Source organism: Ornithorhynchus anatinus, chromosome 21 (genome assembly GCF_004115215.2).
Source record: "Ornithorhynchus anatinus isolate Pmale09 chromosome 21, mOrnAna1.pri.v4, whole genome shotgun sequence".
Taxonomy (NCBI): Eukaryota; Metazoa; Chordata; class Mammalia; order Monotremata; family Ornithorhynchidae; genus Ornithorhynchus; species Ornithorhynchus anatinus.
Window position 1 is genome coordinate 204,177 of NC_041748.1, and position 69,827 is coordinate 274,003.

At 61.0% G+C, this 69,827-nt stretch overlaps 1 protein-coding gene across 1 annotated transcript; it reads right to left on the reverse strand.

Moving 5' to 3' along the window:
* Window positions 1–3,684: 3,684 nt before the first annotated feature.
* On the reverse strand, window positions 3,685–46,064 carry ARHGAP23 (Rho GTPase activating protein 23). Its single transcript, XM_029049537.2, is given in 26 exon segments — window positions 3,685–6,595; window positions 6,597–6,833; window positions 8,321–8,352; window positions 11,600–11,696; window positions 13,755–13,796; window positions 15,730–15,855; window positions 16,061–16,150; window positions 16,383–16,456; window positions 18,271–18,349; window positions 19,183–19,338; window positions 20,416–20,528; window positions 20,919–21,040; window positions 21,208–21,269; window positions 22,260–22,577; window positions 24,816–24,953; window positions 27,140–27,197; window positions 27,509–27,623; window positions 27,969–28,124; window positions 28,754–29,210; window positions 29,294–29,953; window positions 32,877–32,931; window positions 35,288–35,366; window positions 37,272–37,364; window positions 39,103–39,226; window positions 42,021–42,239; window positions 45,888–46,064. Coding segments are annotated over 26 exon segments (4,680 nt in total). The 3' UTR covers window positions 3,685–5,794.
* Between the last annotated feature and the right edge of the window lie 23,763 nt (window positions 46,065–69,827).

The following is a 69,827-nucleotide window of genomic DNA, read 5'->3' on the forward strand; positions in this document are numbered from 1 at the left end:
CGCCGCAGAAGGGCGTGGGAGAAGAGGAAAGGAGGGTTAGGTCGGGGAAGGCCTCTCGGAGGAGGCGTGCCTTCAATAAGGCTTTGAAGAGGGGAGAGTCATCGTTGGATACGAGGAGGGAGAGCGATCCAGGCCAGAGGCAGGACTTGGGCAAGAAGCTGGCGGTGACACAGACGGATCAATCCCCATTTTACGGGCGATGAAACTGAGGCCCAGGGAAGTGAAGTGACTTGCCCAAGTTCACTGAGCAGGCAAGTGGTAGAGTCAGTATGAGAACTCGGGTTCTGAGCGCTCAATAAATACCAGTGCTTGACTACCCGATTGATTAGTAGGTGAGTACGCTCCCCGGCCGTGCTCACCGGGTTTCCGGAGGCCGGAGCCCGGGAGGCCGTGCCCGTCCCCACGCAGCCCGCCTCAATCCCCCGCGGCCGTGGATCTTAACGTCCGCACCGAGGGACCGGGCCTCAACGTTCTCCCCAGCCCGGGACGCCACCGGCGGTCACAATTCTCCCATACCGGCCCTGGGGAAACCGGGGGCGGCTCTACCATTCTCCCTCCTCCACACCGCACTCCTCCCGCTGACACCCCTCGTCCGGCCAAGCCGGCCCGCTGCCTTCCGGGGCCATCTCTCCGGCCTCCCCTGCGGGGTCCCCAAAACGGGCCGCACCTCCTGAGGCCGGCGGGGGGGACACCAGGTCCACCCGTCTTCCCGCCAGGTGGGGAGAGGAGGGGGCTCGGCGCAGGCAGGGAGGAGACGCTCCATCAAATCATAACCGGCCGATGCCGGTCGCCCCCATCTTCTGTGACCCACAAAAGTCCAGGGACTCAGCCCCAGGCCGGCCGGCCTTCCGGCGGAGGAAAGAGCGGAAGTTCTCCCCAACCCGGAGCGCTGACCCCTCCGCTAGATTGGCCCGCTGTGCCAACTGCTCTCTGCGACTTGGGGGTGAAGATGCCGCTCCCAAACCACCTCCTAGGAAGCAGGCTTGGTGCCCGGTCCGCCCCGGCACCGGCACCCCGAAGGGAAGTTCCGCGGCGGCTCCTCTAGACCGTAAGCTCGTCGTGGGCGGGGAATGTGTCTGTTTTACAATATACTCTCACAAGTGCAGTGCTCCGCACACAGTAAGCGCTCGATAGGTCCGATCGACTGACTGACCGGCCGCTCCGAAGGCCCAACTCACCATTTTTCCCTCCCTCCCGTCTACCCGCTAGATTGCAAACTCCTTGTGGCCAGGGAGCATTTCTCTATTGGACACTCCAAGTGCTTAGTCCAATCCCCCCGCCTACTGTAGGAGCTCAGTAAATACCACCGATAGATGGAGGCGCTTGGGGCCTCGGGCTTCCCCAGGCCCCACCTCTCACGCCCGCTTCCTCTGCTGGAACAGCTGAGGAGGGCAGCAGGGCGCAGCCGAGAAGCAGTGTGGCTCCGTGGTTAGAGCGCAGGCCTGGGAGTCAGGGGACCTGAGCTCTAAACCCAGCTCCACCACTCTGCTGCGTGACCTTAAGCAATTCACTTCTCTGGGCCTCAGTTCCCTCATCTGTAAAATGGGGATTACAACTGTGCCCCCCATGTGGGACAGGGAGTGTCCCACCTAATTAACCTGTATCTAGCTCTGTGCTTAGCACGGGGCCTGGCACGTAGTAAGCGCCTTACAAATACCATTTAAAAAAAAAAATGCGACGACGGCTGAGCCCTCACAGACTCATTGGCTCCGACGACCCCCTTGCCACGGCCCCCCTCCCAGCCCCCCAGGAGCTGAGACAGCGCAGCCCCCGGGGCAGCCACGTGTGTGGGGTCCTACTGCAGCTGAAGCCCTCGCGGGTGCAACTGGCAACCGGGCCCCTCCGGGTCCCGACCTCCCCTGACACCGTCAGCCCATCTGGGAGATCTCCAATCTTATCCTGCGGCGAGACGGTGAATGACCCAGAGAGAGGGAGAGAATAAGTACGTGTGTGTCCGTGTAGAGGTGTCTGTGTGCTCTCACTCCCTGCAAGGGGCTCTGCGTGCAGAGCACTGGACTGAGCGGTTGGGAGAGCACGATACGACAATCAAGAGACACGTCCCCTACCCACAATGAGCTGACAGCCAAGTGGCTCTCCCAAGGTCACGCGGCAGGGAAAGGGCAGAGCCAGAATTAGAACCCGGGTCCTCTGAGTCCCGGGCTCTGGTTCTTTCCGCTAGGCCGCAATGCTCTGTCAATTCTACCGGACTCTGCCCGGGGCTCAGCGAATACCACGGATTGACTTAGTTACCTCTCTTTCTCCACACTTCTGCCGTCTCGGTTTCCTCCCATTTACACCTCCCACGGCCGGCCCACGGTTTCTGAGTCTCCCCCTCCCCGGGGAGGTAGGTGGTCAGGCCGCCCGGCCTCGTCCCATCACCGGGAGTCTGGGGGAGCCTCTCAGTACGCTGACAGACAGACGAATGACTGGAGGGAGAAAAAGGGACACGTATGGCAGTTTATTTGCAATATAGAGAGCGTACTGTGAAGGCAGGACTATTTCCGAAAGCAGATTTTAGTTATTGCATATATAGAGAAACCCGGAGGGGGAACGACGACAGTGCGGGGACCCAAGGCATGCAGGCGGGGGACGGGGCGGGGGACGAGGACGCGGAGAGGGAGGAGGGGGAGGAAGAGGAGGAGCTGGAGGAAGACGGGGGAGACCCTTCAACACTGTTACGGCACTTTCTTATTTAAACGTCTTAAAAAATCCTTATAAACTCTTTATATGGTATGTTACACATTTAGAGACGATATTTACACACACGCTCACGCGTACGCACACGCACACACACACACGCGCACGAGGAGAGATTCACTTTACAGCAAAACCTTTGCATAAGACGGGAGAGGCTGGCAAATTCTTCCAGGTCTCTCTGGAATGACTGCAACGCGGGGGCGGGGGGTGGGGTGGGGGTGACATTTGGCCAATTTACACAGCGGGGGGTGGGGGAGCAGAGAGAGGGAGGGAGGGGGCTGGGACCACCTGTCCCTGGGGCGGCCGGGGCGGGGGGAGAGGGCGGTCCGGAGCAGCCGGGCCAAATTTAGAAGGGGTGAAGGAACCGGGCCCAGCCCTGCCCCGGCCACCCGCCGGCCCCACCCAGCAGACACCAAGTTGCTGTCGGAGAGGCTTCCGGGGGCGTTGTGGACTTGGGGTCCCCGGCCAATAGGCTTATTAGGCTTCGGGGTTGGAAGGTGAGGGGTGCGGGGGGGGGGGGGGTTCCGGGAGGGAGTCAGGGGAGACAGGGCCGAGCAGGGTGGGAGACCCGGGAAGCCGGAAAACCAAATGCGATGGAAACAGCCCGAAGTGGCGATGGTGTCGGGGGGCAGAGATGGCGGGAAGCGGCATGGTCTGGGGGAGTCTGGCCCATGAACCCATCGAACGAGGGGAGCGCAGAGAGGCGTACACACACACAGCGTCTCTGATTTTATAGGCCTGGGGCGGGTTCGGGGCAGAATAACCGCCCCCCTGCCCCGCCCCAACCCCGCGTTCAGGGGGACAAACGAAGCTTGGAGGTACCCCGGGTTGGAGCGGGGCAAACCCAGTGCAACCAAAGAAGACGACCCTGAAGGCATCCCCGGCTCAGGTGGGACAGGAGTCCCCGCCTCCATTGCTCCCCGTCCTCTTCTCTCCTTACAGCCCGGTCGGCCCTTTCCCGAGACACCTCCGGGCCCCGGGCGCGCACACCGTGCCGCGCCCTTCCCCATCCGGATCCAGTGGGTGCGAGGGCGAGCGGGCCCGCGGAGCGGTCCTACCGGTGTGCCCCGTTGGGTCACCTGACCGACAGCTCCTTCCGCCCCGTGTGCGTGGAAGGATTGCCCCCCGTCGCCCCGCTGCCTTTGTTACCCCGGTGCCTGGCACGGTTTTCACCCCATCTCCCAGCCGGTGATGGGGTATTCCCAAAGCCTCTGCTGCTCCAGGCCTGTCGCTCCACATCTGACCTGTCTGCTGCTGACTCGGCCCCCTGGGGGTGAGGGAGCCGGGGGGCTCCCTTCCTCGCCTCCGTCCAGAGGTTCCCTCAGCCCGGAGCCCCGTGGGACGGCCGTCTTGGGTTCCCGCTGGTTCCGTAGGTGGGTCTCGGTGCTGGCCGCCCGCCTGCACTCCAGAGCGGGCGTGTGCACGTCCGTGCGTCCGGCCCCGCGACGTCCCGTTCGGCCCGGAGGTGACGCTTCCGGAACTTGGCCGCGCCCCACGAACCTCCAGTGTTGAAGGCCGGTCCGGATGACCGCCCTCCCCGTCTTCGCTTCGATCTATCGGCGCCACACGGTGCTGCTCTCTGTCGCCGAGCCTCCCGGAGGACCCGGCGGGCCTTCCCGATTCAGTCTTTTACCTCCTCGTCTATCCCTGCGGCGCCGGATGGGCTGCCTGCAGAGGAGACTCCAACGTCGGGCTCCGGGGGGCCTCTGGTGTTGAGCCTCATCTGCGTGCAGGGTGTGCCGAGTGTGGCGGGGTACCCGTAGCCCCATGCCCGGCCCCCGGGGGTGAGCTTCTGACATGCAGCCAGTTGAACCTTTGGCGTGCCCCCAGCCCGTGCCCAGACATCGACTTCCAGATGCCACCAAGTCCCCAAGTTGTGTGCCTACGATCCCCCCGGGCCGGGCGCCCAGGACCCCCCCAGCGCAAGCATCGACCCCAGCCGGTCCTGACAGAACCATTCTCCCCTTCCTCCCACGGGAGATGGTCCAAGCCCGGCGAGGGGAGAGGCAGGACTTGTCTGGGGTCCCCGGGGGTCCCGTGCCACCCCCAGGCTCCGCCGGGCAGAGTCACGGCAAGGTTTGGACTAGCCATAACGCCGAGTCAGTTATCACCCCATATTCCAAGGAGGGGACGCACTCCCCCCAAGAGGGTTTCAGGTTGCTGGGTTTTTGGGGGGAGGGATGGGGGGGTTAAGGTATTTGTCAAGAACCGGGGAAATGCCACCCCGGCCGCTCCCTCCATCTCTCCCCAGCCCACTGGGCCACACGGCGAGGTGGGGGCGAAGGGCCAGGCAGAGAGATGGACAAAGACTGATAGCAAGGTGGAAAGTGAGGGGACAAGCGGAGATGGGCAGTGATGGAAGTGTGCTGGAGAGCAAGGGGCCAGAGGGGCGGACTGTAAGCCAGAGACTGAGGGCCCAAGCAAAGAGATGGTCAGTTACAGGGGGCGAGGCGGGGGACTAGTGGCTGGGCAGAGAGGCGGCTAGTTACGGGCAGCAAGCCGGGCGGTGAGGCGGGGGGCCGGTGGCCGGGCAGAGAGACGGACGGGGGCGGACATTGAGGGGCCAGGCGGAGAGGTGGACGTGGGTGGGCGGCGAGGAGCCGGGCAGGGGGATTGGACAGAGGCGATCGGTGAGGGGCTGGGGAGAAATACGGACAGAGGCGGACAGGGAGGGGCCGGGCAGAAAGAAGGACAAGGGTGGACGGCAAGGGGCCGAGCGGAGAGGTGAAGGGAAGCGGACAGCCAAGGGGCAGGTGGAGAAAGGAACAGAGGTGGGCCGCTGAGGGCCGGGGAGGAGGAGGGCCAAGGAGAGAGATGGACGGAAGCGGGCGGGGAAGCGAAGAGAGGCGGGCGGCGAGGGGCCGGGCGGAGATGGAGAGAGAGGGGCCGAGCGGAGAGACGGACTCGGCGGCGGGCGGCGAGGGGGGCGGAGGCGGACGGACGGATAGGTGGGCAGAGGCGGGCGGCGAGGGGCCGGGCGGAGATGGACAGAGAGGGGCCGAGCGGAGAGACGGACTCGGCGGCGGGCGGCGAGGGGGGCGGAGGCGGACGGACGGACAGGTGGGCAGAGGCGGGCGGCTCGGGGCCGGGGTCGGGGCTACGTGCCCCGGGCCGGGGCCAGCGAGGCCGAGGAAGGCCGGGCCTTGGTGGACTCCAAGCTGCTGATGCCCGAATCCTTGCTCTCGCTCTCGGGCCCCTCGGGCGCCTTGAAGGCCGGCGGAGGGGGGTCCCGGTCCCCCCGCCCGGGGGCCGGGGTGGGTCCCGCCGAGAGCTCCTTCCACTCGTTGCAGTTGAGGTCCGTGAGGGAGCACTGCAGCACCACCGTGTGGCGCCGCCAGCTGCTCTTCTTCCGCCGGGTCTCGGGCGAGCAGGGCCGACGCAGGCGCACTCCCAACAGGTCGTCGGCCGAGCCGCGGAGCCGCAGTCGGAGCTGCTGGGTCAGGGCCCCGAGCGCGCCGGCGTGGCGCTCCCCGCCCGGCCCGGCCAGCGAGTCCTGGCTGCTGGAGGAGCCGGAGCCCGGACCGGGCCCGGGCCCGTCGCCGTCGAGGCTGCCGCGCGGGGATCCCCCGTCCGGCCGGCTCCGCGACAGCCTCCGGCGGGCCAGCGTGTCGCACTGCATGAGCCGGTGCGAGCTGAAGGAGGGCCGGCGCGGCGGCGGGGGCGACGGCGGCGGGGGCGGGGGGTCCGGGCGGCCGGCCGGCGCGGCGGCGCCACCCTCGGTGTCGGTCTCCAGCTGGCTCAGTTCGCTCCGCTCGTCGTCGGCCTCGTCCCCGGCCCGGCCCTCGCCCCCGGACGGCGGCTCGGAGCAGACGCTGCGGGCGAGCGTGGACAGGGTGGAGCCGCCGGAGCCCAGCGAGCGGCAGTCCGGCGCCGGGGGGGCGGCGGGGGGTTCGCCGGGGGGGCCCCGGGAGGCCCGAGGGCCCCGCCGCCGGCCCGGGCCCTTCCGCTGGGGCGGCTGGGCCCGCGGCCCCCGGGAGCGGCGGCGCCGCCGCCGCCTCCGGGTCCGAGTCTTCGTCGGTGCTGCTGCCCAAGTGCCGGGCCTCCCGCCGCTTCTTCCGCTTGCGGTTGACCGCCGAGATGAAGGAGATGGCCAGCAGCTCCCGCCTGTACGGCTCCTTCCCGGAGGCCCGGACCCGCTGCCGCGGCACAGGGGACGGGACGGGGGACGGGACGGGGGAGAGAAATTCCAGACCTTTCTTCTCTCCCAAAGCACCCAGACACCTCCCACCTCGACCCCAGTGACCTCACCGACTATTCTGATGGAATTTAGCCAAGGGCCTCTCCTTCCTCGCCTCACTACTCTTCCACCGACCCCGCGGTCTGCAGGCCCAAGGTCCACCCGTTGCTCCTTGTCTATCCAGGAGGCTTCCTGCCAGCTCGCGGATTCTCCCCTCGAGACCCCGCTATCCTCTGACCTCTTGAAATCACCTGCCTTCACCTTCCTTCCCTCGCTCACTGCCCGGGTCTTCGCCGGTCACCTTTTGAGACCCCGGTGTCCGGCTTCCGACCGCAGGAAGCTAACATCTTTGATCCGAGCACTGCCCGTTGACTCCTTCCCTCTGCCTTCACACGTGGCCACCTCTCTCCGCCATTGATAAAAAAAACCTCTGGATCTCCCAGCTCCCATTCCTGTCCAAGCTCCTCAAGTCGGTTTTAAGCAACCAACACCACCCCTAACTTGCTCCACCGCTCACTACGGTCTGGTTCCCGCCGTCTTCCGGCCCTGGGTTCCGATCCCCGCTCCTCCTCATGCTTGATGTGTGACCATGGGCAAGTCACTTCACTTGTCCGCCTCGGCTACCTCGTCTGCAAAATGGGAATACCAACTCTCCTACCTACTTGGATAATGAGCCCTGTGTGGGACAGGGACTGTCTGACCTGAATATCTTCTGTCTTCCCCAGCGCTTAGACCCGTGTTTGACACAAAGTAAGCATTTAACAGGTACCACAATTATTATCTGTCCCACTGTGGCTTCACGGACCAAGGTCTCCAGGGACCTGCTCATTGCCCAGTCAAGCGAATTCAGTTTTGACCTTTTCTTCCTTGACTCTACTCCATCCTTATCTTCTCTACTCCATCCTAAGCCTCCTCGACCTCTCAGCTGCTTTAGACCCTGTGGACCACTCCCTTCTCCTGGAAACATTATCCAACCTTGGCTTCACTGACCCTGTCCTCTCCTGGTTCTCCTATCTCGCTGACCGCTCATTCTCGGTCTCTTTCACAGGCTTCCCTTCTGCCTCCCACTCCCGAACTGTGGGGGCCCCTCGAGGTTCAGTTCTGGGTCCCCTTCTATCCTCCCCCTACACCCACTCCGTCGGAGAACCCATTCACCCGGCCCTGGCCCAACCTCTCATCCTATCACGGTTGGGATATTGCCCCGGCCTCCTCGGCGGGGCAGAGAGGTCTGCTCGGGGCTGGTGCCCTGGAGGGTAACATCTGCACGCTTCACCAACCATCAACAGCCCTCCCCTCCCCACACCCCAGACAGCCCCCCCGGCTGGCCGACGGTCCTTCCTAAAGTCTAACCCTCCGATGGCCTGCCGCGGCTCTGAGGGCACTCTTCCCGAGGCCCAAGTGGGCCCAAAGCCCCCCAGCGCAGCCCCCTCTAGCGCAGCCCCTTACCTTGTACTTGGCCAGGCCCCCGGGCGCAGGATCTGTCAGAGGCAAAGGGGAGGGCAGCGGGTTAGCGAGGTGAAGGGGTCCCTGTGGCTTCGCGGACTGGGGGCAGCCAGTGCCCCGTTCCTGCCGGGGGGCGCTTGCAGGAAGGACGGACCACTGCGGCGGGCGGGTGGAGGGACGGGACAGGCAGTGGCATCAGCCATCACTCTGGGCAGAGGCAAACCGTGACCTCAAGGGACACACCGAAAGGCCTAAGTAGCTGCTAATGTCACTTGCCCCGTCACCATCCATCCATCAGTGGATTATCATTTTTTTAGTGGTATTTGTTAGGCGGTTACTCTGTACTAGGCACTGTACGAAGTGCTTGCAGATTTACTGAGTGCTTACTGAGTGCAGAGCACTGTTCTAAGAGCTTGGAAGAATACAAACAGCCAGAGGGTGGTGAGAACGGAGATGGGGCCGCTGAGTGGGGGCCACTGAGCCAGGGCTGGTGGGGGTTTCTGTGCTAATTCTCCCCTCATCTTCCCTCATTAATCAGAAAACCTGGAGAGCAACAGCAAACGTGAAGGCAAAACCACCCAGCACCCCAGATCACGATATGAATCGTAGGGATGGGAGACCCGGGCTCCGGGAAGGGCACTGGGCCCGAGGAAGACTGCTCAGTGCAGGGCGTTGCCCTCAGCTCTGCCTCCTCCCCATCCTCCTCCTCTGGTGGCAGAGGGTGGGAGGGTGTCCACAGGGCTACGGGATCCAGCCTGGAGCGCCCCACTGTATTCTGACTTGCACGGGGAGGAAAGGGGTGTGTGGAGAGGACGCTGTGCCCAGGGAACCAGGCTTAGGGCAGGAAGGCCGGGGGAGCCTCCGGCTGGGGCCTCGGCCTCTGGTAAGGAGGCAGGAGGCTGGATCGCACGACTACTCGAGCCCCCCGAGAGCAGGAACTGATTGATCCTTCCTTCCCCTGTCAGCGGGGTGGGGGGAGCCCCCTGGTTTCTCCAGGGGACCAAGTCAGTGGGTTAAAGATCGGATGGGGAGAGGGTCCCTCACCAGGAGGGTCCCCCCGGCACACACGCACACACACAAACACACACACACACACAGAGCAACGGCAACAGGAACCACAGGCTCCACGGCACACACACCCCAACCCCATGCTGGTCTGGGGCAGGGGCAGCGAGGTGATTAGAAGAGGCAGGGGCAGGAGGGGCCAGGTCCCTCTAGACTGCGAGCTCGCTGTGGGCAGGGAATGTCGTATTTAACGCTCCCGAGTGCTCAATAAATCCAACTGAGAACCATTCACCCTAAGTGCCTTCTCGAACCCCTCTCCCTTCTCCCGAACCCCAGGGGCTGGACTGGAAGCAGCGGGTTGAGCCAGATGCCCTAAAAGAACCTTCCAGCTTTTAGATTTTAAGTCAATGGGGAAAGAGTGGGGTTGGGTTTAGGGAGAACCAGGGGCTGGGCCCTGAGACAAGATAGTGGACACTTCGGCTTACCCACCGGGGGGTGATGAAGACGGAGAGAGCGAGAGAGAGAGAGTATGTGTGTGTAAAAACATGTGCACGCACGTTTGGTTGTGTGTGAGACAGATAGTCTGGGCAGACAAGGAGGGGGAGGGTCTCTTCCTCAATCCTATCCAGCCTCCTCCCCACCCTCACTCCTGTGTGCCCTCCTGCTCCTGCTTTCTTATAATCACCAGAGAGATTAGTGCCCACAGACAGCGAGACATCACCCCCACGCCCTACCGTACCGTACCATACGGCAGCTCTCTAAATCTCCAACAGGTCCGCTGGGGCGGGGGGCAGGGAACAGGGCGGGAAAGGGTGGGACAGGGCGGGAAGGGGTGGGACAGGGCGGGAAGGAGAGGAGGAGGGCAGGGCAGGAAGAGAAGTGGAAGAGAGCGAGAAGGAAGAGGGGGAGATAGAGGAAGAGGCAGGGGGTGAAAGGGTGCGAAAGGAGGGGGAGGAGATTGGGGGGAGAGAGGAAGAGGAGGAAAGAGATGGAGAAGGAGGAGAGGGTGGGAGAGGAGGCAAGGGAGAGAGGGGAAGCAGGGAGGGAACAGCCAAGATGGGAGGCAGGAAGGAACAGAAGAAATATTAGCATGGCCGTGCGGCTGCCGAGGCCGGACCGAGCAGGGGACGGATGGATCCCGGACCGGGACAGAGAAGGGCGGAGCCGGGATGCGTGTCCCTCCGCCACCGGCCCGCGCCTCCACCCAGCCGCCACCCCAACGGCCGGCTCCGTGAGCGGAGCCCGCAGGAGGGTGCGCCACCAGAGAGGGAGGAGGCTGGGCTGGGCAGGGGGGTGGGCCGGAGGGCAGGCAATCAGGCAGGGGCGGCCCCCTCAGCGCCAGCTCTGCTGACGGGGCCAGCAGGATTGTGGGCCAGGAGAGAGGGAGGAGGCCGGGGAAGGGCCGAGGCCGGGCCGGGGCCGGGCCAGGCCGAGGGTAGGCGCTCGGGCAGGGGCGACTCCCACGTCGACGGCCTGGGAAGTTGGGGCCAGGAGTGGCAGACCGAAGAGGGAGTCGGACCAGGCCACAGCGGGATCCGACAGTGGTGGGGGAGGGATGGATCTCGGAGGTTGGCAGAGTAGGAGGGGGTCGGATCGGACCAGAGGGGAAGCGGACAACGGGTGTGGAGGGCGGGAGGACTCGGGAGGGAGGGTCAGATCGGGGGCTGGGGGAGGTTGGACCAGGCTGGAGGGTCGGGAGGGAGTTTGACCGGTGGCCAAGGGGGTCGGATCAGGCCGGACGACTGGGGAAAAGATCTGACTCAGGGGAAGGGAGGTCGGACCAGGCTGGAGGGGCTTAGAGGAGGGTCTGATCGGTAGGTGGAGGCGTTGGACTAGGTCAGGGGACGGGGAGGGAGATCTGACTAGGAGATAAGAAGGTCGGGGCAGGCCGGAGGGACGAGGAGGGGGGTCCGACAGGGAGGTGGGGCGGTCGGACCAGGCCGGAGGGGCGGGGAGGGGTCCGACCGGGAGACGAAGGCGTCGGACCGGGCCGGAGGCACTGGGAGGGGGTCTGAATTGAAGGGAGGGGGAGTCGGACCAGACCGGAAGGTGGGAGAGGAGGCTGTACGAGGCCACGGGGCTCAGACTGGACGGGATGGGGTCGGTTCAGCTCAGAGCGAGGCAGGCCAGCAAACGCGGCGGGGACGGGGCAGGGCATGGGAAGTCGGGTTCGTGGAGCGGGGTGAGGCTGGCAGCCCGGGGCTGCAGCTGCTGAGACGAGGCCCGAGTCAGACCACCCGCCTTGCGCCCACCGCCCGCCCCCAGACCCCCGCTCACCTGCTCCCATCTGGCAGGGAGGCCCAGCCTTGCTGAGGTTGGGCAGAAGGTATTCAATGTTGGGGACGGCCTGGGCCTCCTTGTCGTCCACCGGAGTCTGGAACGCAAGTTGAGAGTCCTCAGCCCCGCCCGCCCGCCTGCCGGCCCCGGCTCTGCCCTGTGGGGCCGACCCTGCCTGTTGTATGACCGTGGGCAAGTCACTTAACTTCTCAGCGCCGTGGTTTCCTCACATAAAATGGGGATTTAATACCCGTTCTCCCTCATGCTTAGTCCCATGTGGGCCAGGGCCTGTGTCCAATCTGGTTATCTTGATTATCTGCAGTCTCACAATAGCCAACGCCTCACAATTACGTCCAAATGAGAAATCACCTTCCCACTCAAACCCTGTCTTCCCCATCACTGTAGAAACTACCTCTTTCTTCCCTACCTCGAAAGCCAGTAACCTTTACTGTTATCCTCAACTCACCTCTCTCATTCAACCTAAATACGCAGCGTCACCACATCCTGTCAGTTCTACCTTCACAACATCGCTAAAATCTGCCCTTTCCTCTCCTTCCAAACAGCTACTACGCCGATTAAAGCATTTATATCCCACTTGGACTACTGCATCTGCCTCAACGCTGACCTCTTCTGCCTCCTGTCTCTCCCCACTCCACTCCTTACTTCACTTTGCTGTCGGGTTCATTTTTCGGAAAAAACGTTCGGTTCGCGACTCCCCGTTTTTCAAGAACCTCTAGTGGTTCCCCATCCAACTCTGCATCAAACAGAGACTTCTTACCACCAGCTTTAAAGCACTCGATCGGCTCACCCGCTCTTACCTTACCCCACTGATTTCCTACTCCAGCTGAGACCGCACACTTCGCTCCTATCATGCCAACCTCCTCACTGTCCCTCGATCTCGTCTACCTCGCCGCTGACTCCCCCGCCCATGTCCTGCCTCTGTCTGGGAATTCCCTCCCTCTCCATAACCAGGCGACCAACCGCTTTCCCCACCTTCAAAGCCTTATGAAAATCCCATCTCCTCCAAAAGACCTTTCCCAACTAAATCCTCATTTCCCCCGATACCCTTTCCTTTCTGTGCCCGCCTTGCACTTGGATCTGGACCCTTAAACACTTGATATTCACCCCACTCTCTCCCCCACCGGCACTGATATACACATCTATAATTTATTTAGATTAATGTCTGTCTCCCCCTCTAGACTGTAAACTCCTTGTAGGCAGGGAACACGCCTTCCATCTCTGTTGTTCTGTACTTTCCTCAGAGTTTAGTATAGCGCTCTACGCACGGTAAGTACTCGACAAATAGCACTGACTGACTGATTGTATCTACCCCAGCACTTCAGTCTGGGGTATCTACTGGGGTATCACTGAGTATCTACCTCAGTGCTCGGCAAAGAGGAGGAGGAGTAATTAAATAACAATACCAACACCAATAATAATAATAATAGCTCTTGCCAAGCATTTACTACGTGCCGAGCACCGTTCTAAGCTCTGGCGTACAAACGAGACAGTCGGGTCAGATAGAGGAAGCACTTAGACACCACAACTATCATTATTATTCTTATTATTTTTCAAGGCCCTCCTAAAGCCCACCTCTTCCTCCTCCCTGATTGATTCCCAGCATCCCAAGTCTTAGAAGCCCAATGAGTCATCTTTGGCACTTAAGAATTCCCTTAAACTGGATCCTCGGTGACTTCTGTATAGAGGTTTATTCAACTGTACATTCGATTATGTATCATGACTGCTCTATTTGTAAAGACTACCCTGTCAGAGTCTAAGCCCCCTGTGGGCACGGATTGTGGCACTCGCTTGATCTGCACCGCCCAAGCGCATAGCTCAGCGCACCGCACCCAAGGGCCACTCAGTAAATGCTGTCGCTACTGCTGCTATTCCTGGATATCTAGCCTCAGGTTCACCTCTCTCAGGAAGCCTTCCCAGATCTCTCCACCCACCTACCCTTTGTCGGGCCTGGTGGGTGCAGAGGATAAGGGTGAAACCTGGAGAAAGGGCAGACCGGTGAATATCGGCAAGGCTGGCCTACAGCAGGTCCAGTTCTTCCCTATCTCCTGTCCCGACGGTGCCGTCCAGCCCCAAGGTTGGCGCCTGGGCCCCCACCCACCCGTCCGACCCCCACCCGCGCTTCCCCTCCACTCACCTTTTCTCCCTTATCCTCCTCGTCGCTGAAGAACCAGTTTGACTGTGTGGAATGAGAAGGGAGAAAGTCAGACCTCAAGTGACACCTCTCGGGAAGTCTCCAAGCTCACCCAGCCCGGGACTGATCCAGATGCCTGGAGGAACTATTTGCTGGTCGCCCTCCTGGACAGTGACCCTCACGGTTAAGGACGGGCCACCCCGCACCGCCGACTCTCCCCCAGTGACCCAGCGAGGACTGTCCAACACCCCTGACTCTCCCCGCTCCATCCCTGACTCTCCTCCAGTAAGCCAGAAGAGATCAGTCATTGCTCCTGACTCTCCCACCGTGACCCTCACTAGACTGTAAGCTCCTTGAGGACAGAAATTGTGCCAACCAACTCTGTTGTATTGGACTCTCCCAAACACACAGTACAGTGCTCTGCACAAAGTTAGGGCTCAACTGTCTGACCCAGGAGGGGCCACCTAACATCTCTGACAGCCAGGCTGAGTCACAAACTAGATGAAAGGTCGGTGGACGGGGCCAGTTTAAGGGGGAAGGAGAAGATGTGCTGAAGGCAGATCCGATCCAAGGGGCAGAGGGTGAGAGGGCAGATCCCTAGTGAGCCGGCTGGCTTACCCTGTTTCTGGGTGGAGTGAGACCTTGATTTACAGTTATAAATATAGATTGTATGATTTACAGTTATAAATATAGATTGCATTTATGAATATTAGTAAATGCAGTTGACTGTCTGTCAAATACCCACGGTGCCTGGACATCTCGCTGTGATCCTAGCCAGTCAGCCGATCATATTTACTGAGTCCCTATTTGTGTGGGGCACTGTACTAAGCGCTGCAGAGAATACAAGAGACACATTCCCTGCCCACAACAAGCTTACAGCCTAGAGCGGGAAGGAGACAATAATATAAATAAATAAATTACAAATATGTGCTGTGGGGCCAGGAGAGGGGGGTGAATAAAGGGAGCAAGTGAGGGCAACGTAGAGGGGAGTAGGAGAAGAGGAAAAAAGGACTTAAGGCAGGCCTCTCGGAGGAGATATGCCTTCAAAAAGGCTTTGAAGGTGGGGACTGTCACTGACTGTCGGATATGAGGAAGGAGGGCGTTCCAGGCCAGAGGCGAGGGACGAGATGGAGGTACGTGAGAAGATTGGCATTAGAAGAGCAAAGTGTTCGGGCTGGGTAGTAGGAGAAGAGCAAGGTGAGGTAGGAGAGGACAAGGGGATCAAGGGCTTTAAAGCTGACGGTGAGGAGTTTCCGTTTGATGTGGAGGTGGATGGGCAAGCACTGGGGGTACTCGAGGAGTGGGGAAACATGGCCTGAACTTTTTTGTAGAAAAATGATCCAGGCAGCAGAGTGAAGTACGGACGGGTGTGGGGAAGACACAGGAGCCAGGGAGATCAGCCAGGAGGCTGATATGGTAATCGAGGGGGCAGAGCCACTGGCTTGGGGATTCTCTGGCTTCTCTGCCATCCTATTACCTAGGTTCCCGGTTCATAACTTTCCCTCTGCCCTCATTGCGAGGGCTGACTGAAAAGCCGCTTGCTGAGGCAACTCACATTCCAGTTCTCGGCTAGGAGTTCAGGTGGGAGCTTGGAGATCTGCCTCTAATAGGCCCGACGCCGGGCCGCGGGGGTGATGGGGAGAGGACGTAGGATCAGGAGCCACGTAGAGCCCGGGCTTGGGAATCAGAAGGGGCTGGGTTCTAATCCCGGCTCTGCCACTGATCTGCTGCGTAACCTCAGCCAAGCTGTTTCACTCTCCCGGGCCTCAGTTACCTCGTATGTAAAGTGGGGAATAAAGACTGTGAGCCCCATGTGGGACAGGGACTGTGTCCAACCTGATTAGCCTGTATCTACCCCACCGCTTAGTACAGAGGCTGGCACATAGTAAGCGCTTAACAAACACCAACCAAAAAAGAAAAAAAAAAGAGCAGGCCAGCAAACCCAGCGGGCTGGTGCTCGGCTTCAAGGCTGCCTTACGTGCTGGATGAGAGTCTCCACGATCTTGTAGCGGTCAGGCATGTGCGTCACCATGTCCGTCATATTGTCCTCCGACGTCCGGACCAGCGTGGGCCCAAACACCAGGGCCAGGTTCCGGGGCTCCATCTGCCCAAGGGACGGCTCGGGTCACCCCTTCTGCTCAGGGACGAACTCTGACCCCCCGGAGGGGTCTCTCTGGTCCTTCCGTGACCCCGTCCTCTGGGAGTCGGTCCAGGGGCGCGAGGAGCAGGGGGGTTCGGACTCCCAGACCCGGGTCGGGGCCCGATGAACGCCGGGAACGCGACAGCCCCCCACCCCCGCCTCCGGCTACCTTGTTCTTTTCCGAGTGGTCAGCGATGGTTCTCAGGTGTCCCACCAGGAACTTGAGGGTCTCATAGTAGTGGCCAGGCAGATCCCGGATCTGTGCAGGCGGGGCAGGGAGCTGAGCGGGAGCTAGACAGTACCACCACCCTCCCCAACCTCCCAACCGCCTGGCCTGGATTCTGCAGGCACTGGTCTTTGAGGTCCCCATGGTTCCTGTTCTGAGGACCTGGGATGAAGCCCCAGGGGACCCCAAAATCAAAGAGCTCCCCATGCCCCCCAATGCCCAGCCCCCCTCCCCGCCCGCCCCGGCCCCCGGTTCTTCCGCATACCAGCTTCCGTAGCGTCTTCATCCTCTCTCGGGCATCCCCCAGGCGGTTTGCTTCGATGAAGTCACTGTACTTGTCTGCAATACACCGCGAAGGGGTCATCAGGCTAGGGGGTCCAGGCCGGGTGAGGGGCGGGATGCTCAGGGCGAGGAGGAGGAAGGGGAGAGGAGGAGGAAGAGGAGAATAATAACAACAACAATAATAATGATGGCATTTGTTAAGGGCTTACTATGTGCCAAGCACTGTTCTAAGCGCTGGGGGGGGATACTAGATAATCAGGTCGTCCCACATGGGGCTCACGGTCTTAATCCCCATTTTACAGATGAGGTAACTGAGGCACGGAGAAGTTACGTGACTTGCCCAAAGTCACACAGCTGACAAGCGGCGGAGCCGGCATTAGAACCCATGACCTCTGACTCCGAAGCCCGGGCTCTTTCCAGGAGGTGGAGGAGGAGGAGGAAGAGAAGGGGGAGGGTGGAGGGGGACGTGGGAGAAAGAGAAAGAACCCAGGAGCTGAGTTTGGGGCCATCCCAAGGAGCCAGCCAGGATGAGCAAAGTCTCACTGTCGCTGCAGGCGGAATCTGGTTCGGGGGATGAGGAGGATGGCAGAGGGCAACGGGGAGGCTCTGGGGAGATGGGGAGGAGGACCTGGAGGAGTCTATGCTCAGACTCCAGAGAAGCAGGGTGCAGGTGGCTCCCCTCCACCACACCCTAGCATGAGCTGGGGGCAGACCGAACAGCCCGGAGGCAGGGGGATGACAGATTTGCCCCTGGAGGGAGCCCAGAGGCTGGGGAAGGGGTGGGAAAGAGGTGCCAGGTGAGCGTGGGGTGGGCAGGGCGCTCAGAGGAGTGTCGGTGTGGGGGCCTGTGTAGGACAGGGGACCCCAGAGAGGAGCGAGGGGCACAGGGGAACCCACTCTGGAGCCATCAGAAGCACCCCGCACCCATCCCCCGGAGAGCAAAGACTGGCTGGAGCCGCCCTGCAGGCAGCGGAACACCCCCACCCACGACACAGAGGAGGGGGCTCGGGACGAGGGTTATTTTCGCGTGTGTGCGAGTGTGTTCATTCATGCGATAGTATTTATTGAGCGCTTACAATGTGTGTGTATGTGGTTGTGTGTTTTTGTAGGAATGTTCGTTTGATCTTTTCCCCACCCCCAGCACCGCAGCACTTATGTACACATCTTTAAATTACATAATACAAATGACATTCAAATTAATTTCTGTCTCCTCCCCCAGACGGTCAGCTAGTTGCGGGCAGAGAACGTGTCTGCTAATTCTGTTGTGTTATACTCACGCCAGCACTTGAGTACAGTGCTCTGCCCACAGTAAGCGCTCAATAAATACTATCGATCGATTGATACGGCTGATTGGAGCTGTGTCTCTGGGCACGTGAGTGCCAGAATCTCAGTAAGCACAGAGTGTACTGAGCATCCACTGTATGCCGGACCCCTGAACCTCGGCCGGGAGGCCGGGGAGGGCGGGTGTATGCGTGTCTGCAGGCCCTTTGTCTGGAAGGAGAGGAAGAAATTAGGCTGTGGAGATCTATCCTGGCCAGCTACGGGAGCCTAGAACACGGGCCACCAGGAGCACTGAGGGAGTTCCGGGGGGCTGCCCAGACCCCAGGGGGTCCTGGGGAAGCTCCAAGGGAACAGCGCAGATCCTGGAGGAGCTTCAAAGGGGCAGCCCAGACCCCGGGGGAGGGGGGAGGATGACCTACAAGTGCAGGATCCGGGAGAAGCAAGGCCCCGATCACTTCTGGGCCAGCGGGACCTCAGGCCCCTGCAAGCCCAATACCGGGCAGGGTGAAGACGAGGAGAACTGAGGGACAAGAGGGCAGAGGGGACAGGGGAACGAGGAGGCCCCTCCCTCCGCCCGCCCGGACCCTCACCGTCGGTGAAAAGGGGCTCCGGCAGCTTGCGGAAGAAGGACTTGAGGAGGCTGCTGATGACGTTCAGGTCCTGCCAGCGCTGCGAGGGGATGACGGCGGTCACGGGGCCGCACCGGCCGGACCCTCCCCCGCCCAACATGTGGGTCCCGGGAGGGCCGACCCTTCAGGCCGTGGGAAGGACGCCTCAACACCCACGGCTACTGGCGGCACAGGGCGTGGGGAGGGTCTCAGTCTTTATATACGGTGTCTTGGGGGTTAGAGGGCTACGGTGGGTCCTGCCCAGAGATGGGGGAAGAGGGGTGGGTCCCGCGCTGGACGGAGGGAGATGGGAGGGTCCTGTGACAGGGAGGGCGAGATGGACGGGTGCTGTGCGGGGTGGGGGAGATGGGTGGGAAATGTGACAGAAAGGGGGAAATGGGTGGGACCTTATAGAGGTGGGGGAGATGGATGGATTCTATGTCAGGGTGGGGGAGATGGGTTGGTCCTGGGTCAGGGTGAGGTGGGGGAGATGGGTGGATCTTTTCGGGGGGCCGGAGGGAGGGGGATCTCTTGAGTTCTTCTGAGAGCACAGCCTGCCCGGGAGCTGCAGGCCGACCCGGTCCCCAGCCCCGGTCCCAGCCCCCACCATTCAACCCAGGCCCACGAGGCGCCTCCCTCCCCTCTGCGGGGTTGCAGACCGCCCTCCCGCCACCAGGGACCAACGCAGCTCCTCCGAACGGCCCCAAGTCCGGCCCCCGGGGGGACGACCTCCTAGCGGGCAGGGGCCCCATCTGCCCCACGCCCCTTCAGCTCCCCGCACCCCACCCCGGGCCCTGAGAGTCACACCGGCCCACCCGGAACACTAGGCCACAGGAACGGGGACTGGGGGGTGGCGGTCCCAGGGTCCCAGGAGGGAGGCGCTCTCCCACCTACCTCATCCTGAGGGTTGATCTCGGCGGCGCCCTTGTTGAGCTGTTCCTGCAGGCTGGCCACGACGGCGTTGTTTCCTGGTACCCGGTATATGCCCAGGTTCTCCAGCCCCTTGTCCTCCACCACCCGGCAGCAGGCCTCGACGATCAAGGGCACGTGCTGCTCAGGGGAGAGGGGCGGGGTGAGACGCGGGTGGGGGGAAGAGGGCGCTCAGGAGGGTGGACCGGACGGCCGGGGAGAGAAGGTGGTGGGTCAGAGAGAGGGCGGGAGAGAAGGTGGTGGGGAGGGAGAAGGGAGCAGAGCGAGGAAGAGAAGGTGGCAGGGAAGCAGGCCAAAGGGAAGACAGGGGTCCCTCTGCCTCCCCGCTACCCTTTCTGGCCTCCACCTGCCCCGCAGCTCTGCCCTGCAGCCCTGCAGCCCTCCAGCCGGGCAACCCCGCCCCACTCCCTCCGTCAGTGAGCTCTCCTCCTGCCAGGGTTGGGCAAGAGGCAGGAAACACTCCCGGACCCACATCCCCGGGCCGGGCCATCCAGCCAGGCCACCTGCCTGCCCGCAGGGGGAAGGGCCAAGAGGCAGAGGGTTGACCCAGAGGACCTCCCAAGGTCCGTTCTAGGTTCCCGTGGGGACCAAAATGAGTTCCACGTCACTGTCCTTGGGCCATGGTTCTGGGAGAGGCCAAGCGAGGGTTCCCCGGGCCCAAATCGTCCCCCACCCACAGGGGCGGAGGGGCCGGGCCCAAGCCTCCAACCGGCCACGTGGAGAGGACCAGTGGGAAGAAAGGTGAGTAAAGCAAGGGTCCGACTGCTTCGAGGGTCCGACCCAGGACTCTGCCCTGCGATCCGGGACCGAGCCAGCATCACCTTCCCCGTTCCTGGGGGAGACAAGGGCGGGGAGGTGGGCAGGAGGAGGACGGGGTGGGGCAGAGGCAAAGGGGCAAAAGAGGCCGAAGCAAAGAGGAGGAAGGGGCAAAAAGGGGGAAGGGCAAAGCGGGAAAAGGGGCAGAGACAAAGGGGGAAAGGGACAGAGGCAAAGAGGGGGAAGGAGTAGAGGCGAAGATGGGAAAGGGGCAGATGGAAAAGCAGGGGGAACAGGGAACCTGTTTGGGATCCCACAGCTCTCCCCTGGGCACCCCAAGACCCAGAAGCTGAAAGAGGTCAAAGAGGAGGCCCGTCCCACCCCCGGGTCCAGTTCTGCGGGCCCGGGGCCACGGGGAGAGTTGGACATCCTTGGCGCTACCTTATTTTCGGCGGCAGGCTGGCACTCCTCCAGACGCACCCCAAATGCCCGTGGGGCCACCTTCCGACTCTTCTTCATGATGTTGATGCCCCAGGGACCCCGCGGAGGGTCATCTGGAAAAAAGGGGTAACATTGGGGGCAGGACAGACTTCCAGGGTCCAGCCCGGCCTCCAAGCCCACACCCGTGTGAGGGGCGGCAGTTGGGGGGACGGAGGGGGAGGGGCCGGGACCTGGGGGCCGGGCCAGGAACAAGGGGTCCTGAGCTTGTCCAACTTACACCACACAGGCCCGCACCCCCGGCCGGGCGCCCACCCGCACAGACCCGCACCCCCGGCCGGCCACACACCTGCGCAGACCTTCCGGGCTCTGTCACCTCTGGCCAGCCCGCCACCTGCCCCTCCTCATTCCACTGCCTCCTCCTCCTCCCCCCCGGCCCCTCCCATCGTTATCCTCCCGCTTCCTCCCCCCCACCCCCGCCCCGGCCACCCCTCCCCCTCGGGTACCTCTGGCCCCAGCCGCGTCCTGCCGGGGTGCGCGACCGCTGGCGGCTGGTCGCGGGAGCTCCGCCTTGCAGCCCAGAAGCCGGGGGCCCTTGGGAGACCAATCTCCTTTGACAATAGAGGGGCTGGGCGAGAGGCGAGGGAGCTCAAGGCACAGACCGGGACCACCCGCCTTTCGCTCAGCACCGCCACAGTGTCCTGGGGACGGTGACCCCGCACCCGACGGGCGCCGCCCCCACGAGCCTCACCCCCAGGGCCCACCCCGCACCCCTGCAGCTACTCCCTCGCTCACCTCACTTTGCGATAACTGTTTAACTTTTTGTTGATCAGAGCTTGACTGGCAAAGCCAGGGTCCTGGAGAGAGGGAGAAGGGCAGAGGAGGGAGAGGAGCGACAGAGGCACGGTGACAGAGAGACCGAAATGAGAGAGAAAGATGACGGAGGTGGAGAGGTGGATGGGGAGAAAGACGGGAAGGAGAGGGACAGCAAAAGGGAGAAAAAGAGATAGATAGGGAGAGACGGAGAGTCAAAAACAAACAGCAGAGATGGAGATGGCGAGAGAGAGAGACACAGAGGGGGGTGGAGAGACAGAGGAGCAAGAAACAGAAGGAGAGGGAGAGACACGGAGACAGGAAACAAGACGCCTCATTGAGAGTGGGTCAGCGGCCGGGGGTCTCGGTGACTCTCACCCCCCGGCTCTCCCTCGTCGGCCGAACGTCACTCCCCTGTCGATCCCAAGGGGCGGGGAGCTGGGGGCCGGTGGGACCCCTGGCCGACCACCGGCCCCCAGGGCCGTGGCAAAGGGGCAGGGTCACCAGCCAGGACCCGGGCAAGGGCACACCTGAGGTCTTGCCCCCTTACGCCCCGTGGGGGACTCGTTCCCCCCGGGCCCGCGGCCCCGGCAAGCAGGGGGACTGGGTCCCTCTGTCCTCAAGGCCCCGGGTGGCCGGGGGTCCGGTTCCCTAGGTGCCCGCAGCCTCGGGCTGTTGGGGGGCTGGCTCCCCTCGTGCCCGTGGCCCTGGGAGAGTGACATGCGATGGCCCCCCCAGGGAGCACTGTGCCCCGCCCACACCCGCGGCCAATTCCGGACCCCTCCCGGCCAGAGAGGCCAACGGGCTCAAGCCCCATCCTCAGGGCGGGTGCCGGCCAGGCCGCCCCGGATCGGCCCTCTGCCCGTCCCCGGCTCTTCCCTCGGCCGTCGCGTCGGCCTGCCGGGCTCCCTCTCCCTCCTATGGAAAGGCCCCGGGGCGGAGGGCCTCGCCGCCCCGCCCGCCCGCCCCTCCGGCCCGGCCGGGCTGCGGGGCCGGCCTGCGAGGGGAGGAGGGGGCCGGCCGGGGGCCCTCACCTCGCCCTCGGCCCTGCTGTTCTCCCTGATGGCTCTGACCCAGCCTAGCAGGCCGTCGCGGTCCTCGGCCTGAAAGAGATATTCACAGAAGTCAGCGGTGGTCAGGCGGAAGACGTGTCGCCTCTTGGTCTGGCCGTAGGAGATGTCCACCAGGGAGGCTCGGATGCTGACGGGCGCCGGGTCCTCCTCACCTTCAGGCGGCACCGTGGGCCCGCCGGCCTCCCGCCGCTCCTTGCACAGGTAGAGCGAGTGTGCGCGGAGCACGGCGAAGACCCGCCTCCACTGCCGCAGCCCGCCGCCGCCGCCGCCGCCCACCTTCTGCGGGAGACACGGGAGACACCGGCCGGCGGCCGGACCGTCAGGGCGCCCGCCCCCGGGAAACACCCACGGACCAAGCACCGTGGCCCGGTGGCCGGCCCGGCGGGAAGGGGGCGGGGGGGACGGACGACATCTGGTTCCAATCCCGCCCTCCTTCGCTGCTCGGGGCCTCGGTTACCTCATCTGGACAACGGGCACCAAGACCCCCGTCGGCCCCCTGCGCGTGGGACGGGGGCTGCGTCCGACCTCCTTGGCCGCTATCGACCCCCGTGCTTAGAAACACGGGGAAGCGGCCTGGCTCGGTGGCAAGAGCCCGGGCTCGGGAGTCAAAGGTCATGGGTTCTAAGCCCCCCTCTGCCACCTGTCAGGTGGGTGACTTTGGGCGAGTCGCTTGACTTAGAGAAGCGGCCTGGCTCAGTGGCAAGAGCCTGGGCTCGGGAGTCAAAGGTCATGGGTTTTTCAGCTCCGCCGCTTCTCTGCTGGGTGACCCTGGGCAAGTCACTTCACTTCTCTGGGCCTCAGCGACCTCATCTGTAAAATGGGGATTTAGCCTGTGAACCCCACGTGGGACAACCTGATCACCTTGTATCCCTCCCGGCGCTTAGAACAGTGCTTCGCGCAGAGTATGCGCTTAACAAATACCATCATTATTATTATTTTCTGAGCCTCAGTTTCCTCATCTGGAAAATGGGGATGAAGACTGTGAGCCTCACATGGGACAACCTGATGACCCTCTAACTACCCAGCACTTAGAACAGTGCTCGGCACACAGTAAGCGCTTAACAAATACCAACAATATTATTATTATTAATCCCGGCTCTGCCACTTGTCAGCTGGGTGACTTTGGGCAAGTCGCTTAACTTCCCTGTGCCTCAGTTCCCTCATCTGGAAAATGGGGATGAAGACTGGGAGCCCCACGTGGAACAACCTGATGACCTTCTATCCCCTCCCCAGCACTTAGGACAGTGCTTGGCACATAGTAAGCGCTTAACAAATATCATTTTTATTAACAGTGCCTGACACACAGTAAGCGCTCAACCGACAGCATTTAAAAAAAAACAACACAGCAAGACATGGATTCTAATACCAGCTCTGCCATAGGTGCCTAGTACAGTGCAAGTGCTCAGCACAGTGCTCTGCACACAGTAAGCGCTCAATAAATGCAATCGAATGCATCTCTCTGCTCTGTGACCTTGGGCAAGTCACTTCACTTCTCTGGGCCTCAGTCCCTTCATCTGTAATTGGGGATCAGGACGGTGAGCCCCATCCAAACCGTTTAGCTTCTCTCTACTCCAGTACTTAATATGGTGCCTGGCGCATAATAAGTGCTTCGCAAAACATCCTTTAAAAAACAAAAAAAAAAAGCCACGCTATGGAAGGAAGGGGAACCACATGGCAGAAAGAAATCAAGCCTGGGAAAAAGCCGGGCTGCGGGCTGGGAGAAGATGGATCTTCTTCCTTGAGCTCTGCCCGGCTGTCTGGCACAGGGGCCCTGAGTGGGAGGGAGAGACTGGCTTCTCCCCCTCCTCCCATCAGTGCCCCCGGCCCTGCTCTTGGGTAGGGGCAGGTGGCTGGGTTGGGTGAGGGGCGGGAGGAGGGTCCCATCTTCAGGGTTCCTGTCTGGGGAGAGGTCGGGGGTGGGGGGCGCGGGGAGGGGAGATAAGATGAGTGGGGAGAGGTGTGGATTACCCAAGGGTTTCAGGTCCCCACGTCCCCCTGACCTGGAAAACGCAGAGCGAGCCGTGATCTTCTGGCAGCCGAGTCCGGGGAGCCAGGCCCCGGGCTCCCCCCGACTCCCGCCGTGCCCCCATGACACCCTCCCCCCCGGCCGCCCCTCGTCCTCTCCTCCTCCCAGCCTCCCCTCTTCTGCAGGAGGGTCCATCGGGGTCGTGGACCCTGGATTCAGGTTCAGGGTCAGAGACTCCTCAAATTTAGAGAGGTCATCTCATCTATTTCCCTGCCTCTGGGCAGGCCTCATTCCAATCACAATAGACTGCTCGGTGGGTGGAGACCACCGAAGGGGGAGGCTCATTCGGTGCCCTGGAGCACCTTTGCTGTCTACCCTTCATCCCTCACGAGGTCTGTCCTGCAAGACGGCCGCAGGGCCAGGCTCTCCCACCACTGGGTGACCCTGGCCGGCGGGGCGTCCCACTCTCGTCTTCGGAGCAGGCGGGTCACTCTCCCTCTCTCCCCCTCTTCGGGTCGGGGTCAGGTCCCAGGCCTGCCACCCTCTCTTACCTTGCCTTTCTTGGTGAGGATCTGCTTGAAGTGCAACCAACCCTCTTGATGCACCTCCCCGGCCGCCCCGTCCGAGAGGTCAGAGGCCGAGTGCCTCTTGGGCTGGGGCTCTTCCGACGTGCCCAGGCTGTCCAGCGACTGAGGAGGAAGCGGGGGTCTGAGGAGGGGGCTCGGGCGGGTCCCGGCCACTTCCACGTGCCACGTGACCTCGGGGTCCACACCTAACCTCTCTGGGCTCTGATCCGGGGAATCTCGATCCCGCCCTCCTGGGGAGGGGGACCCGAGGTCCAGTGAGGCTGCGGGAGGGGGCGGGGGATGGGGGGGGGGAACCAGCACAGGCACGGTCTCCTCCGTTAGCAGGATGGTGCTCACTGTGGGCAGGGAATGTGTCTGTTTATTGTGATATTGGACTCTCCCAAGCGCCCAGTACAGCACTCTGCACACAGTAAAACTATAAATACGATCGAATGAACGAAGGGTGTCCGAGCCGGGCTGGGGGGGAGACGGAGACCGCCGGACATTCCCCTCCCGCTCCCAGGGTTGGCCTGCCCCCACCAGTCCGGAGTACTGGCCGGACACCTACTGGGCGCAGGGCGCTGGACTGAGCACTTGGGAGAGTCCAACAGCATTAGCAGATGCGAGCCCTGTCCTCAAGAAACCCACAGTTTAGCGGGAGGGTGAGGCGCTACAATGAGTGACAGGCGGGAAGAGTCACAGAACAGAGGAGGTAAGCGCCCATACGGACAAGCAGCGTGGCCGAGCGGAAAGAGCACAGGCCTGAGAGTCAGAAGGCCTGGGTTCTAATCCCGCCCCGCCACTTGTCTGCTGGGTGACCTTGGGTGGGTCACTTCACTTGTCTGGGCCTCAGTTACCTCATCTGTAAAATGGGGATTAAGACTGTGGGCCCTCTGTGGGACGGGGACCGTGTCCAACCTGATCATCTTGTGACTACCCCAGCCATTGATTCGGTGCCTGGCACGTAATAAGCCCTTAACAAATATCACAAATAAACAAATACATATATAAATAAGTGAATGAAAGCTAGGTCGGGGGGCTGTGGTGAGAAGCGCTTAGGTGGCGTCCGAGGGCTGAAGGGGGAAATAAGAGGTTACCCCTGGAGACTGGGGGGGCAGAGGCGGGGGGAGGTCCTAAGCGCTTAGACGAGACTGAAGTGCACGGGAGAGGCAGTAAGAAGGGAAAAGTGAGTGAGGAGAGGAGAGATTAGGCAGGGAAGGCTTCCTGGAGGCGGTGGGCTTCTGGTAGGGCTGTGAAGATGGAGAGAGCGGTCATCTGCCAAATGTTGCCGGGGAGGGAGTTTTAGGGCAGGGGTGGGGGTGGGGTGAGCAAGAGGTGGCCGGCAAGAGAGACGACAACGAGACCCGGCGTGTTGATGGGCCAAGCCACCGGCCCTCCGGCCGCCCTGGCTCCAGTTCCTTCTGTCACCCTGCCCCCCGGATCGCCCTTCTCCCTGCTCCTCCAAACCCGCCAACCGTTGCCAATGACTGTCCGGCCACCTCGGCAGCAAGCAGAGACTCCTCACCGACGGCTCTGAGGCTCTCGCTCAGCTCTCTCCCCGGCCACTTCTCCTCGCTCCTCTCCCACTACGCCCCAGCTCACACACTTTACTCCTCTGATTCCAACCTATTCCCTGAGCCTTGTTCTCCTCGTTCCCGCAGTCCACCCCCTGCTCACACCTTCCCTCTTGTCTGGGACTCCCTCTCCTCTTCTCATCCAGCAAACGCCTGTTCTCCCTCTCTTCAACACCCTATTAAAATGGGATCTCCTCCAGGAAGCCTTCCCTGACTAATCCTCATCTTCCCACCACATTTTCTCTCCCCTGTGCATCACCCATCCTTAAGCACTTGGTTAAGAACTCACCCACCCGCACCAACCCGCGGGACTTTTGTCCACATCTTTACACTCCATCGCTTCCCCTCCCTGATCCATTTTAATGTCTTTCTCCCCTGCTAGATCGTAAACTCCCCGAGGGCAGGGATCGTGTTTACTTCAGGCTGTACTCTCCTGAAGAGAATCACGGTACAGTGCTCTGCCCAGAGTAGCGCTCAGTAAATATCACGGTACAGTGCTCTGCCCAGAGTAGCGCTCAGTAAATATCCCGAGAGACTGACTGCCCGACGCCCCCGTTCTCCCCATCTTTCAGCTGGGGGGACGGGTCCCGGGAGGTTAGGCTTCTCAAGCAAGGTCAGGCAACCTGGCGGCCAAAGGGAGGCTCCGATCGGGCCTGGCTCTGGCACCCCAACCCGCCCCACCCATTTGGCTCTCTTTCTCTCACTCCCCGCGTCGGGGACGGTGCCAGGACTCACCCCGTCGGTGAAGAAACTCTTCAGCAGGCGAAGGCTGGGAACACGGCTGGGCAGGTGCCTGTAGAGGAAGATCGGGGGGCAGAGGGGAGAGGTGCGTGTAGGGGATGAGTTCCAGCTTGGGGGGGGCCCCCTCCTAACCCCCATATCCCCGGGGGGAAAGGCAATGACCCCTCAGGGGCCAGAGAAGCGGAGTGATAGTGCCCAGAGAGACAGAGACAGAGAGAGGGACCCCAGGGGCCCTGTGGGCACGCTCCGCCGCCAGCGGCACGCTATTAGTTGGAGAAGGGGGCCGACCGGGGATCGGAGCCCGGGGAGACGGGCCGGTAGCCCCGCCTCCGGCTGGGGTGCGGGTCGGCTGAGGGAACCCACCGGAGGACGCTGCTGTCGTCTCGGAAGGTGTTGAGCCCGTCGTCACACGACTTGGACCGCTCGGCGGTGATGGCCAGTAGGTAGGAGGAGCGGCGGCCCGCGGCTTTGATGCTGCCTGGAACGTGCCCGGCCAGGCCTCAGGACCCGCTCCGCCACCCCCGGGCCCCCGCCCCTGGGGGGCCCGGACTCGGGGCCCACTCGGCCGCGCCCGCCCCAGGCCCTTCCCCGGCCTGGCCAAGAAGCTCGGACCCTGGCCCGGGCCCTGGGGGAATCAGGCGCCCCTCCCGTCACTTGGCGCCCCTCGCTCCAGAGGCCGCCCTCCACCCTTCGGCTCCGACCGGGTCCCTGGCACAAACTGGGGAGACCCGGCCAGGAGAGGGTCTCGCTCCTCCACCGGCCGGGAAGTGGCAGGCGGGAGGGGGAAGGGTAGTGCGCGTAGAGGATGGGGAGGGGGACTCACTGCAGTCTTGGGAGTAGTGGCGGCTGATGGCGAAGGAGAAGGCCGGCGAGGAGGGGCTGGTGGTGAGGACGGGCGCTGAGTTCATGCAGCTGGACACCACCGACGAGGCGGGCACTGGCTTGGCCTTCAGGTCGATGCTGGGGCTGGTGGGTTCATCTGCCCGGGGTGCAAGCGGGACCGGTGGGCTAGGTTGGGCGGGGGGGGGGCCTCGGGAGGGGCACCCACCCACTCTGCCAGCCCCCCGGGCGGGCACGGAGCGAGTCGCAAAGTGCGGGCCCCCTCCCGGAATCTGCCCCAGGCCAGTGGCCGGCAGCCGGCCCCGGGGATCCCCTCTCCGCCCCCGTCCCAGCGAGGGGCACCGGTGGGGAGGGGAGGCGCAGCCAGGGGCAGCTAACGCCTCGGGTTCTCAAAGCTGGGCAGTCAGAGAATGGGGCCCAAGGCAGGGGGGCGTCGGACACCGGGTAAACAATAGTCTCCGTGGGGATCGGGGATCGGGTACCGGCCCCGGGCACCGGCCCTGTAGTCAGTGAAGCATGGATTTGGATCCCTCGCCAGCTGGGGAGACCACAGCCCGGCCCCCTTGGCGACGGCAGTCCGGCTGACGCTCCCACGGGGGCCGGCCCCACCCCAGGCCCCGGGACACCCGAAGGGGGAGACTGGAGACCCGTTGGGGGGGGGAGGGGGTTTTGCCGTCCTGCAAGACACCCACGGCCTCGAGCGGGCCCGGGCCCGGTCTCCTGCCCTCTCCGCTTCCGACCCCGCCCCGTGGAGGCGCCTCCACGTACCGATGAACGGGATGGACGCCAGGGAGTCCTCGGGGGCCGCCAGCGGGGCCACCCTCCGTCCCGGGCGCTCTCCGGGCCCGTCGCCTCGGGTCTCCTCGCGGCCTTCTCCGGGGAGGGCGCAGTCCGGCGGGTGCCCGGAGCCGAGCTGCGCCTTGCGGCCGGTCGGCGGCTTCTGCCGCAGCACCGCGTCATCCGGGGGGCCGGCGGGGCCCGGGAGAGCGGGGCGTGAGGCCGGCGGAGGCGGCCGGTCCAGCTGGGGGGCAGGGGCGGGGGCGGGCCGCTGGGTGAGGCTGAAGGTGGGGAAGCCCCCGGAGGCCGGGTCGCGGAAGGACGAGGCGTGGAGGAGGCCCGTCCGGCGCTGGAACGAGGGGCTGTAGCTGCGGTAGCCCACGTAGCCGGCGGCGTCGAGGCCGGGCAGGGCGGGTGGACCGGGCTGCGGCGGGCCCGGGGCGGCGGGGGCCGGGGGGCGGGGCGGCCGCGGGGGGGCGGGCCGGGGGCAGCCCGCAGGGGGGTGCCGGGGGCAGCCCGCGCCCGCGGCACCGGCCCGCCCGGCGCCAAGGCCTCGTCCGAGCGCGCCCGACAGCCGCCGGGGCCCGGGTGGCACAGGGCGTCCTGGGAGACCGAGTGGGGCCAGCCCCAGGGGGCCGGGCCCGGGGGGGTGCCCAGCCGGTCCTGGGAGGCGCTGCGGCGGCGGGGGGGTGGCCGGGCGGCCGACCGGTCCTCGGAAGAGCTACGCCGCGGGAGCTGGGTGCACAGCCACTGGGTCAGCGCCCGCCGGCGGCGCTCCTGTTCGCTCAGGGCCAGCGGGGCCTCCCGCGGGACCCGGCCCGGGCCGGGGGGCGGCGGGGCGCCGGGGGCCGGGCAGCCACGGGGGACCTGGGGGGCGCCGGTCGGGGCCGGGCCGTGGGAGAAGGCGCCGGGGTGGGGAGCCGGGCGGGCCATGGGCGGGCTGCGGGGCGGCGGGGCCGGGCGACCGAGGCGGCCGGGCTGGGGCGCGAGCCGGGAGCACGGGAGGGGCGGCCGGAAGTCCTGGGGATCGACGCGGGGGGCCAGCCGGGAGCCCGCTACCATGGTGTCCCAGGCCCAGGCCTGCGGGGGGTAGGGCCGGCGGGTGGAGCCGAACGGGGGCGGCTCGGGCGGGCCGCGGGCTCCGGCCCAGAGAGGCTCATTCCCCGTCGGGGAGGCGTCCCGCGAGCGGGCCTGCGGCGAGAGGAAGGGGGCGTCAGGAAGGGGAGCCCACCTCTCCGCTTCAGAGTTCGGGCCTAGGCACGGGGGCGGGGGCCGGGCCGGGGAGGGCGGCGAGTAGGGTCGGACATCCCATTCAACCAGGGGCGCGGTCCCGGCCGTGCCCGTCTCGGGTTGGCGTGGTCCCCCTCCTCCCTGGCCGGCACCCTCCCCATCCCGCCCCCGGTATCTCCCTCTTCCTATCCTCCCTCCTGCCCACCTCCCCACCGCCCCCCAGGCCCGCCACAGCCCACTCAGCCTGGTGACCCAGGCTCAGCCCTGGGAAGAGCAAGACCCAAGGGGCTAAAGGAGCGAGGCAGAGGGTGCTCGACCGGTTTCAAGGCCACCGCCTGTTTTTCATCTAGCCCGCCGCCTCGCTTCTCCCAGGGCCCGGGGGCAGAGCAGTCCCGAAGGTGATTTTCACCCAAGGAAACCACGAGGAGGCCGGGCCGGCCACTGTGGCGGATCACATCGCGGGGCGGGGGGCAGACGGGGGGATAGCGGGGCCGGGCAGGAGGGCGGGGTGACGGACGGCACGCTGGCGTCCGCCCTCGGCCGCTCGGGCCGGGCGGGTGGCGAAACCTCCCGCCCCAGGAATCCGGAGACGCCTCTGCTTCCCCACCGGGACTCGGGCCCCATAAGGAGGTGGCACCGAGGCAGGATGGTTCTTAAAGGGACAGGCAGGGCCCAGGCCGCCCAGCCCAGCTTTGGCGCCACTCTCCCCCTCCCTGCCCGGGCACCCCAACACAAACACACACGCCCTGGCACCGCTCTCCCCTCCCCGCTGGAGCACCTCGAAACGTACATCCCTCCCGGCTCGGGCGACTCGACGCACACGACTCACCTCCCGGCACCGCTCTCCCCTCCCCGTCGGAGCACCCCGACGCCCCCGGCCCGGACCGCCCGGATGGGGACCCGTCCCGCCGCTCCCCCGGCCTACTGGCGGGACACTCCCCCGTCTCCCCACGCCCTGTGCCTTCCCTCCCTCCTCCGTCCTGCTTCTCTGGCTCTGCCCGCCCCCCACGGACCCCCCACCCGCCCCGGCCTCGGCTCCTCTCCGTCGTCAGGCCCGGTGAGGCCCAGCACCCACCCCTCCGCGGGGAACGCTCCGAATGCCCGGAGACCCTCCCCGCCCGCCCCGGGGGCACACCCCCACGCACCCACCCGCGCACATACACGATATCGCCGTCACCATCGGCCGGCCGGCCGCTCCTACGGTGTCGGTCGCCACCGGTCACCCGGACGCACACGCGCGGAGGGTGTCGCGACCGCACCTGGTCAAGCGCGCGCACACCCTGTGGCCGGGCGACGGTCGCGGACGGTCCCACCTCCGGTGCCGACCACGGTGGGAGGTTGACAATGGGGCGGGCGGGGGGCGGCCGGACACACGGCCACACGGTCACGCCCGCCCGCCGCCCCCCACCGTCACGCACGCAGACACGGGCGCACACACACACACACAGACACGCACACACACACAGACGGAGAGGGTGTCGTCGTCGGGGCCGCCCCACCGGCCGGGTCCCGCTGCCCGCCGCCGAATGGCGCCACCGTGCCCGCCCCGGCCCCCTCGCGGCCTCCCCACTGACCGGGCGCGGGGTGCGAAGCGCGGGGTGCGAGGCGCGGGGTGCGAGGCGCGGGGTGCGAGGCGCGGGCTGGGCCTCCCTCCGTGCGTCGTGGGCCCGGCGGGGTTGGGCCGGGGACCGGGGGGCCGGGGACCGGGGGGGCCGGGGCCGCTCCCGCTCCCGAGCGGCCGGGCCTGGCCGGGCGGGGGGGCGGGGAGGAGGACGGGGATGGAGGGAGGAGGAGGAGGAGGAGGAGGAGGACGGGGAGGGGTCGGGGGGAGGAGGGCGGTTGGTGGCGTCAGAGCGCGGCCGGGCCCGGATTGGTCGAGGGAGGGGGCGCCCCGCCCCCCGCCCCGCCCCCGGGGAGACCCGCCCCTTCTCCGGGGGCGGGGGACGGGGGCAGGACCGTCGGCAGACACGGCCGGGGGCGGGGGGGGGGGGATGGGGGAAGGAACGGGAGGGTGGGGGAGGATGAGGGGTGAGGCCTGGGGGGGAGGGAGGAGGGGGGGATGAGGACAGAGGCCTGGGGGGATGGAGGAGGTTGGGGGGTGAGGGGAGAGGCCGGGGGGCATGGAGGTGGTGGGGGGATGAGGGGAGAGGCTTGGAGGGATGGAGGAGGTGGGGGGGTGAGGGGAGAGGCGGGTGGAGGGGGGTGTGAAGGCGTTGGGGGATGAGGAGAGAGACGGGGGGGCAGAACTAGGGAGAGCCATAGATGAGGAGAGAGGAGGGGGATGGAGGCGGTGAGGGGATGAGGGGAGAGGAGGGGGCAAGGAGGAGGGGGGGGTGAGGAGAGAGGCAGGGGATGGAGGGGGTCGGGGGGAAGAAGTAGAGAGGCGGGGGATGAAGGTGGGGGAGAAGTAAAGAGGTGGGGCATGAAGGTGGGGGAGAAGTAGAGAGGCGGGAGATGGGGGGGATGAAGGTGGGGGATGAGAGAGAGGCGGGGGATGAAGGTGGGGGATGAAGGTGGGGGACGAGGAGAGAGGCGGGGGGTGAAGGTGGGGGATGAGGAGAGAGGTGGGGGATGAGGAGAGAGGCAGGGGATGAAGATGGGGGATGAGGTGAGAGGCGGGGGATGAAGGTGGGGGATGAGGAGAGAGGCGGGGCATGAAGACAGTGGGGGAATGAGGGAAGGCAGAGTAGGTATGGAGGAGGGCAAAACTAGCGAGACCCCTCCTGGACCTTGGCCCTCAGCCCCTGGACCCGCCATGCCATCCTCCTTCCAGAGATGCCCACCGTGTCACTCGGCTCACCGCGTCACTTGGGGTAGACCGCCCCCCGCCCCCGGCCCAGGACTGGACCCCGGCCCCGGCCGCCTCCACCCCACAGAGACTCACCATCTGGAGGGGGTCCTCATTCTTGGCTTCGATGGACAGTGCGAGGGTGTCCTTGCTGCGGGTGGGCAGAGAGGGATCAGCGCTGCCCAGAGGCGGGAGGAAAGGGGGGGGCGGGCAAGGAGGTCTGGGGAGCCCCAGCTGGCCAGACTCAAAGAAACCAGGCTCGGGCCCATAAAAAAAAACCAGGTTGTAGGTAACAGGCACTTAGAGCAAAGAGTTAGAGATGGGATTGATTGAGCACTGACCCTGGGCCAAGCACCGTGCTCAACAGGGGGACGAATACAGGCGAATCAGATGAGACACAATCCCTGCCCCACCCAGGGTGCACAGCCTAAGAGGGAGAGCGGATGCCTTGTCTCGGGAAACGGAGGCCCGAGGAGACAAATTAACTTGCCCACAGTCATCCAGAAGGTCAGAACTAGGACTGGAACCTGTGTTCTTTCCCGGAACCTCGATCTCATCTACCTCACCGCCGACCTCTCCCCCACGTCCCGCCTCTGGCCTGGCACGCGCTCCCTCTCCTTAACCGACAGACCATCACTCTCCCCACCTTCAAAACTTTATTGAAGGCACATCTCCTCCAAGAGGCCTTCCCCAAGACCTCATTTTCTCTTCTCCCACTTCCTTCCGCGTCACCCCTGCACTTAGGTTTGCTCCCTTTCATCACTCCTCTAGGCCCCGTAACGCTTAGGTACCTATCCGCTATTTATTTTTATTTATATTAACATCCGTCTCCCTGTCTAGACTGTAAGCTCTTTGTGGGCAGGGAACGTGTCTACCAACTCTGTTATATTGTTGCATTTTACCCGCCCGACTGCTTAGTACAGCGCTCTGCACCCAGTAAGCGCTCAATAAATAGGATTGAGAGTCTTGAGTTTCCGTGTACCTTCCCAAGCGCTTGGCACAACACAGCGCACTCATTAGGTGGCCAGTAGCTATCACTACTGCTAAAGGATACTGTTCCCGGCTTTCTTGCTTACCAGACAGCTAGTTGATTCTGGTTTTCGTGTCCCAGGGCTTAATACAGGCCACTGGATAAAGGAAGGGCTTAATAAATGTTAATACTAATAATTACTAGGCCAAACTCTAAAGAAGAGAAACGCCACTCGGTCCCTGCGCTCTGGCCCCCCTGCCCGCTCAGTCCATGGGTGGGAGTGAGGACCTCAATGGGTAATGGCCTTCCCCCAGCAGGCAGAGTGGGACAAAACTGAGGGAGGGCGGGTAGTTCGGGGCCAGAGAATGGCCACGATGCTCTTGCCAACTACTTGCTTGACAAAATTGAAAGCACCAGGTACAAACTCCCCGTGATCGCCCTGTCGCCACCCCAGCTCTCTCCTGCCCTCCTATCTCTCAAGAGGTGCTCTCCTGCCTCATTTGAAAAACCCACGCCCTCCATCTGCACCTCCAACCCCATCCTTTCGGCTTCCTCCCTCCCCTCCCTAACCAGTCACTCTCTCACGGCTCCTTACCCTCTGCTTTCAAATACAGGTCCGTGGGTCCCTTATCCTCGGCTCCACCCCGCGGCCCCATTCAGCTGTTGCCCCATCTCTCTCCTCCCACACTGGGCAAACTCCTCAAACAGGTTGTTTGCACCTGCTGCCTCCACTCCCTCTCCTCCGACTCCCTCCTCATCCACTCCCCTGAAACTGCTCTCTCCGAGGTCATCGACGACCTCCTCCTGGCCAAATTTAACAGCCTCTACTCCACCCTCATCCCCCTCGACAGCCACGGACGCCGCGGTCCACCCGCTTCTCCTGGCAACACTATCGAACCTCGGGTTCTCTAACACCGTCTTCCCCTGGTTCTCTTCCTCCTCCTCTCTGGTCGTTCGTTGTGGACCCTTAGCCGGCCCCTCCCGGGCCTCCAAGCCTCTCACCGTGGCTGGGGTGAGGGTTTGGGGGCCGGGGAGGCGGGGTTGTGGGTTCCCGTCTGTTCTCCATCTACACTCACTCCCCGGAGGGGTTCACCACTCTCAGGGCTTCGACTTCCATCCCCGTGTGGCTGACTTCCAAATCACCTCAAACTCGTCAAAAACCCAACGCTTCATCCTTTGCTTCGGTATTTCCGCATCACCTAAGCACTTGGTTACTCGGCCTCCATCCCGCTACCCCGGAAGCACTTAGGTCCGGATCTTTAAATTCTGGCGTTTCCCCAGCCTGGATTTTATTTGACTGTCCGTTTTCCACGATAGTTTAAGGGCAGAGATCTACTAATTCTATTGTGCTCTTCCAACCGCTCGGTACAGTGCTCTGCACAGAGTAAGTGCTCAATAAATACTATCGATTGGTGAAGGGAGGGAGGATGGAGAGAGGAGAAACCCGCTGCCGTGTCAGTTCCTTCCACCAGTGAGCGGGATCTGGGGCCCCCCAGCCCCCCGAGGGATAGGTTACCCAGGCCCCCCCTACGCTCACCTGTTCTGGATCAGGGTGATGACCTGGGTGTAGGTTTTGCCAGTGATGGTTTCCCCATTCACTTTCACCAGTCGATCCCCTGCAGGCACACGGTGGCACCGGTAAGCTGCGGACGCTGCGATCCACCGCGGCCTCCACGAGCCCCAGCTTGCGGGGGGCAGGGAAAGGTCTCTGCCCTCTGCCTCCTCTGCCGGACAGGCCCGGGGCAGAAGGCGGGGAGGGCCTCAGCACTCTCACAGAGGTGAGAACCGGACTGGGTGACAACAATCATCAACCCTTACTCCGGCCTTGAGTGAGAGGTGAGGGAGAGAGGACTGGGGAGAGGCGGGGAGGACTGGGGAGAGGCGGGGAGAGGTGGGGAGAGGCGAGGAGAGCTGGGGAGGACTGGGGAGAGGCAGAGAAGATTGGGGAGAGGCAGAGAAGATTGGGGAGAGGCGGGGAAGACTGGGGAGAGGCGGGGAAGACTGGGGAGAGGCGGGGAGGACTGGGGAGAGGCGGGGAAGACTGGGGAGAGGTAAGGAGGACTGAGGAGAGGCGGAGAAGATTGGGGAGAGGTGGGGAGGACTGGGGAGAGGCGGGGAAGACTGGGGAGAGGCGGGGAGAGCTGGGGAGGACACGGGAAGGAAGCCTTGGTGGGAGGAGGGAGCACCTCAGCTTCTCTGAGATAGTCACCGGTGTCTGCTAGCTGAGACAGGCCACAGAGAGATCGGAAGAGAGGGGAAGGGGAGAGTGAGGGGAATAGCCTCAGAGAGAGAGGTGGCGGGGAGGACCTCGGAGAGAGACTCAGTAATAGCAGCAGTGGTGATAGCATTTATTGAGTGCCCGCCCGCTGGATGCACAGCACTGTACTAAGCGCTTGGAAAGGACAAAACAAACAAGTGACACATTCCCTCTAATGGTGGAGGCAGGCAAAGAAATATTCACAGAGTAATCCAGATAAATAATTCAAGAAATATAGACATCAAAGTGCTGAAGAGTAAACTGTAAACGCCTAACTGCTAGAGATGGCTAATGTGTTCATATGCTTTGGGATCCTGGAAGTTAATCGGGGAAGGCACGTTGGGAGAGGTGGGCTTCCGGGAGGGTTTCCGAGATGGGGGAGAGCCGAGGTCGGTCTGATGTCGGGACGGCAGGGGAGGGCAGTTCCAGGCCGGGGGAACGGTGAGAGCGAGGGGAGGGAGGCGAGAGAGTTGGGAACGGGGTGTGACTGGAAAGTCGGTCTGGGAAGAGCAAAGACGAGGAATTGGGGAGCAGGGGGTGACCGGAGCGGCCGGGTCAGGCGGGGAAAGCTGGGGACGGCTTCGAAGCCGACGGCCACGAGTGTTCACTCGTTACAGAGGGACACGGGGAGCCGGCGTGCGGCTTGGAGGAGAGGAGAGACGCGGGCTGGGCGCGCTTCCCGAAGAGCATCTGGACAGAAGCAGCAGCAGCAATGTGGAAAGTTGGGGAGAGGCTGGAGGTGGGGACATCAGTGAGGAAGCTAATACGGTAGTTAGGAAGAGACACAGAGACACTCAGAAAGAGACAGGTTGGTGGTCAGTCAGACAAACTGGTGGACACGGAGAGAGACGCGAGCGACTCGTGTTGGAGGAGCCGAAAAATCGTCCTGGGGAAACCGAGGCCCAAAGATGCGTTGTTAGTGCCCCCGTCACCCGGCATACAGCTCAGGTCTGCCCTGAGCCATGATCCCTGCCCCGATCTCCTTACGTGAAGCCACATCCTGCCGCAGCTTGGCAGCTTCTGCCCAGGGCCCTGGGCGCGATGGAGCCCCGCCCGAAGCCCCTACCCACCACCCCGGAGGGCTCCGGTCACGTGGCGGCAGCCACCGGCCACTTAGACTGAGGAGGAGGAGGAGGGCGAGGCCGGGCCGGGGAGGGGCCCAAGGGGAGAGACAGAGACAGAGAGAGACACCGACGGAGAAAGAGGCTGCGCCTGAGCCCCAACGCCCCGCCCCCGGCCACCTCCCCCGAGCTGCCCCACTGACCCGTGCGCAGGCCGGCCTGCTGGGCTGGGCCATTCGCTTTCACGCTCTTTACGAAGATGGTGTCCACGGGCTCCAGGCAGCTGTGAGGGGGCCCTGTGGAGCAGAAGGTGAGCAGTGGGGCGGGGATGTGGGGGTGCACTCTGCACCTAAACGCACGCAGGTCTTCTGCCACACTCAAAGACTCACGACGATGACGATGGTATTTATTAAGCGCTGGCTATGTGACAGGCACTCTACTAAACGCGAGGTGAATACAAGCAAATCTAGTTGGACACAATCCCTGTCCCATGGGGGGCTCACGGTCTCAATCCCCATTTTACAGATGAGGTAACTGAGGCACAGAAAGTGAAGTGACTTGCCCAAGGTGACAATCATTCACCTAGACTCTCATACCAACATACTCGCCCAGGCACATGCACGTTCAGAAACTCGCACCACTCAATCATATACAAACATGCTCCCACATACACCCACAGACACACCCATAACCATCATCGGCTTCAGTAAGTGTACATTCGAGGAGACGTTGGTGACCCTGCCCTCGAGCAGATTACAGTCCCCTGGGGGAGGAACTCGGGCAGAGGGAGGGAAATACACTGGGAACAAGAGGGAGAACCCGGTTTTAGCAGGGAAATGCCAGAGTAAGCAAATGGAGTCAGTCAACAGACTTGCTCATGTGAGCTGGGGGATGCTGAGAGCAACGCCAGTGCCGGGGGGGGGGGGGGGGGGTAAAGGGGATAGTCTGGGAAGGTCTCCTGGAGGTTTGGAACGGGATGGGGGCAAGGATGTGGTTTGGAGGTTTCAGGGTGCGGGGGGAGGAGTTTCAGGTGAGAGAGCAACCTGAGTGAGAGGTCAGAGGTGGGAGGATCAGTGGGGGCGGGGGGACAACCCAAAGAAGGAGCGAGTCAGTGGGACCTGGAAGCCAGTGCTCTGGAGTCTCTGTCGGAGCACAGTGGTCTGCACACAGTAAGCGCTCAATAAATACGAATAAATGGAGATACAACCAGGCTCCGCTGGCTTCCGAGCAGGGGAGCGAGGGGGGCAGAATGACCATTTACGAGGACGGTCCGGACGGCAAGTCGGGATAGACGGGAAAGGGAAGAGGCTGCAGGCAGGCGGTCGGCGAAAAGGCCGGAGCAGCCCTCCAGCGGGGGGGTGAGAGGGTGCGTGGGCCTGCCGTTTGTCGGGCCAGAGGAAGGGGCCGATGTGGGAAATATTGGGGATGAAAAACCAGTGGGATTTCGGCAGACTGAATGGGGAAGGAGAAACGCAAGGAGGGGGTCAAGAGCCCGAGACCGCAGTCTTCTGGGACAGGACGGGAGGGTGGTGTGGTCGACTGGGCCGGGGAAGAAAGGGAGTTCAATTTTGGACATCCACAGAGAGCTGTCCTAAGGGCCGGAAGAAATATGGGATTGCAGAAGGGAGACGTCGGGGCCAGCAAGGTCGTTTCGGGAGTCATCCGCGAGGACGTAGGTGGGACCCTGAGCCGTGGGAGGGAATCAACTCTCCAAGGGAGTGTATGGAAATTGAGCATCGAGTTGGGGAGCCAGAACTGAGCCTTGAGGGACCCCCAGCCCAGTTAGGGGACGAAAGGAACAGGCATCTGAACCCGAGAAGGAGCGGAGAGAGAGTTAGGAAAAGAACCAGGTGAAAGCTACGTCAGGAAGACAAGGTTGGACAGCGTTTCTGGGAGAAAGGAGTGGGCCGAGGGGTCAGAGGCGGGGAGAACGGTGTAGAAACAGACAAAGAGCAGAAGTCAGGAACCAACGAAGCCGGGTCTCCCCGAGTGAGACCCAGGAGGGACCGGGGGGCCGATTCTGGCTTTCCTTACCTCTGCGGCCGCCATCTTCTTCCGCCTGCAGAGGAGAGGGAGATGGGCGTGAGCAGCTGGTGCTGGTGGCAGCAGCGGGCCCCATCCGGGAGCGGGGCGGGTCCCCGGCCCACGCCATCGGGCTCTGGGTGGGCAACGGCTTCATCTTACGGGGGGACCCGGGCTCAGCGACTGGGCACCCCGCCGCCCAGAGCTACCCACGGTCTCCTTATCGCCCTGCTGCCAGCTCGCCAGGGGCAAGGGCGGCGGGAAGGGACCGGTCTTCCCCCGAGGATCCCGGGGCGAGGGTCGGGGCCGTCCGGCTGCAGCGGCAGGGCGGATGCTGGCGATGCTTCCCACGGGAGAAGGAAGGCACTGGGGCCACCAACGGTCCCCTTGCACCCCGGATCTTGACAGCTCTGACCAGCAGGAAGTTCTTCTGCAAGTCTCAGCTCATGGCGGGCAGGGAATATGTCTGTCATACTGTTATACTGTACTCTCCCAAGCGATTAGGATAGTGCTCTACACACAGTAAGCGTTCAATAAATATGACCGACAGATCGACCGACTGATCCTTCCTGTTCTCTTTCCCGGCTTTTCCCCTCCCTCAGCCCCCAGCAGAGAAGAGATGAAGAGACCCCAGCCGCTCTCCCCACAGGCTGGCCCCCAACCCCCAAGGCAGGGAGCCTGATTCTCAGACTCCACCGGCCCCAGAACAAGGAATGAGGCTACAAGAGCTAGGAGGAGTCTTAGCTCCTCGCTAACACACGTACGCCCACACGCACACAAATACGGAGAAAGCTCTTGTAAGACTCACGCACACCCACAGAGTCACAGATAGCAAACATACACACCCATCGACCCACCCACCCTCGCCCTTTCCCACAGCCCTCCGACTGCCCAGAAGCTGCGGCCAGTTGGTAGATCCGTGGCTGGTCCTGGGCTTGGGGCAGGTCCCTTCCCCAGTTGTCAGCTCCACCCTTCCCCTTGGCCCCTAAGCTTCCAAAATAGCCAAGTTCCCACATTTGGGGGTTGGGGCGAGCTGCCCCACACCCCAGGAGAGCGCTCAGTCGGTCAAGCCAGTCAATCGTATTTTTTGAGCGCTTAACTGTGTGCAGAACACGGTGATAAACACTTGAGAAATTACAATATAACCGACACATTCCCTGCCCACAACAAGCTTATTTTTTTACGGTACACGTTAAGCTCTTACTATGTGCCAGGCACCGTACTAAGTCCTAGACCCTAGAAGGTCGGGAAAGCCCAAGGCACCTTTGGGCTCCGGGGGGGGGGGGGGGGGGGGGGGAATGACTGTCGGGCAGTTACTCATATTTACTTACTTACTGTATGCAGAGCACTGTACTTGGGAGGGTACAAGATAAGAGTATGACAGACAGCAGAAGGGTCAAAGGTTACACTGCCAGGCCAGCCGGAAGTCCCTATCTCTAAAGAGGGAGTCATGCCTGGGTCAGGGGGGTGGGGGGGGCCGGGACAGGGAGGCGGGAGGAGGGGGGAGGATGGGGAGGCAGGGGAGGACGGCGAGGCAGGGGTGGATGGGAGGCAGGGGTGCACAGGGAGGCAGGGGTGCATGGGGAGACAGGGGTGGACAGAGAGGCCGGGATGGCATGGAAGGCAGGGCTGGACGAGGACGGGCAGACAAGGGTGGACGGGGAGGCAGGGGTGGACGGGGAAGCAGGGGGTGGACGGGAAAGTAGGGGGTGGACAGGGAGGCAGGGGAGGATGGGGAGACAGCGGAGGATGGGGAGACAGGGGTGGATGGGGAGACAGGGGAGGATGGGGAGACAAGGGAGGACAGAAAGGGATGGAATGGAAGGCAGGGGTGGACAGGGAGGCAGGGGAGGACGGGGAGGCAGGGGTGGATGGGGAGGCAGGGATGGACGAGGAAACAAGGGTGGATGGGGAGGCAGAGATGGACGAGGAGACAGGGGTGGACAGAGAGGCAGGGATGGAATGGAAGGCCGGGGTGGACAGAGAGGCAGGGGTGGACGGGGAGGCAGGGATGGACGAGGAGGCAGGGATGGACGAGGAGGCAAGGATGGACAAGGAGGCAGGAGTGGACGGGAGGCGGGGGTGCAAGGGGAGGCAGGGGTGGACAAGGAGGCAGGGATGCAAGGGGAGGCAGGGGTGCAAGGGGAGGCTGGGGTGCAAGGGGAGGCTGGGGTGCAAGGGGAGGCTGGGATGCACGGGGAGACGGGTGGACAGAGAGGCAGGGATGGAATGGAAGGCCGGGGTGGACAGAGAGGCAGGGGTGGACGGGGAGGCAGGGATGGACGAGGAGGCAGGGGTGGACGGGGAGGCAAGGATGGACAAGGAGGCAGGAGTGGACGGGAGGCGGGGGTGGATGGGAGGCAGGGGTGGACAAGGAGGCAGGGATGCAAGGGGAGGCAGGGGTGCAAGGGGAGGCAGGGGTGCAAGGGGAGGCTGGGGAGGCAAGGGGAGGCTGGGGTGCACGGGGAGACGGGTGGACAGAGAGGCAGGGATGGAATGGAAGGCCGGGGTGGACAGAGAGGCAGGGGTGGACGGGGAGGCAGGGATGGACGAGGAGGCAGGGGTGGACGGGGAGGCAAGGATGGACAAGGAGGCAGGAGTGGACGGGAGGCGGGGGTGCAAGGGGAGGCAGGGGTGGACAAGGAGGCAGGGGTGCAAGGGGAGGCAGGGGTGCAAGGGGAGGCTGGGGTGCCAGGGGAGGCAGGGGTGCACGGGGAGGCAGGGATGCACGGGGAGGCAGGGATGCACGGGGAGACGGGTGGACAGAGAGGCAGGGATGGAATGGAAGGCCGGGGTGCAGGGGGAGGCAGGGGTGGACAGGTGAGGCAGCTGAGCTCCCTGGACAGAGAGAGACTGACGGGTCCCAGCGGATGGGGAGGCTGGGGTTGGGAGGGATGAGGGGGGCCGCCCCCCCAGCCGGGGGGTCTTACCCCGGCGTGGGCGTCCGGGTGGTGGAGGTGGAGTCCGTCCGGCGGGGGCGGGTAGACGATGAAGTGCCGCAGGGTGAAGCCGAAGCCGTGGTGGCGGCCGCTCTTCCGCAGCAGGACCGTCCGCCCCGGACCCGCCGGCTCGCAGGGCGCCAACACGCCTCCAGGGGGCGCTCCATCCGCGCGGGCGGGGGCCGGGGCCGGGCCGGGGGGCGGGGCCGCCTGCGGGGCACAGCGCCGGGGGCGGGGCCGTCAGCGACGAGGCGGCAGGCGCACGCGCGCGGGGCGGGGCCGCAAAGGGAGCGGGCGCGCGGCCAGGCGGCGTCCTCATTGGCGGAGGCCGAGGGGCGTGGCCACGAAGGGGGGGCGCGCGGCCAGGCGGCGCCTTGATTGGCGGCGGCGGCGGAGAGGGGGCGTGGCCACAAAGGGAGAGGGCGCGCGGCCAGGCGGCGCCCTGATTGGCGGCGCCAGGAAAGGGGCGTGGTCGGGAAAGGGCGGGGGAGGAGGGGTGTGCGCGCGCAGCGGGGCGGGGTCCGCGTGGGCGGCAGAGCGCCGGCGGGGGGGGGGGCACGAGGCGCAGCCCGGGAGCCCAAGGACCTGAGTTCGAAACCCACCTCCGCCCCCTCCCTGCTGTGGGGCCCTGACCGAGTCGCTTGCTTCCCCTGGGCCTCGGCTTCCTTACGTGAAACCTCCCCCGATTAATAACAATAACGTTGGTATTGGTTAAGCGCTATGTGCGGAGCACTGTTCTAAGCGCTGGGGGAGATACAGGGTCATCAGGTTGTCCCACGTGAGGCTCACACTTAATCCCCATTTGACAGATGAGGTCACTGAGGCCCAGAGAAGTGAAATGACTTGCCCACAGTACGATTAGACCGCGAGCCCATCATTGGGCAGGGATGGTCTCTCTGTGGCCAAACTGTCCATTCCAAGCGCTTAGGTCAGTGCTCTGCACATAGTAAGCGCTCAATAAATACTACTGAATGAATGCATGAAAAATGGGGATTCAATTCCTGTCCTCCCTCCCTCTTAGTCTGTCAAGCCCAAGTGGGGCAATCAATCAATCGGGGTTAATTTGCTGAACTGTCCATTCCAAGCAGTTAGTACAATGCTCTGCACATAGTAATCGTTCAATAAATATTATTGAATGAATGAATGAAAAATGGGGATTCGATTCCTGTCCTCCCTGTCTTAGTCTGTCAAGCCCAAGTGGGGCAATCAATCAATCGGGGATAATTTGCTGAACTGTCCATTCCAAGCACTTAGTACAATGCTCTGCACACAGTAATTGCTCAATAAATACTACTGAATGAATCAAAGATGGGGATTCGATTCCTGTCCTCCCTCCCTCTTAGTCTGTCAACCCCAAATGGGGCAATCAATCAATTGGGGTTAATTTGCCCAACTGTCCATTCCAAGCGCTCAGTACAGGGCTCGGCACATGGTAATCGCCCAATAAATACTATTGAATGAATGAATGAAAAATGGGGATTCAATTCCTGTCCTCCCTCCCCTTTAGTCTGTCCACCCCAAGTGGGGCAATCAATCAGTCGGGGGTAATAATAACACTAGCGCTAACTGTTAAGCACTCGCCATGTGCCAGGCATTGTACTAAGCGCTGGGGTGGACACAAGCAAAGCGGGCGGTCCCACATGGGGCTCACAGTCCTATTCACCATTTTACAGATGAGGGAACGGAGGCCCAGATAAGTGAAGTGACTTGCCCCAGGTCACACAGCAGACGAGTGGCAGAGCCAGGATTATAACCCAGATCATTCATTCATTCTTTCGATCGCATCTGAGGACTTACTGTGTGCAAAAGGACTGTACTAAGCGCTTGGGAGAGTACAATATAACACCGAACAGACACATTCCCTGCCCACAACAAGTTTAGTCTAGTCTAGTTAAGCGCACATAGTGAGCGCTTAACAAATACCAACATTATTATTATTATTAGTTTAGTTTAGTTTAGGCCATTAACCATTAACCATTAAGCCACGATTTATTAAGGGCTCACTATGCACAGAACGCTGCACTAAATGCTTGGGAGCGGACAATACATCAGAGTTGGGAGGCGCATTCCCCGCCCATGATGAATTTACAGTCTGGAGACAGCCAATGATAGAAATAATGAAATTACCGATATGGATATGAGCACTGGGGCTGGGGATGAATATAAAGCCTTTAAAGGGGGCGGATCCAAGGGCCAGGGAAAGACGGAAGGGGGGTGGGGAGGATAAAGGAGGGTTTAGTTGGGGAAGGCCTCTCGGAAGAGATGGGATTAGAATAAATCTTTGAAAGACGGGGAGAGTGGTGGTCCGTCGAATATGAAGGGGGAGGGCGTTCCGGGTCCGAGGCAGGACGTGGGTGAGAGGGGTCAACGGAGAAATAGACAAGATGGAGGAACAAGGAGTGTGTTCATTCTGCTTCTATTGTACCTTGCACTTAGTCCAGTGTGCTTTGAATACAGGAAATGCTTAGCAAGTACCACAGCGATGATTATTAGTCTTATTATTGGGCCTAGGCGGAAGCCTTATATGTCTGCAGGGGATCCTCCAGGACTCCTCCACACTTAGGGGCTGGGCAGCAGCGGGGAGGGGAGGAACCGGATCACCGAATTTGGAGAAGGGACACCCAGAGAACAGGCCGGGCAGCCCCCCGGAGGGGCGGGGAGCCCATCCGGGGCCGGGCGGCCTCGGCCTGTGGGAAGGGAGACAATAAGACAATAGCGGCGGCTGAGTCACCACCACCGATTCTGCTGAGACCCAAATCTCCTTCATCCCGGTTCTGGCGGGCACCCTTCTGCCGGCCCAGCGGGGCAGAGGGGACGGAGGTCCAGACTCCCAGGGATGAGGCCCCGCCTACCCCCACCGGCCCTCCTCTATCTGTCCCGGGGCCAACGGCAAGAGGGGCTTCTGAGAAGAACTTCCAGAGGGCCAGGGCTGTGTGAGCTGGACCCCTGATCTGCTCTTGACACCAAGGAAGGAAGGATTGGAGGCAAAGGGGACTGTAGCCCTGAAGCTGCAGCTGTGGGGATTAAAATTAGACATCATGAAGTTTTAACTGGGTCTGGGGAGGCCATCCCCTGCCCCTGCCCCCGATGCTCCCCCAGAGACAGCCTCATTTCACTCAGATAAAACGGTGAGCTTCCGGCCGATCGGTTGCACTCCCCACCCCCGACACGCACACATCTCCCCAACCTTTCTCCAGCTCCCACCTACGACCCCAGGCTCACTCAGACACCTCTTCCTGGACTTTGGAGCAGGGGCAGATCTCCTGGGCCTGGGATGGCCCCTCCAGACGCTCCCACGGAAATCAGAACCACCCTGCGGACCACCCGCGGCCAGGGCCCGGGGCTCCATAAATAGGTCTCCAGCACCAAGGTAGAGGAGGTGTAGGGGGTGGGAAGGTCGATATGAGGGCTGCGGCGGCGCCAACGATAGGCCAAACCCGCCCCCATCCACCTGGGATAGGTAAGGGGCAGGTCCGCTCAGAGGCAGGGGGATGGATGAGATGACTCTCGCCTCCGAAGGCATCTCCTCTGGCCGAAACCTGACAACCCCCAGGTTGGAACAAACCCCGGCCTGAATGGGAAATGGGGGGAAGGGCCACTTACCCAAATCCTGACCCACCTCACTCTGCCCCTGCCCCTTGCCCTGAGGACAACGGGCCATGCCACCCCTCATCGAGGGGTGGCCCAACTTCACCCCTAGATGCCCAACTCCTCCAAGGGATATGGGCAGGGAGCAGGAGGGGCAGAGGCTGGGGTCAGGGATGGGTGCGGGGTCTGGGGGGTGTTGGGGTAGGGCCCCCCCCTCCCCCAACCATCCCACACCCCTCCCCTTCTCGCCCAGGACAACCCGTGGCTCACCGCACGGGTCCGACCGCCCCTCCGGGCCGCGTCTCCTGCCGTCTGGGGCCAGGGGCGCCCAGGGTCCGGTCGGAGGCTGAGCAGCCAGAGGCAGCGGGGCTCCAGGCCGCTGCAGTCCACGCCCACGGACCGCTCCCAGCACCAGCCCGGGCTCCTCGATACCGCCTCCGGCCACATGTCCAAGCCCCCGGACCCGGTCGGGTCTGTGGCAGGAGCGAGGAGGCCCCCGAGCCCGTCTCTCCCTGAGTGGCGGCCGCGCTGGCTGCCCCCTCGCTCCCTTCCCCCACTGGGGATGGGACAGACACCCACGCGTGCACACACACACCAGGCCGGGTCAGCCCCTCCCCGGCACAGCTGCTCGTCCTCCCCTTCCTCCGCCCCCCTCCGCTGACCCCTCCTTTCGGGCCCCAGGAGGCTGGAGTAGAGATGGGGGGCCGATCCCTCAGTTTAGCCTCCCCTCAGATTCCCCCACCGCCACCCAGCCCTCCCTCGGTGGCTTTGGCTGAACTGAGGCTCACCCCCTGCCCATTTTGTTGGGGAGCTAGGAGCTGTCGCACCTGGCCTAGAGGGTGGGAAGGAGCTGGAGGGGGCTGGGGATGCAGGTCTCTCCCCTCCCTCCAGCCTGGTCAGATGTGGGGAGAATGCAGGGTGTGGCCCCTCGTGTGGAGGGGGCTGCGGACCGCGAGGGACGGCAGCGGGGGCCCGGGCACGCTGGGGAAGATTCCAGGCATTATTGGGATGTTGCTCAGACTGACCCCCGACCCCAAGCCAGAAATCTAGAGCAGGTGTGCTCCCAACCCCCAACCCTTCACCCCGGCATCCCCTCCTACGGGACGGTCTGGGGGACTCAACTGTTGCCCCGGACCCCATCCCCAAGGCCCCGCCCCCGAAAGATTGGGAACCGGGCCCTGGATTCTAATCCCAGATCCACCACTTGCTTGCTGGGGAATTGGGCCATTTTCTTAACCTCTCTGGGCCTGGTTAACCTCATCTATAAAATGGAGATTAAGATTGCGAGCCCTACGTGGGACAGGGACTGTGTCCGACCTGATTAGCTCATATCTACCCCAGCGCTTAGTACAGTGCCAGGCACATAGTAAGCACTTAACAAAAGTTACTTAACTCGTCTGGGCCTCAGTTTCCTTGGTAAAATAGGGGCTAAATTTCTCCTACTTAGACTGTGAGCCCCATGTGGGACTGGGACTGTGAATGACCTGATTATCTAGTATCTACACCAGTGCTTAGAACAGTGCTTGGCACAAACTGAATGCTTAAATACTATTATAACTAATAATCATAACAATAATTAGCACCAAGCTCCATCTGACCTTGGCACAGACCCATCCCCCAGGCAGGGGATGGACTAAATGACTCCCTGAGGTTTGCCAAGGTCTAGAAACAACTGATTCTCAGAGGAATCCAAACTCCCAACTCCTGGAAGGCAGGGCTGCGGGCCCTGCTCCCTCTCTAGACCCTAACTGGGCCTTGTGTCCGACCGATCCCGAGGCAGGGGACTGATTCGGATGACCTCAGGCGGGAGCATCCGGGAAGGAGGAGGCTGAGGAACAGAGAATGTGTGTGGGGGTGGGGGGGGGGGGGGTTGTGATTGCATGTGCGCACTCGTCAGGGGCCCCACAAGGGTGGGTGGTCCCCAACAACTAAGAGACCCTGCTTTAGTAAGAGAAGAAAAGGGAGGGACAAGTCGAGTGGCCTGGTCCCTGCCTACAAAATCAATCAATGTCTCTCTTTTTCTCTCTCACTCACACACACACACACCCCACCCCACCCCCCACTGGCAGGTGGTACTGGGCCCCACATACCAAACACCCCACCCTACCCTCTCACTGCCCACTCAGGCCCCCTCGGGGATCCCACGCTCCTCCCCCGTCCCCCCGCCCAAGAGCCGGCCCATCCGCTGCCCTGTCGGCCAGGAATGCCCACGGCCAGGCATGCCCGGGCTGGCAGGACCAAGAAGCTGCCAGGACAGGCTGAGGGGAGGGGCCCCCTCCCCTCCCTGTTCAAAAAACCGAGGGCAGAGATAGAATCTGGCCTGCCCCGAGGCAGGGGCATGGAGAATAATAATAACTATGGTACCTGTTAAGCACTGACTATATGCCAAGCACTGTTCTAAGCGCTGGGGTAGGTACAAGATAAACAGGTTGGACACTGTCCCTCTCCTACATGGAGCTCACAGGCTCAGTGGAAAGAGAATGGGCTTGGGAGCCAGAGGTCATGGGTTTGAATCCCGGCCCTGCCACTTGTCAGCTGTGTGACTGTGGGCAAGTCACTTCACTATGCCTCAGTTACCTCATCTGGAAAATGAGGATGAAGACCGTGAGCCTCACGTGGGACAACCTGATGACCCTGTATCTACCCCAGCACTTAGAACAGTGCTCGGCACATAGTAAGCGCTTAACAAATACCAACATCATCACAGTCTAAGGAGGAGGGAGAACAGGTATTGAATCCCCATTTTGCAGATGAGGAAATTGAGGCGCAGGGAAGATAAGTGACTCTCCCAAGGTCACAAGGCAGAAAAGCAGCAGAGCAGCGATTAGAATCCAGGCCTGCTGATTCCCAGGTCTAGGCTACTCCCACTAGGCCACGGTGCTTCTCGAAGATGACGACTTTCCGGGGCCCCTTCCTCGGGGTAGGTTCTTCGGATTAGTGTCCTGTTGCCCTGCGCCCACCCCTCCCATTTCTCCCATTTCTAATAGTGAAGGGGGTTGGGGGGGCGGGAGACGGAGGAAAAATGGGGGCGGGAGGAAAGGGGACCAGGGAGAAGGTCCAGCTGAACTTGGACTCCACGACACAGACTCCCTGATCCTGGAAGAACGAGGGGATCACTCTGGGTTATAAATGCGTTGTGGACGGGGAACGTGTCTATCAATCTGTTATACTGGACTCTCCCAAGCATTTAGTACATTTCTCTGCACACAGTAAGCGCTCAAAAAACACCACTGGTTGATTGACCGGCAAACTGCAGGAGACAGAACTCAGGGATTCTGGACCGAATCAGGCAGGAAGGACCAGAGTGTGGGGTGGTATGACCCTTTTTTTCCACGGTATTTGTTAAGCACTTACTATGTTCATTCAATCGGATTTATCGAGTGCTTACCGTGTGCAGAGCCCTGTACTAAGCGCTTGGAAAGTACAATACAGCAATACTACGTGTCAAGCACTGTTCTAAGCACTGGAGCGGATACAAACTCATCAGGTCAAACCCAATCTCTGTCCACAAGGGACTCACAGACTAAGCAGTAGGGAGAACAGGTATCGAATCCCCATTTTTACATTTGAGAAAGGTGAGGCCCAGAGCAGTGAAGTGACTTGCCCAAGATTATACAGCAAGCAAGAGACAGAGGCAGAATTAGAACTCAAGTCCTCTGACTCCTGTAACCTATGCTCTTTCCACTAGGCCATGCTGGGAGATCATACTTGGAACCAAGGCCTGCCTAGAAGCAGGGGGATGGATGGGATGACGTCTCGTGACCCCCTCGGGCCTGGTGCGTGTGAAATGAACCAGAAGAGCTGGACCAACGCAGGGAGGGTGAGAGGTCAGCGCATCCGGGGGGGCCACTGGGAGACATGGAAGGGACCCAGTCCATCCCAGTGGACCCTGGAGAGGTATGGCAGGGGGACCCATCCTATCCCGGGGTTGGGTGGGGGCCACAGACCCCTGGGAGGCACGGGAAGCAGCATGGCCTACTGGATAGAACACAGGCCTGGGAGTCAGGAGATGGTGGGCTCTAATCCCTGCTCCGTGTGGCCTGGGGCAGGGTCACTTCACTTCTCAGGGCCTCAGTGACCTCATCTGGAAAATGGGAGTGCGACCGTGAGCCCCACGGGGGACAGGGACTGTGTCCAACCTGATTTGCTTGGACCCACCCCGGGCACTATGTAACAGTGCCTGCCATATAACAATAATAATAATAATAATAATGGTGGTATTTAAGTGCTTACTATGTGCAAAGCACTGTTCTAAGCACTAGGGAGATATAAGGTGACCAGGTGGTCTAAGCACTAAGCACTACGATCTAGGCACTAAGATCTAAGTTCTAAGCACTAGGGGGATACAAGGTGATCAGGTGGTCCCACGGGGGGAGCTCACACTTTTCATCCCCATTTTACAGAGGAGGTCACTGAGGCCCGGAGAGGTTAAGTGACTTGCCCACAGTCACACAGCTGGCAAGCGGAGCAGCGAGGCTTAGAACCCATGACCTCTGACTCCCAAGCCCGGGCTCTTTCCGCGCAGCCACGCTGCTTCTCTAGTAAGCACTGAACAGATATTATTATTATTATTATTATTATCAGTGGGCCCCAGCCCAACCCAGCAGACTCTGGGGAGGCATGGGGGCAGGGGGAACCAGCCCACCCAAGAAGGCCCTGGGCGGGACATAAGGGAGACTCTGCCCATCCTGGGGGAGCCTGGGGATGTTGGGAGGGATGCAGGGGGGATCCTGTCCATCTGGGAGACCCCGGGGCGGGGAGAAGGAGGGGGATGGGACCCCCAGGCTATCGGGGGGAGAGGGAGGAGGGGTCACCGAAAGCAGCTGGACCAAACCCCCGCCCCGGGGCAGGTCCCGGCAGCTCCCGAAATTCCGGAGGCGGGGAGGGAGGGGACAGAGGGGAGGGGAAAGGGGTGGGCCCGGCCCGCCCCACCCGCCCCGAAACCCTTCCCGCCCCCTCCCCCCAATTCCCGGCCGGGGGACCGTCGCCGCCTCTGCCCCCCGCCCCCCATTACCGTATTTCCCCGCCGCCTCGGGCCCCGCGGCTGCCGGCCTGGGGCGGGGGGCGCCCCAAAGATGGAAGGGGAGAAGGATGTGCAGAAACCAAGCTGGTGCCCCCCCGGGCCGCGACTTCTCCCAGAGTTTGGGGGACACAAAGGGGGCAAAGGCGACAGAGAGAGAGAGGAGGTTGGGCAGGGGGGCAACCCTCTCTGTCACCCACCTCCTTACTCTATCCCGCCTGGTATTTGTACATATTCATTATTCTATTTATGCCATCAATGGTGTGTATATATCTATCATTTTATTCCTTGATTTTGATGCTATAGAGGCCTGTCTACTTGTTTTGTTGGCGGTCTCCCCCCTTCTAGACTGTGAGCCAGTTGCTGGGTAGGGATTGTCTCTCTTTATTGCTGAATTGTACTTTCCAAGCGCTCAGTACAGTGCTCTGCACACAGTAAGCACTCAATAAATATGAATGAATGAATGAATGAATGGATGAATTTCCCACTGCAACCCAGCCCCAGTACTTAGCTCCTCTAACGCCAACAGACGGCCTGGGCCTCATTCTCACTGATACGTACTTCTCTCCCAAGCGCTTAGTACAGTGCTCTGCACCCAGTTAGCACACCATACATACGACTGAATGAATGAATGAATGAATCAATTCTTATCCATCTCACTGTGGACTCCTTGCTCACATCCTCCCTCATGCCTGGAACTCCCTCCCCTTTCTTTGAAACCTTATTAAAATCGCAACTCCCCCAGGAATCCATCACTGCTAGTTACTGAGTGCTCACCCTGTGCGGAGCACCGTGCTGAGCGCTTGGGAGAGCCCCGCGTGAGCCAGGGATCGTGTCCAACCCGATGAATTGGGATCTACCTCGGCACTTGGAACAGTACTTGATGCAAAAGGAACCACTTAAATTCCGCAATAACCGTTAACAATAACACAATAGAGTTTGGGGACGCGATTCCTCCCCACCAGGAGCTGATGGGCTAAAAGGGGAGACAGACATTAAAACTAATTACAAGTTGGGGAAATGGCAGAATTTCAGGATACACGCGCTCTGGGGTACAAATCCACGTCCACAGGTGATGCAGAAAAGGTGGTGAGTAGAAGAAATGATGGCTTAGTCAAGGAAGGCCTCTTGGAAGAGACGTAATTTTAGGAGGGCTTGGAAGACGGGGAGTGTGGTGTACGCTGTTGGATACATCTCCAGCCCGATTAGCTTCTATCTACCCCAGTGCTTAGCACAGTGCCTGGCAGAGAAGCGGCGTGGCCTAGTGGCAAGAGGACACGGGTGCTAATCCCAGCTCCGCTACTTGTCACTGTGTGACCCTGGGCAAATGGCTTAACTTCTCTGTGCCTCAGTGATCTCATCTTTAAAATAGGGATTAAGACTGGGAGCCCCACGTGGGACAACCTGATTACCTTGAATCTACCCCAGCACTTAGAACAGTGCTTGGCACGTAACAAATACTATAATTATTATCATTATTCCATAGTAAACACCTAGCAAATGCTATTATTATTATTACTATTAAATGAAGGGGGAGGAGTAGCAGGCCAGAAGCTGGGTGAGGGCAAAGGGTGAGCAGCAAGATAGATGAGATCAAGGTATGGCGAGGAGGTCACTGATAATAATAGTAATTGTGGTCTTTGTTAAGCACTTACTAAATGTGCCAGACACCGTACGAAGCACCGGGGTGGATACAAACAAATCGGGTTGGACACAATCCCCATCCCACAGGGGGCTGGCAGTCTCAATCCCCACTTTACAGATGAGGTCACCGTGGCACAGAGAAGTCAAAGCTTCTTGCCCCAGATCACTCAGCGGAGGAGAGGCGGAGCCGGAATTAGAACCCGAGACCTTCTGACTCCCAGGCCCACTATGCCATGTTGGAGGGGCAAGGTCTGTGGGCTGAGTTGTAGGGGAAGATCAGTAAAGTGCAGTAGGAGGTGGGGAGCTAACTGTGTGGCTCAGTGGAAAGAACAAGGGCTTAGGAGTCAGAGGTCTTGGGTTCTAATCCCGACTCTCAGCTGTGTGACTTTGGGCAAGTCACTTAACTTCTCGGTGCCTCAGTTCCCTCACCTGTCAAATGGGGATTAAAACTGTGAGCCTCAAGTGGGACAACCTGATTACCCTGGATCTACCCCAGCGCTGAGAACAGTGCTCGGCACACAGTAAGCGTTTAACACATACCAACATTATTAGTAGTAGTATTATTATTAAAGCGGATGGTGAAGGGCTCTCTGAATGAAGAGGTGGAGAGGCAGCAACTGGAGATTTTTAAGGAGAGGGGAAACACGGACAGAGCCTTTTTTTAGAAAAATGTTCCAAATGGCAGAACGAAGCAGGGACTGGAGAGGGGAGAAACCGGAGGCAGGGAGGTCAGAGAGGAGGCTGATGCAGTCATCGAGGCTGGATATGGCAAGTGCTTGGATCAACGTGGTACAATGAAAATGGAAAAGGGATAGATTCCGAAGAGGTCATGAAGGTAAAACCGACAGGATTTGGTAACGGGTTAACTCCCTGAGAGAGATGAGGCGAGAAAAACACCAAGGTTGCGGGCTCGTGAGACGCTAAGGATGGTGGTGATGCCTCCAACGAGGGGAAAGGCAAGGGGAGGATGTGGTTAGGGTGGAAAGACGAAGAGGTTCTGTTTGGGACATGTTAAGTTTGAGGTGTCGGTGGTGGGACATCCTAGTAGAGATGTGCTGACGGCAGGAGGGAACGCAAACTGCAGAGAAGGAAAGAGGCTAGTCTCGGTGAGACAGATTTGCGAATCACCCAAATAGAAATGGAAGTTGAAGCCAAAGGAGCGGATGGAAAACCTTCCCTGACTAACTTGTCATCCCCCTCCAACCTTATTTGCCCTCCCTACTCTACCCCCATGCACTCAGTCCCACCCCCTGGGCACTTGGATGCTCACCCCCACCTCCAGAGAATTCATATTCACAACCTTGTCCTTTTTTTATATCTATTGGTTAAGCGCTTACCATGTACCAGGCACCGTTCTAAGCGCTGGGTTGGATACAAAGTAATCAGGCTGGACACAGTCCATGTCCCCTTTTGGGTTCACAATCTTAATCCCCATTTTACCGATGAGGTAATTGAGGCCCAGAGAAATTAAGTCAACTCACTTGCCCAAGGTTACACGGCAGAGAGGTGGCGGAGCCGGGACTAGAACCCAGGACCTTCTGACTCCCGGGCCCGGGTTCGATCCCCTAGGCCGCGCTGCTTCTCTGATGCTTCCGGAACCCATGATTTACTTCAGTGTCTGCATTCCCCGTTAGATTGTAAAGTCTTTGAGGGCAGGGATTTTGTCTACCAACTCTAGTGGACTCCTCCAAGTGTGGAGTACAGTGCTCTGCCCCGAATAACCGCTCAGTAATACCACTGATGGATTGGATCGACTGCCTTGCCCCGCGGCCTGCCTGCTGGCCCCTCTGCCCCCAGCGGCTCATCTTTGCTCCCCCCAGAGTGTCGCTGCGTGGGCTCGTCCCCACCCACGCATTCCTGCTCCCCCAGAGTGCCCGCTGCCCCCCGCCCCCCAGGGTGCCCGCTCCCCTGCCCCTCCCCCTACCGCTTCCTGTTTTCCCGGGGAAAAAATCTCAGAATAGCGGCGGCTCCTCTGGCTGTGTCAGCGGGAAACAATGAGGCGTTTCCGCAGGCCCCGGCTCACACCCGGCTCCCGGCCGGCGGGGGGCCCGGCCCGCGGGGGGCCCAGGGGTTCCCTCTGCACCCCGCTCTGCCATCCGCCAGTCCGGGTGCCGGGGGAGGGGCAGAAGAAGGGGAGAGACCCCCCACCTCGGCGGGTCCCCTCCGCCTCACAGACCGGGCCGGGACCACTCGCCCTGGGCCGGGAGGCCGAGCGGGCAGGGCCGAGGGGCCGGAAGGGAAGGTGAGGAGGCCGGAATCTGGTCCGGGAGGAGAGGAGAGAGGGAGGATGGGAGGGCGAGAGGGCGAGAGGCTTCCACAGCCCACCCCGCCATCCCTCTCCCACAGTTGGGCTGTCGGCTCAGAGGAAGGACCGCCTCTGCTGCCGCCGCTACTTGCTGCTCCTTCCCAAGCGCCCAGGGCAACCCCGGGCATACGTCCACGCCCCGTATGGCGCGGCGCCCGCCCTCTGGGTACCAGGTGCCCAGTTCAGGCCCTCACCCCACACAGCTGCACACGGTAAGCGCCTGGCACGGAGCACTGCAGCTCACTGCCCTCAGAAGGCGCTCAATAGATCCCGTTATTCCCCTTCCCCGCATCCTGGAATCCCAGTCCGCCGGGGGGCCGCTGGTGTGAGAGGCGGAGGGGGCGGGCGCACCGGGAGAGGGACTCCTCGGAATCGCCACCCGAGAACAACAGCGGGCCACGGCAGGGCGAGCTGAGCACGGGCGAACCCCAGGGGGACGCGGGCTGCAAAGTTGGAGGGGCTGTGGGGGGAGGGAGGGAGAGGAGGCAGCTATGAGAATAAGGCTCAGGACTCCAGGAAACCAGGCAGCGGGCCTAGTGTGAGTCAGGGGGTCGGCCTATAAGAAAACCAGGCAGCGGGCCTAGTGCCTAGAAGCAGCATGGCTCAGTGGAGACGGCATAGGCCTGGGAGTCAGAAGGATCTGGTTTCTAATCCTGACTCTGCTATTTTTCTGCTGTGTGACCTTGGACAAGTCACTTCATTTTTCTGTGCCTCCGTCACCTCCATCTGTAAAATGGGGATTAAGAGTGCGAGCCCCAGGTGGGACACAGACTGTGTCCAACTTGATCGGCGTATATCTACCCCAGCGCTTAATATGGTGCCTGGCACACAGTAAGGGCTTAAAAAATACCATTTAAAAAATAATTCATTCGATCGTATTTACTGGGGGCGCTTATTGTGTACAGAGTGCTGTACTAAGCACTTAGGATAGTCCAGTAGAACAATAAATAGTCACATTCCCTGCCCACAGAATGGAACTAGCCTGAGGAGAGGAGGGTGTGGGGACCGATGAGGCTTGGAGAGCAGAAGGGGCAGGGTCCGTTCACCCGTCGATGGGGGTGGGGGGAAAGTTGGGGAACGGACACATCGAGGACCCTTGAGGTCCACCCACACAAGGGCCTGTCTCCCCCTACCCAGGCCCATCCCCCCAAACATGGCGCTGTCCCTCAGTTCGGAGCTCGGGCTGCGGCCCCGGCCCCGACCCCTCCGCCCTCCCCTGCCCCGGGGCAGGCAGTCCACCCCCACGGCCCCAGCCCCGCTCTGCACCCATCCCACATCCCACAGCCGACCGGCCGGCCCCCCGCCCTGGGAGCTCTCTGACCTCAGCCCCATCCCCGCGACCCAGGCCAACAATGCCCGCTCTGTCCCCTGGCCCCCGGCGCACCGTCCCACCCCGTCAAAGACGCCTTTCTCCCTACGTCCGGCCTGGCACCCTGTGTCCCCACCAGCCGGCTCTGGGCCCGGGGCCCTGGCCCACGGGGCCGGGGGGGTGGGGGAGGAGGAGGCTATATGGGAGCACTAGGGTGGTCGTCAAGTCCCGGGGTGGGGCGGGTGATGGGACCCCCACCTCTGGGAGACAGATCGGATCAAGGTCCTTGGCTCATCCCCTCCCCCCGGGGGCCAAACTAATCCAACTTCCCATCCTCCTCCCCTCCTTCTGCAAGCTGTGCTTACCCTAACCCTCCTCCTCCTCTCGAGAAACTTTACCCGATTGGCCGCTTTGAGTTCCCATCCTCGGGGCTGAAGCCTCAAGCCTCAAATTATGTTTGTTATTGGCGTTCTCAGTGTGAGCGTCTATGCCTCCGCACTTGTATATGGGTCGCTCGGTAGCCCCTCCAGGGCAGGGACCACCATCCTCTCCCTCTGCTGCCCCTCCCCCGGGGTCAAGGTCAAAGATAGGGCTGGGCAGAGGGGGCCGACGGATCAACTGACCAATCAAAGATCAACTCGGTGCAGCCTTCTGGGTCCAACGCCAGCCCCTGGGGAGAGGCCGGTTGGAGGGGAAGGAGGAAACGAACGGGGCTCCACTTTGGAGAAGGGAAGCCTGGGGAGTAGTTCGACGATATCTCCCAGCCCAGTCCAAGTGGACGGATGGACGGACAGACGGAGAGATGCGAGGCCTGGGAAACTGGTGGGCAGCCAGAGGGGAGGGTCGGGGGAAGTTGTCATTTCCCGGCTAGACTGCCACATCAGCCTTCCCGCAGACCTCCCTGCCTCCAGTCTCTCCCTTCTCCAGTCCACACTTGACTACCCAGGTCACTTTTCAAAAAACACCATTCTGCGTCCCACTTGGAGACGTCCGACGGCTGCTCGCCCATCTCCGTCTCAAGCAGAAACTCCTCACTGTCAACTTTAAGACACTTTATTGGCCCTCCTCCTTCTTGACCTCGCTGCTCTCCTACTACAACCCAGCCCGAGCACTTTGCTCCTCCAATGCCAACCTACTCACCGGGCCTCGATCTCGTCCGCCTAGTCACCGGCCCCTGGCTTATGTCCTCCCTCTGGCCTGGGATGTCCTCCCGCTGCATATCAGACAGACTAGTCATCTCCCGACCTTCAAAGCCCTCCTAAGATCATCGCTCCTCCATATAGTTTTCTTGAGTAACCTCTCATCTCCCTACCCTATTTCCACATTCTCCAAAATGCCTACATCTATATCTTATGAGAGTATACGTACTTATATACACATGTAAGCACTTATTGTCCGTATCTGTAATGTATTTATTCGTATTAATGTCTGTCTTCCCCTCTAGACCGTAAGCTTGTTGTGGGCCGGGGATATGTCTACCTTCTCTGTTATATAGCACTCTCCCAAGCACTTAGTACAGTGCTCTGAAGACAGCAAATACAACTGATCGGTTTATACCTAAACACTCCCAGCCTTAATCTCCATTTTCCAGGTGAGGTAATTTAGGCCCAGAGAAGTAAATGGACTTGCCCAAGGTCACCCAGCAGAGAAGTGACAGAGCCGGGATTAGAACCCACGTCCTTCTGACTCCAGGCCCCAGGCTCTATCCACTAGGCCACGCCGCTCCTCAGCACTTCTTTTAGTGTCAGTGTCTCCGGCTGGACTGTCAGTTCCTTCAGAGCACGGATTGTGTCTACTGATTTATTGCCTTTCCCAAGCTCTCAGCACAGTGATTTCCCCACAGTAGGCTCCCAGTCAATACTAGCGATCAACTGATTGATTGCAAACAAGGTGGTCCCCCTTGCCCTAACTCTCCTGCAGCGGCGGAGCTCAAGATAACCCTGAGAGCCTTCCGGCCTAAAATCTGAGATCTGCAGGCAGGAGTCGAGTGGTGGCCTTAAGGACCCTCCACCTCTCTGGCCAGCCTGTCCCTGTCCCTGCCCCTGGGAGGGTCCGCTTCTCCGCCCACCTCCATCCCCCCAGCTCCACCCACCCCCCAACCCCATCATCTCCATCAGCTCCCAAAGCAGCCGGGCGGATGCGGTGAGGCAAAGCCGGCTCTTCCCGGATGGCACGGACGGGGCTCTTCCTCCCCTCGCCCCCCTCCCCCCATTCCCAGCTGGCCTCCCTCCCCCACTCCCCCACGGCTCCGGCTGCCCGGGCGGGCCGGGCCCGGTCCGGCCCTGACCGGCTGCCACAGTTCATTCCGTCGCTGGTTGGCATCCCATCTCCCGGGACGTGGGGGGCACGGGGAGCACCGCCCCACTGGGCCAAGAGAGCACTCCGGTCAGTGCTCACGAGCAGCGGGTCCAGACGGGGTGCAATAAGAAGCGGACGTACGAGCCGGGGGGGGGTCCGCTTCCCGCCCCAGCTCCTCGGGGGACGGGTCGGCTCCGCAGCCGCTGCCATTCCGGGAGTCCAGTCCCGCTCTTCTCGGGAACTCCTGTCCGCCAAGACCACAAAGCACCCCACACACACGCACACTTTGTGGGCCGGCTGGCGGAGGCCGCCCAGTGGGGGCAGTGGCTGGCACTGCCAGGGGCTCTCGGCAGATACGTTGGCACGGCCAGGGGGGTCACATGATAGGTGGTCCCTCCTCTTCCCTCTCCCTCCCTCCTCCCGCGACGCTCTGTCCTACAAGGCCACGGGCAGGGGGACGTCGGGGGAGGGACGGAGGGGTTGGGGGTGAGCGATCCCCTACAAGACAGCCCCGTCTCCGGCCCCGGGTCCCGCCTCGGCCAGGCAGCCCAGGGCGGCGAGCCTGTATCGCCCAAACCCCAAAATGTCAAACCCCTTTCCATCGACCCAGGCCCGAGGAAGCGCCCTGTGCCAGCCCGTCCCCCGGGCTCCTTTCTTCAGGGCCATCCTCCCGGCGGGAGGGGACGGGACGGGATGGGTGAGGGGGACCCGCTGACCCTCGTCTCCCCTGCCTCTTCCCTCCTTCCACATCCCGCCAAGCCCCCTTCCTCCTGGGGCCTCTGGGGCACCACTCTAGTGCGGCCTACGGCCCAGAGATCTCCCGAGGTGGACCACAGAGACCCCCGCCCGCCCCAAACCCCTTCGGGATGGGGCCTCGGCCTCCGGGACCTCACCGTCTGCGGACGGTTGGGGCCATCACCCACACTGGCGCTTAACAGATGCCACGATCATCGTTATTATCAGTGTGCCACCCCCACCCAACCCTTTCCCCAACTTGTCAGCCACGATGCGTGGGCTGGTTTGTTTTCGCCGTGGTCTCCTCCGGTCCCCTCGGCCCTTCTCCTCATTTCCCGGACTCGGAGCTTCACCCCCATCTCCCTCGCCCGGGGCCGACCAACCCCTCCCTCCCGCCCCGTCCTGGCGGGGCGTCGAACGAGCCCCAAGTGAGCCCCGGGGCAAGGTCCCCCCCCGCCCCCCGTCCCCGACAAGCCCCGGGACGGCGGCCCGGCCCGACCCCAGCTCCCCGGGGGATCTCAAAGCACAGTTCCCAAACCCACGCATCCGGCGGGCCCCTGCCCGGCCTGCGGCCGCCATGGGAGGGAGGGAGGGTCGCGGGTGGGGCGGCACCTCCGGGGAGGCCTCCGTGAGCCCCCGGGGCCCTTGCCGGCCAGCCGGCCGACACGCACCCTTCCAGTATTTCCAGTCGGTAATTAGGAAGCCGCGTGGGAAGCGGCGGCCGGGGCTCGGGGAGGGGGCCGGGGTGCGGGCCCAACTCCCAGTCCGCACACCGTCCTCCCTCTTTGCTCCCCCGACGGGTCCGGTCCCGGGCCGGACGGAAGGAAGGACGGACGGCACGGGGGCCCTCCCGCTCCCCGACCGGGGCCGTCGGTCCTTGCCGGGGTCTCCCGGTGAGAGACTTGGCCGAGAAGGCTGAGCGGGGGCGAGGGAGCCCCCGACCCCCGGCCGGGGAGCGCCGTGCCCACCCTCCTGGCAGCTCGGCGGTGCCGGCGGCCCGCCCCGTCTCACCTGGAGGGCCCGGAGGCCGGAGCGGGGGTCGGGCCGGGGGTCGGGCCGGGGGTCCGGCCGGGGCGGGACGCCAACCAGGCAGAAAGCGACTCCATTCATCGGGCGGCCGAGAGGCTGTGCGTCCCGGCGGGAGGGCGGGGGCCGGGGGCCGGGGGCCGGGGGAGGGGGCCGGGGGGCGGGGCCGGGGAGGGGGCGGGGACCCAGCCCACACCGGCCGCTCGCCCCCCGCCCCGGCCCCGAAACACACACACACACACACACACACACACAAACACACATCCCAGGCCTACAGTCTCCCACACGACCGGTCCTACCCGAGCCCCAGTCCCTCGATCGATCGGTGACATTTACTTAATAATAATAATAATAATGTTGGTATTTGTTAAGCGCTTACTATGTGCCAAGCACTGTTCTAAGCGCTGGGGTAGACACAGGGGAATCAGGTTGTCCCACGTGGGGCTCACAGTCTTAATCCCCATTTTACAGATGAGGTAATTGAGGCACCGAGAAGTTAAGTGACTTGCCCAAAGTTACTTGGGCTTCCCGGGTGCACAACACTAAGCCGAGCGCTCACTCCCCCACACGGAACACTCCTAGAGTCCCAGACACACACACACACACAGAGCTAATAATAATGATGGTACTTGTTAAGCGCTTACTATGTGCGGGGCACCGTTCTAAGTGCCGGGGAGGATACGAGGTTGGCCCACGTGGGGCTGACGGTCTCAACCCCCATTCTTCGGATGAGGGAACCGAGGCCCGGAAAGTGACTCGCCCAAAGTCACAGGGCTGATCGGTGGCAGGGCGGGGATTAGAACCCGCCACCTCTGACTCCCAAGCCCAGGCCCTTTCCACTACGCCGGGCTGCTTCTCTGGAGAGTCACAGTCCCGGACGCCCGCGGAAACTCATATGGGGCGAGGGAGTCACAGGCCCAAACGCACACACAGGCCCACGCACACAGATACGCACGCACACACATGCACATAGACACAGACAGTCCCGTTTCACTCTGCTTCTACTGGAGGTTCAGAAGCGGAGACCCCTCCGGAGGTCGGAGAGACGGTGAAGAGGTTGGTGCGGGGGAGTGCGGGGAGACAGGACCCCGGGCAGGGGCCCAGGGTCAGCCCGTGTCGCCGGTACCCCTAGCCCAGGCTTCCCGCCGCCATTCCACACCCTTCCATTCCCGGCAGGCCCGGAGGAATGGCGAAATGCGACCGAGGGAAGAGAAATGAGGCGGGGAGTTTAAGGGGGTGACTCGTCCCTGGGGGAGCGAGGCCAGGTGGTCTGGCTCTGGCGGGGCCTCCCAGACCCCGACCCTCCGGTGCCCGCCTCCCCCGCAAGGCGGGGCGGGGGTGATAGAGGCGGTGACGCTCGCTCAGGAAACGGGGGAAATACCAACCCGTGAGTCACCGGCTCGAGGCCACGGCCGGGCCCACCGGGCCCACGGGCGGATGGGCGGACGAGCGGGGCAGACGGGCTGGCAGGAAGGACGGAGGGACGATGGATGGGCGGAGGAGACGGAAAGGCGGGCAGACGGAAGAGACAGGTGGACCGGCCACTTGGAGGAGCAGGATGGCAGATGGAGGGGGCGCAGGGACCGACGGACAAGGGGACGGACGGGCCCGGGGTCTTGAGGCTGGGCTTCCGGCTCCCTCCCGAGCCCGGCGGCGTCGTGGCTGGGGACCTGCTCCTTTCTGCCCCTCAGGTCCTCCTTCCTGCCAGGAACTCCCTCTCCTCTTTACTCTAGTGGGGCTTTGTGGCTAGAGGACAGGCCTGGGGAGTCAGAGGGACCTGGGTCCCTCTTTACCCGGAGAAGCAGCCTGGCTTAGTGGATGAGGCCCAGCCCCGGGGGGCAGAAGGTCATGGGTACCAATCCCGGCTCGTCCAAGTGTCTGCTGTGTGACCTTGGGCAAGTCACTTCACTCTTCTGGGACTCAGTTACCTCTTGGGGACTGAGACTGTGAGCCCCATGCAGGGCAGATACTGTGTCCGACCCGATTTCCTTGTGACCACCCCTGGACTTAGTATAGTGCCTGGCACATAAGTAAGCGCTTAAAAATATAATTATTATCATTATATAGTAAGCACATAACAAGTCCCAAAGTTATTATTATTCATACTGGGCAACCCCCACACACACACACTCTCCCCAGCTTCAAGGCCCTTCTGAAATCCCACCTTTTCCAAGAGGCCTTCTCTACTTAATCTCCCCCCTCCCACATTTAATAATAATAATTATGGTATTTATTAAGTACTTGTTCTGTACCAGGCACTGTACTGAGCGCTGGGGTGCATACAAGCAAATCAGGTTGGGCAGTCCCTGTCCCACATGGGGCTCACGGTCTTCATCCCCATTTTCCAGATGAGGGAACCGAGGCCCGTAGAAGTGAAGTGTGCCAGGTCCCAGGTCCCACTGTGGACAAGCAGCGGAGTAGAGATTAGAACCCATGACCTTCTGACTCCCAAGCCCGTGCTGTATCCACTATGCCATGCAGTTTCCCCTGCTACTGTTAATCTTTCCCTACTCAACCGCTTCCACACCTCCTAGGCGCTTAGGCGCCCTTCTTCACTCCTCCTTATGCCCATTTTTTTTTTCACTCTATTGCTTCCTACCTGGAATTTATGCCAGTGTCTGCCTCCACCACTGGTCTGAATGTACCTTGAGGCCAGACTTCATGTCTGCTAACTCTACTGGACTCTCCCCAGCGCTTAGTACAATGCTCTGCACAGTGAATGTTAAATAAATGCTAGTGATTGCTTGAGTGCTCCCTCAGGTGGGTAAATGTGCCCTCAGCAACAATACTGAACTCCGAATGCCCGGATCCCTCAAACCTCCTGGGATTGGGAGTTTTCCTCCTGGGATTGGGAGTTTTCCTCCCTGAAGGGAGGGAGCTGAGAAGGTAGAGGGGGAGGTGGAGGGAAAAGAGGAGCCAGGTGGAAGGAGTAAGGAGAGGACTGAGAATCAGGTGTGAAAGGGCCCAGGAGGGTGGGAGAGACTCCCCGGCTGCCCAGTCGGTCCCAGACCCACTTCTTCACTGCACCCCCTCCCTTTGAGATGACCCTCACTTGGCCCTGAAAGCTCATGCTGTCTGTCCATCCCCCTGCCTCTAGACAGATTCTATCCAAAGAGACTCAAACCTCCCACCCCCTGCAGCCCGAGCAGGGCGTGGCCCAGTGACCCCGGCCTCCGCCCCCCACAGAAGCCAAGTTTCTCTGCCGTCTACCCCCGATCCCTCCTGTTGCATCCCTCCTTGCGGCCGGCTGGTTCTCCAGCCTGTAGGTCGCTGCCGAAGCAGAGGGCTCTAAAAATAGAAGCCGGGCTACTGGAGGGGCAGGGGCCGGAGGAGGGGGGAGAGAGGAGAGGGGTGGGAGAAGGGAGGATTGTTGCTATGGAAACAGCCGCAGCAAGGCCGTCCCTCCCCGGGCAGGCTGACAGGAGTGGGGAGGGGGGAGAAGCAGGGGTGGTCTCGGACTCCCCCCACCTCCCCCCGCTCCTTGTTCTCCGAGATGCAAGCGTGTGATAGAGAGGTGGGGGGAGTCCCGAGGACGTGTGACTGCCCCTGACCCGGGTGACCGCCGGATTGGCACCCAGCTCTTCCCTGCCCCTGTCATCGACACGTGGGCGGACACCGGACGTCAAGTCGGACCCGGACCCTCCCAGTCCAAAAGGGAGGGATCAGGGACTCCACTGGAAGAGGACAACGAGCACCTTGGCGTGATGGATAGAGCAAAGGCTTGGGAGTCAGAAGATCATGGGTTCTAATCCCCCCCTCCGCCGCCTGTCTGTCGTGTGACCTGGGACAAGTCACTTCTTTGGGCCTCAGTTCCCTCATCTGGAAAATGGGGATGAGGACTATCAGCCTCACAACCTGACTACCTTGCCTCTACCCCAGCGCTTAGAGCAGTTCTTGATACAGTAAGCGCTTAACAAATACCATCATTATTATTAGGACGCGGAGGAGGAGGAGGAAGGGGCTTCACGTGACTCCATGTGGGATAACCTGAAAACCTTGTATAATAATAATAATAATGCCGCTATTTGTTAAGCTCTTATTATGTGCCGAACACTGTTCTAAGCGCTGGGGTAGATAAAGGGTAATCGGGTTGTCCCACGTGGGGCTCAGTCTTCATCCCCATTTTTACAGTTACCTCAACTGCGGCCCGGAGAAGTTAAGAGACTTGCCCAAAGTCACACAGCTGACAAGTGGCAGAATCGGGATTAGAACCCACGACCTCTGACTCCCAAGCCCGCGCTCTTGCCACTAAGCCACGCTGCTTCTCGGCATTGTAGCTATCCTAGCGCTTAGAACAGTGCTTGACACATAGTAAGCGCTTAACAAATACCGTCATTATTATCATTAAGGGGGCGAGGACTAGCAAGCAGCAGGGAAGCAGCGTGGCCCAGTGGAAAGATCCCGGGCTTGGGAGTCAGAGGTCATGGGTTCTAATCCAGGCTCCGCCACTTGTCAGCTGTGTGATTTGGGGCAAGTCACTTCACTTCTCTGGGCCTCAGTGACCTCATCTGGAAAATGGGGATTAAGACTGTGAGCCCCATGGGGGACAACCTGGTCACCTTGTATCCTCCCCAGCGCTTAGAACAGTGCTTTGCACATAGTAAGCGCTTAACAAATACCAACATTATTGGCAAGAGCCTGGGCTTCGGAGTCAGAGGTCATGGGTTCGACTCGCAGCTCTGCCACTTGTCAGCTGGGTGACTGTGGGCAAGTCACTTCACTTCTCTGGGCCTCAGTTCCCTCATCTGTAAAATGGGGATGAAGACTGTGAGCCCCACGTGGGACAGCCTGATTAACCTGTATCTACCCCAGCGCTTAGAACAGCGCTTTGCACATAGTAAGCGCTTAACCAATACCAACATTATTATTATTAGGACGACGACTGGCGCCCTCTAGCGGAGAGAAAGCGGAGTCCCAGTGAGGGACAGCGATGGTGCCCGACCTTCATTCAATCCTACTTATTGAGCGCTCGCCGTGAGCACAGCACTGTACTAAGCCCTCTGGACAGTAACGGTGCTTGGCACGTAGTAAGTGCTTAATAAATACTATTATTATTAAGAATAATAACAAACAGGGGCATCCCCTACCTCCAACGAGCTTACAGGCTGGAGGGAACTTTCAGGCTCATTATCTTCTTTCTGCCCCAGCGTTTATTACAGAGCTTGGCACTAAGTAAATACTTGACAGAGGCCATTTTAAAAAAGAGGGGAAAGGAAGGGGCCCTCACTCCATCCTTCCTCTTCTCCACACACTCTCCCTCCCTGAACGTGCACAAATAAAGGCAAGTCACACACACCCAACCCACCTTCGCTCAACCGACATCCCACATCCTCCGACCAGCCCCACTCACCTCTCTCCATACTAATAATCATCATCGCCGTGGCGTCCGTGGAGCGCTCACTAAGCGCCAGGCACTGTACTAACTGCCGCGGTAGATGCAAAGCAATCATGTTGGACGCCGTCCCGGTCCCCCCGGGGGTTCGCGGTCTTCGTCCCCATTTTCCAGATGCGAGAACTGAGGCCCAGAGAAGCGAAGGGACTGGGCCGGGGTCACAGAGCGGACAGATGGTGGTGGAATTCGAACCCAGGTCCTTCTGACGCCACGGCCTGGGCTCCAGCCACCGGGCCGCAGGATTTCTCGAGGCCCACGTGTCCGTACATACAGCCAGCCCCTCCAGACCCGCTGACCCCTCGCCCCCTCCGCCTTTAATAATAATAATAATAATAATGTTGGTATTTGTTAAGCGCTTACTACGTGCCGAGCACTGTTCTAAGCGCTGGGGTAGACACAGGGGAATCAGGTTGTCCCACGTGGGGCTCACAGTCTTAATCCCCATTTTACAGATGAGGGAACTGAGGCACCGAGAAGTTAAGTGACTTGCCCAAAGTCACACAGCTGGCAAGTGGCAGAGCCGGGGTTTGAACCCATGACCTCTGACTCCAAAGCCCGTGCTCTTTCCAGTGAGCCACGCTGCTTTACCGTGCCACCAGCCAAAAGCACCCGGGCACCTCACCCCCGTCGACCCGGCCCGGCCTCAAAAGAAGGCTCACAAAGCAGCGTGGCTCCGGGGAAAGAGCCCGAGCATGGGAGTCAGGGGTCAAGGGTTCCAATCCCAGCTCCACCCTTTGTCAGCTGTGTGACCTTGGGCAAGTCACTTCACTTCTCTGGGCCTCAGTTCCCTCACCTGGAAAATGGGGGTGAAGACTGGGAGTCCCACACGGGACCACCTGATGACCCTGTATCTCCCCCAGTGCTTAGAACAGTGCTTGGCACATACTAAGCGCTTAACAAATACCAACATTATTATTATTATTATTAAAGCTGGCCAGGGGTTGTGTAGCCCCGGGGGTCCTGGGCCTGCCCCACTGCTGTGGGACGGACAGATGGACAGAGAGAGGCTCCCCGTGCCCATTTCGGGGCGTACCAGGGCTGCCGGCCCCCTCCGACCAGCCCCCATTTCCCTTGCGCACCTCGTGTGTGCAGAAATCACTGTGCTAAGTACTTGGGCGAGCCCCCAGTCGATCGCATTGATAGAGCGCTTCCTCTCTGCAGAGCACTGTATTAAGTGCTTGGAAGAGTACCTACGTTGGTAGAAAGGCGCGTTAAGAAGCAGCGTGGCTCCGGAGAAAGAGCCCGGGCTTGGGAGTTGGAGGACCTGAGTTCTAATTCCCGCTCCTCCAATTATCTACTGGGTGACCGTGGGCAAGTCACTTCACTGGGCCTCAGTTCCCTCATCTGGAAAATGGGGATGACCGACTGTGAGCCCCATATGGAACAACCTGATGACCTTACATCTACCTCAGTGCTTAGAACAGTGCTTGGCACATAGTAGGCGCTTAACAAATACCATGATTAAGTCACTTAACTTCTCTGGGCCTTAGTTACCTCACCTGTAAAATGAGGATTAAGACTGTGAGCCTCACGTGGGACATCCTGATTACTCTGTATCTACCCCAGCGCTTAGAACGGTGCTCTGCACATAGTAAGCGCTTAACAAATACCAACATTATATAATACGATCAGATATTATACATACCTTACCCACAAGGAGCTTCCACTCTCCGAGAAATGCTCAAATCATGTGTTCTGATTTTTTTTGGGGGGGGGGGGGGAGGCAGTGCATCACCCTCCCCTGCAGAGCTACCAGACCACACACTGCCGCTGATGGGCAGCAAAATGTTACTGGTACATATCAACAAAATGACTTATTTGTAGTCCCATGTTCTATTTCTCACTATTTTAGCTAACTGCCTGAATAAAAGCATTCAGAACTTCTAGGTGTCTTCTTCCATCAGTTCAGGGAAGGTTTTAGTGTTAACCTTTAGTTTATATGTGAAGCAAACCTGCTTTGTGCTACAGTTACCTTAAACTCTCTAAAAGGAGAGGGAGAAGCAGCATGGCTTAGTGAATGAGTTTGGGCCTGGAAGTCAGAGGACCTGGGTTCTAATCCCCACTCTGCCAATTACTTGCTGTGTGACCCAGGGCAAGCCACGACTTCAGTGCCTCAGTTCTGTTCTCCCTCTTAGACTGTGAGCGGCATGGGGGACAGGGACTATGCCCAACCTGCTTAACTTGTATCTACCCCAGTGCTTAGAACAGCGTTTGGCACACGGTGCTTAACAAATACCATTAAAAAAAAAAAGATCTAGACTGTAAAGCGGTCAGGACACAAGTACTACGGAGAGTTGTGTGGGCAAAGAGCTGAGATAAAAAGAGGAATAGGAACTGGGGAGAGTAATAATAATGATGTTGGTATTTGTTAAGCGCTTACTATGTGCAGAGCACCGTTCTAAGCGCTGGGGTAGATACAGGGTAATCAGGTCGTCCCACGTGAGGCTCACAGTTAATCCCCATTTTACAGATGAGGGAACTGAGGCACAGAGAAGTGAAGTGACTCGCCCACAGTCACACAGCTGACAGGTGGCAGAGCCGGGAGTCGAACTCATGACCTCTGACTCCGAAGCCCAGGCTCTTTTCCACTGAGCCACGCTGCTTCCCATGTACCCGTTTAAAGCTGTGTGGTCTAATGGACAGAGCTTGGGTTTGGGAGTTAGGACCTGGGTTCTAATCCTCCCTCTGCCACCTGTCTGCTGGGTGACCTTAGGCAAGTCCCTTCACTTCTCTGTGCCACAGCTAGCTCACCGGTGGAAGGAGGGGTTAAGACTGTGAGCCCCATATGGGACAAGGCCTGTGTCCCACCCCATTTGGCTTCTATCTACCCCCAATTTAGTACAGTGCCTGAAATAAGCGCTTAACGAATACCTTAAGGAAAAAGAAAATTAGGGAGACGCCTCCCGGAGGTGGGATTTTAAAAGGCCTTGGCAGATGTGGAGAGTGGAGACCTGGTGGATTTCAAAGTGGAGAGAGGTCAGTGCAGCAGGGTGAGCTAAGCCAGGGGTTGCGGGGGGCGGTGGAAGCGGGAGATGCCAAGGCACAGTGAGTAGGGCTAGTCTGAAAGATACAAAGGGGGGGAGGTGGGGTGCAGTGAGAGAAGACAGTGGACAAGTAGGAGGGAGAGCTCAGATGGGGACTGCCTTACAGCCAGTGGGGAGGATTCTGATTCTTCTCCAAATCTCACCCCCTCCAGCTGCACACCTCCAGTCCCATCCCTTGGCACCTTATCAAAACACTCCCTCACTCTTTTTCCCTCTCCGACCACCATCTTCAACCGTTCGCTTTCCAGTAGCTTTGAGCCCTCTGCTTCCGAACGTGCTCATGCCTCCCCATCCTAAAAATACCCTCCCTCCAACCATTCCTCTTCAAGCTTCTTAAATGAGCTATTTACACCTGCTGGCTCCACTTCTTTTCCTCCAGTTCTCTCCTTGACCCCCTCCCCTTCACTCCACAGAAACCACCCTCTCAAAGGTCACCGATCATCTCCTTCTTGCCAGATCCAACGGCCTCTACTCCATCCTAATCCTCCTAGACCTCTTGCCTGCCTTCAACACTGTCAACCACACCTTTCTGGAAAGATTATCCAACTTTGGTTTGGCTGACACTGTCCTCACCTGCTTCTCCTTGCTCACAGCCTTTTTTTAAAAAAAAAAATGGCACTTGTTAATCACTTACCGTGTGCTAATAATAATACTGTTGGTTCTTGTTAAGCACTTACTATGTGCAGAGCTGGGGGAGATACAGGGTCATCAGTGAATCCCACGTGGGCTCACAATCCCCATTTTACAGATGAGGGAACTGAGGCACAAAGAAGTCAAGTGCCTCGCCCACAGTCACACAGCTGACGAGTGGCAGAGCCGAGATTCAAACCAATCCCAGGCTCTTTCTGCTGAGGCGCTGTACTCAGTGCTGGGGTAGATACAAGATACTCTGGTTGGACAATCCCAGTCCCACATGGGGTTTACACTTAATGCCCATTTTACAGATGAGTTAACTGGGGGAACCCCTCAAAAAGGGGCTCTGGATCCCCTTTTATTCTCCATCTACGGGGCAGACCACCATCCTCTCCCCCTGGCCCCACCTTCAAAGCCTAATTCACATCACATCTCCCAGGTCTTCCCCAACTTAACCATTTTCCCCATTCCCCCTTAATCAATGGTATTTGACTCCTATGTGCAAAGCACTGTGCTAAGTGCTTGGAGACAATATTACAGAATTAGCAGATATGCTCCCTGCTTATAATGAGGTTTGTTTTTCTCTATCACCTACGTACTTTGATCTGTACCCTGAAGTAATTGACGATAACCCCACCCTCACCCCCATAGCATTTACATCCATATCCATTATTATGATGTCCGTCCCTCTCCCTCCAAAAGGTAAACTCATTTTGAGCACGTAATGTGCCTTCCAACTCTGTTGGACTCCCGCCAGGTGCTCAGCGCAGCGCTCCCCACAGTCAGGGCTCAACCAAAATCACT